Source organism: Coptis chinensis, chromosome 9 (assembly GCF_015680905.1).
Source record: "Coptis chinensis isolate HL-2020 chromosome 9, ASM1568090v1, whole genome shotgun sequence".
Taxonomy (NCBI): Eukaryota; Viridiplantae; Streptophyta; class Magnoliopsida; order Ranunculales; family Ranunculaceae; genus Coptis; species Coptis chinensis.
The window spans coordinates 69586243-69658331 of NC_141464.1; the positions used below are offsets into that span (position 1 = coordinate 69586243).

Genomic DNA, 72089 nt, shown 5'->3' on the forward strand with positions numbered 1-72089 from the left:
GAGAGGTAGGTGTAAGTAACCTCCGTTCTACAACCATATCACTACATCACACGTGTCCTACACACCAAGTCGTATCTTCACAGCTCGTACATTACCAGCTCGTACCAAGCCATCAGGACGTAACAACGACCCAAATTTAGGTCGTCTCAAACATCAGATACAGCCATATATATAAGCAAATGATCTACCGCGATCTTGGAACTTAGTCAACGCACCAATCAAAGAGACATTTACTTTGTAACATCAGGAGTAATGACGAATCATCAAGATAGCACAAAATATGGATTTACACTTGACAACGGCCAGGAGCAAATAAGGAGTGTCAGCTTAAACATCTATAAGTAAAGATAGATTAATTACGTAAGGCTTGATTCAAATTTACCCAAGAAACTTGATATGTAGGCAACTCTTGTCCAAAGAAAGAGTGCAGTTATTTCCTACCAAACTCAACATCAGGTCGTAAACACAAAATTCACACCTCTCTGGCTCCATACAGGAGCAAGATATCTGGTTTATAAAGCAATTGCCCAAGGGAATTATTGGCCAGGCATGCACATCGAGGCAAAGAAGTATGTTCTTAAATGCCACCAATGTCAAACATTTGGCCACAACCACCTAAGTCCAGCACGGGAGTTGATCAACATAGCCAGCCCGTGGTCTTTTCACATATGGAGACTAGACATAATGGGACCATTCATCCCACAAAAGAAAGTAGGACTTAAATACGTCCTTGCAGCCATAGATTACTTCACCAAATGGGTTGAGGCAATCCCACTTGCTCAAGTCAAGAAAGTCCATGTCATCAACTTCATATGGACTAATATCATCACAAGATTTGGTCTACCCCATACCCTCATCAGAGATAACGGAACCCAATTTGTTAGCACACAAGTCAATACATTCTACAAAAATGGTGCATCACTCAAGCATTTTCTACACCTAGATATACACAAAGCGGCCAAGCAGAGGTCATAAACAAATCCATCAAAGAAAATCTCTAAAAGAAAATCTCTAAAAGAAATTAGAGAGCAAGAAAAGTCAATGGCCAGAACAACTCGAGAATATTTTATGGGCATACAGAACAACAACCCGAGCTAGTACCAACGAGTCTCCTTTCACATTTTGCTTTGGAATAGAAGCAGTCACACCATCAGAACTTACAATCACAACCACACGTTCTAACATTGTCGAATCAGGAGAAAATGATAACATCTTAGACAAAAAAGTCGACATCCTAAAGGAGCGAAGGGAAACAGCTGCAATATCCCTAACTCGGTACCACCAAACAATCCAATGATCTTACAATAAGAAGGTCATCCCAAGATCTTTTCAAGCTAGCGACTTAGTCCTAAAAAAGACCTTAGCACCAGTCAAGCTTAACCCAACTTGGGAAGGCCCATACATAGTTCACAAAATTGTTGAAAATGGAGCGTACTGGATTAAAACTCAGCTCAGTGATGTGCTTCCCCAACCTTGGAATATAGCTCTAGTTAAGCGTTTTTTCCAATAATCTTTCTCCAGATGTATCAATCAATTGAATAAAATTTCATCAGCATTTTGCGTATATATGTTATCCTTGCATTACATGAGTATCATGCATCTTGCACTCGCTACCCGATCCGGGGTATCAAAATAGCCGACCTAGCACCAACGCTAGGGTTGAGCATGACTCAACTATAATGGTCACGCAGTGGTTAATTATCAGTCAAATTCAATCCACGGTCCCCCAAAAGGACCGCAAATCAACTTAAGACCAACACCAGGGTTAAGAACGATTCAACTGTAATTGTCACACAAAGACTAATTATTAGTCAAATACAATCCAAGACACCCCCAAAAGAACCACAAGTCAACTTAAGGCCTTTGAAAGGTTTAAGTTTGACTCAACTATAATTACCACTCAAAGGCTAATTATCAGTCAAGAATCATTAAGAAGTTCTCCCAAAAAGAACCACTCAATCAATACACACACCTAATGACACAAGAAAACCTAGGTGCCAACTACGCGCATCTATCAGGTCGTACACAGACACTTACGACCTATAAGCATTAGACGATCTACAAAGTTCAACAGGTCATCGAGTCTACTACTATGCAGCACAGGTCGTCAAATCAAAAATAAAAAATCAATGGAAGCAATAATATTCATGCAAAATTCAAAGATAGTCTCATTCAAAAGCAAGTAAGTAATTTAAATATTTTCACTTAATACAATCTCGATTAGACACTAGAGGCCCCCAGGTTATCCTGGGAAAACTACCTTAGCATCCCCATTAAAAATAGAAGTATCAGTATCAACAACAAAAGAGAATATTGTTCAAACAATTCATTCATCATCAAAACAACTTACAAGAAGAACAAGATCAATTGACACAAGGAAGATTCTCCATGTTCAAGGGGTCGGTTTACCGCCTTTCTTCACCAACAGAGCTGCTAGCCGGATCACCATTTGCATTCAGCACTTCGTGGCAACATCTTCAGTGGGTTGAGCAGCAGGAGCAACACCCAGTTCGGTTGGTAGATTAGATCGTCTACTAGCATCTGCAACAGTACTTTCTAGAGTTACTGTTACAACCCCACTTTCAACAGATCTCTTGAGGGTTTTGTACTTACGTTCTAGTTCCATATAATCATCCACCAGAACGTAGACATCACCACTCTCTACCAAGTCGACCAAGGTCGTTATATTCATTCTGAGCTCGCTCATCAATGGCCTGTGCATTTTTGCACTCAACAACCCAATGCCCTACCTCCACCCGTGAAGCGTCAAGAGATGGCTGCAATAAGGTTACTTTCCTAGCCAAATCCCCAACCTGAGCCCTCAGCCCCACCACTTCAGCCTGTTCCACCTCTTGCACAGAAAGTAGTCATCATAAGCCTCCTTGGCAACCTCCAGCTCTTTCTTGTATAGGTCGGAGATAACTGCCATCTCCCTCAGCTTCCTGTACATCGCCAAAGCCTGACAAGATAACAAAGTAGGTCAGAAATCAATATCACAAAGCAAAAAACAAATCGTAAGTTGGAGTTAAACTTACAAAGCAGATCTAGCGATCCATATCTTTCAGATTAGCATCCAGATCATTCCCCGTCTCCAGCTGATGCCTATCTCCATCAAGGGCAATACTTTTCAGCTGCCCATAAACAACTAGTGAAGACTTGAAACTACATTCCTTGTTCTTCACCAGCCGTTTCAACCCATTCACTGGGTTGTAGTAGATGACCGTTCTATCGAGCGCCGGAATCACCGACTTTGTCACGGGGCGCACTCCCGACCTCTTACACTACAGGCGTGGCTTGGCTCCCTCACTAGCCTTCTTCTTGCCCCAGGCATCAGCCACCCCAACATCCACCGCCAGCTCCTTCAGGTTCATCCTCTTCAAAGGAGCTCGACTTGATGAGGTATGACCTTCCACCGAAACAGGTCGTTCCTTAGACTCAGTTTGAGTCTTCTTCGCACCCTCAGGCTCAACCACCTCAGAATGCCTCTTCATCTGAGGCCTACAAAAGGGAGCGGGAGCATCACCACCTCCCCCAGCACTCCCGCCTCAACGTCCAGCCCTATCACCCTAACCCACTTAAGCTCGTCGGTGCATAGGACGACTATCAGAGCCTCCTCCAGCAGTTCTCACTCCAGAAACAGGTGCTCTCATTTGGTTATCTCTCTCCATCTCAGTATCCGAGTTAGAATAAGAGATATCAAACACTAGCTTTCGGGTCCTCTTCTTTTGCTCAACCTTCTTCCGGTTGATCTTCTCACCTCTGCATTTCTTGAAGTAATGTGCAACCTCTTCCAAGACAGATCGTTTCTCCTTCCAACTCAAATAAGCAAACTTTTCTATAGCCTCGGTACTCATACACCCACGAATAGAAACCTCTACTAAAACAAAATAAAGTGGTCAAAACGTTCAAAATATCAATTACCATACATACACTACGACCTATAACATAATGACCTACCATCCTACTTTATAGTACGATTATCCAACTCCCAGTCAGAAGGACTGTAATTAACCACAACCAGTAAAAGCCTACGCCCCCAATCCTTCTTACTCACCCCCATAATCACAGCAGATTTCCCTTTCACCACCTACAAACTAAAGTTCATTGCAGACGACCTTTTCACAGAGAAATGCTTTAGCACATCTAATAAACAGATGTTATAACCCCTCTCATTCAACAAATCCAACACATGGAAAACCCTCTAACTATTCCCTACGAACTGACAAGGGGCCTTTCCACAAAAGTTCAAAACTTCCATAGTAAGCCGTGAGAACGGCAACCTCATCCCAGCCTTCATTGACCATAACAAACCACAACACCCCCCATCCCGAGGAACGTAATCCAAGCCAAACACATTTCTCTCTCCACCCAGGTCATATACAGTCAGGTCAGAGTCCACCCAGCCAAACTCCTCCCTCAAAGTAGCAATACAATCTACCAACCTAGGTACCGCCTCCTCAACCATCATCTCCAATGAGGAAGACGATGATGCCTCACCTCCACTACGAGTCCTAACACCATCGTCTCCATCACTCATAGTTATCTTTCTCCACTTATCCAAGTCAACTTCCTCACTCAAGCTATCACTAGTAATCAACATGACAATAGCAAAAATGACAACAAAAAGATCAAATTTTTTTTAGTTCAAAAAAGACGCATCTAAAGACGAAAGGTTTGAAAGGTTTTTGTTTTTCTTTCTCTCTGTTTTGTCTTTACTTTGTGTTGATAGAATGAACAAATGAAAAGCCTTCACACGTAAAAACCCTTGAGCTGCACAAATCTCGAAAATTGACAAGACATTTTGTCTTTCCCTAAAAAGCAATCATAACCTCGCCCACAAACCGTTGCGATTTAGGCCCATGGATCAAATCCAACAGTTCTCGCACATTTTCCAAACCCATTCAAATAATCCAGCTATATGACACGTGTTTGAAAGCTTTATTTTATCTTTCCTTTTCACACCGCAACTATCCAAAGAATAAATAAAATAAAGAGGGTTGTGTAAGTACCTTCCGTTCTACATTCATATCACTACAGCACACGTATCCACACACTAGGTCGTATCTTCACAGCTCGTACATTACCAGCTCATACCAAGCTATCATGACGTAACAACGACCCAGACTTAGGCCGTCCCAAACATCAGATACAGTCATATATGGAAGTAAATGATCTACCGCGATTCTGGAGCTCAGTCAACGCACTAATCAAGAAGACATTTACTTTGTAACATTAGGAGTAATAACGAATCATCAAGATAGCACAAAATATGAATCTACACTTGACAACTGCCTGGAATAAATAAGGAAAGTCAGCTCAAATATCTATAAGTAGAGAGAGATGAACTACGTAAAGTTTGATTCAAGTTTATCCAAGGAACTTGATACGTAGGCAACTCTTGTCTAAAAAAAGAGTGCAGTCATTCCCTACCAAACTCAACATCAGGTCGTAAACACAAAATCCATACCTCTACAGTAAGTCATAGGTGTCATTTTCCACAGAATTCCAGCTCACTGTTGATTTATATCAATGGGAAGTTTGGCATTAGGCACTCACTTGGTAAACAGCACGTGCAGCGCGCCTTCTATTATCATGTCGCTCCCTTTTGATTTCAATTTAGCCTCCTCCAAATGATTGCAAATCTATGAAAAGGACGACTCACGCAGCACCAGGACGTCACATTTTCACCAAATGCTGAGACTGCTGAGTGCATATTCCATGAGGACATATGAAGACGTATGAATGAAAAAAATGTGAAAAGAAATGGCAAAACTGTGTATAGCGAAATTGTACCTTGTGTAAATCAAATTCACTACAAGGTATCGAGGATATTAACAGAATACTTTTGTTTTTGCACTGAGAAGAAGCTGATCATGCTCGATCCAAAACCCAATGTAGGACCGGAGTATGGCAATACTCGAGGATTAAAAAAAAGAGTTCGTCTACCCCGAGAATATCTTTATAGGGACGAGATCCGGTCCGAAAATCAAAAACAAACTCACATTCTCTCTCTTCTTTTTTGTTTTTGATTTTTGGACCATTAGATAACACATCCAACGGTCTCGGAACCCTCATCCCTACCAGAATATTCTCGTGGTAGCCCAAGTCTAAAATTAATGAGAAAAAAAAGATGAAAGAATAGACTCTATCTGTTGCGTATGTATCCAGAAAACTTACCTTGGATAGAATGAAACTAGGATCTTTTCAAGGGATAATTTATTGAATATGGAGTGTTATGTCATAAGTTCTTCATTCAATTGCTACATCCATAATTACTTGTTAACTCTTGGTGCTTTTTACAAATGCATGCATTACAAATTGCCAACTCCTGACTGAGTCCCCAAAATCTTCTTAGCTAAAAAGACAAAGCTGACCTAAGAACATAAACAACTCTGCTTCTCAAGGAAGCATCGGAAGTGACTATACAGGAGCAGCTTCATAACAAAAAATTACTTGTTAACTTTATATGTACTCTTCTGGATCCTACTACAGAACTTTGAGCAGGGACAGGCATGCAGCAACCCGCAGCAGGTCATGAACTTTACGACTTCAGTATTTACTGATACCTGAAGAGAGAGATACAAATCAATGTACAGAATTGATGCTTAAATATGATGCATCAGAAGAGAGGTTGCTGAAATCACAGACTTAAAGGAGCACTTGAATTCTGCTAAAAACTAAAAGATTCCTAAAGTAAGGAATTCACATGTTTTGGCCCTTCGATCGCTGAACTCTGTTGCCAGTGGCCATCTAGTTAGAATGTAACAAACTAATAGGAGACACTTACAGCCCAAGGGCACTAGTGGCATCAAACAATTTTAACTTATTTAGAGAGGACACTTCAGAGATTCTTTTAGAGAGACTCGGGTGAGGGCAAGGGGGTAGCATCAACGACTTTCATATTCTCTTGGGAAAACATTTTCAGCACGGGAGTTATTTTAACTTATTTATCAACCTTAGCTTGACTCTTATTACCACATCATTAGTCCCCATTGTCCTACTTTAATTCTCTCTGTTTATCAATACCACTGCTAGTTTACAAGGGATGGCTCCTTTTAAGATTATGAGCAAAATATAAGATGAAAAGCAGTTGGGACTTTCTCAAGTGAGACGTTGGTTACTGATAGAGTGTTAATGATAAAACATGATGGTGAGATTCTACTTTTACCTTCCATAGAAATCATACAGAACTGTCGTTAGGGGATAATCCATAGATTGAAAGAGAACAATATGTGAAGATCAGAAATCCTAACAGAGACAATGAAAGGAGAATTGAAAGTATGAACTTACTTCTGATAGAACGAAAGAGCAGAATCTATAACTACTTGATGTCATGGACCAATGAATTATGCATTATTTTTAATGAAATTTCATATGCATTCATCACTTTAATCTTTTCTTTTTTTTTATCGGTAAAATGTGATGTGTATATATATAATTATATAGTCAACTTTGTAGGATGAGATATCCCACTTAAATACAACAAAGGGAAAAACAGATACAATATCGATACTAGAGAAAAGAAAAAGAAAACTAAGACTACTAGAGAAGACTAAACAAAGGGATGCAATCATGCATGGCCGAGCAAGGAACCCCATCTGAACATAATATCCCTGTAAGATGTATCTGTCCACTCCTCCCAAAACTTCGACTAGAGAAAGACAAATCCTTTGATTGCTACAATCATTTGTGTCATAGTCATCGCACATCCATCAAAGTGTCTCCTGTTCCTTTCCAGCCACAAAGCCCACATGATAGCAAAAGGTAAGATGCTCCACACTCTACATCCCTTAGGAGAATAGAGTATGACTCACTGACTCCCCATCAGCCATACACAAGAGACAAAAATTAATGATTATTTTCTTTCTCCTAATGAGATTGTCTATGGTCAAAATCTTATTATGGGTCGCACACCAAATGAAGAAAGAAAGGAAACAAGAGATCTTTGTTGACTAAATAAAAGAACTAGGAAAGTCTGGAATCATGACCCCTCTGGTGTTAGCCGGTAGATGAGAACACAAAGAAAAAGAAAAGTATAAAGACTTGGCTAAGAATTTCCCATTCTTTTCTATAGTCTAGTGCCAATGATCCCTATCCGGTCTCACAACAAGAATCACCTCTAGCATAAGCGTGAGGGTGGCAATGCTCATAATATCCAGTTCAGTCAAGTGAACATAAATCCCCAAATCCCACCCAAGATTACTGTTATTTAGATGCATGAAATCACAAATGTGGCGATTTTTAAAAAATGAGATGGCATAAAGTCTCGGGAAAGACCAGAATAACGGTCTCTCTGCTATCCATCTATCCTTTCAAAATCTAATTCTACCCCCGTCACCTAAGACGTATGTTATATCTCTTTGAAACTCCACGAGACCTCTTTGAATACTCTTCCAATCCCCACATCCGTAAGGACCCGAATTCCCCCCGCTATACCAGCCTAGATTGGTCTCACCAAATCTGAATTTGACCACACGCCTCCAAAGCCTCTCTCTCACATGGTCATACACTTTAGGAAGGTCAATTTTGCATACTAGACCTGGTATCCCACTAACATTTCAATCCTCAATCGCCTCATTAGCGACTAACACTGCATCCAGGATTTGACGCCCACTCACAAAAAGACCCTTGTTCCTCCGCAATGAGGTTAGAAATCACCCATTTCAATCTTATCGAAAGCATCTTGGATATAATCTTATAAGTACAACCAACCAAGCTGATAGGGCACAAATCACTAATGTCCTCGGCTCCTCTCTTTTTAGGAATTAACTTGATAAATTTGTTATTCATGTTGTTCGAAAGGAAAGACTACGATTCGGTTCCTTCAATGTTTACAAGGAGGTTAGAAGTTGATTCTACCCTGCCTAGTCAGTCCATGGAAATGAACTAGGTGCTCACGTTTACCTCAAGTCAAACCCATCGGATGTCTCCCATAACTCCAGGACGGTCTCCATGACGTCATCTCTTACTGTATTCCAAAACTTCTGAAAAAACTCAGTGTTGAAACCGTCTGGGCCCGGAGACTTATCGTTCCCCAGATCAACAATCGCCCTCCAAACCTCCTCCTCCAAACTCTCTTTCAATGTCCATACTCTCATCTCTAGAAATGCTTGGAAGGAAGAGATCATCTACAACGGGGCCGCTGCCTACAGGCTCGGTATAAAGCCTAAAGTAGAAAGAAACCACCTCCTCTCTCAAACAATCCTCTCCCCAAATAACATTACCATCAATCCTTAAACTTTTTAACATATTCTCTCTATTTCTAGCCCTTGCACTTTGATGAATTTTTTTTGTATTAGAGTGCCCCTCCCTGATATCTTTGACCTTAGAATTTTATCTCCAGAACATCTCCTCCAAATAAACCACCCTCCCAAACTCTGCCCTCCAATCCTGTTGCTGGATCCTCTCATCCAACTCGAGGTTTCCTTCTTCTTCTTTGAGACCGGTTTTCCTAATGTCCTGTAAAAGTTTCTCTTTTTTCTTGTCCACACGCCCAAAAACATTCTTGTTTCACTCCTTAATTTTATTTTTCACAATTTGAAGTTATGATGCACGGATACGGGTACAGGTACCAATATGGCAACACCAATACGGGGTACGATACGACTTTTCTGAAATATTAGGATACGGGTACGGCTAATTATTAGGAATATTTTAAAATATGTGTATTCTAAAAATTCTCTTAGTAGTTCTTTGAGTAAAGTAAGTCATGAACATGTGAAAAACTATTATAACACATGCCAAATTCAATACAGCTTGAAGCCTCAAGAAACAATTTACATTTTCAATGGAGCAGAACTATCGGATAAGGTCTATTTCAGGGATTCTAGCTGGAATCCATTTAGAGAGGTTCAATCTCTTTCGAGAAAGAAGAGAGATTTGGAAATTTTGGTCATTTAAGTGAAATAATTTTGCTAACTCTCCTCCGCTAACCTCTCTCTCAAAATTTATTGGGATTTTTTTTGTTTTTGGGTAAGGAACAAGTATCCTAAAAGTATCCGGTACTCGTATCGGTATCGTACCCGACCGATACGAGTGCAATGACATTTTAGGAGTATCCGTGCATCATAGATTTGAAGCTTTTTTGCGAGTCTACTATATCTCCATCAGTTTCACAATCCCACCACTCTTTCACATTTTCCATAAATTGGTTGCCTTTTAGCAACATGTTCTCAAAACGAAATGGAGTGGGGCGTCTCCTCTCAACCTGGGTAGTTAACAAGATAGGGTGATGATCAGAAGCTGAACTAGCAACAACCGATTGGGTAAGAGTAGGCCAGCTCTCTCCCACTCCGTACTCACTAGAAACTGATCCAACCGAGACAAGATCGGCTCAACCTTTCTATCGGACCACGTGAATTTACCCCCGATAAGAGGTAAATCCACCAACTCACATCTCCTAATAAGATCATCAAATCTCCTACTGATAGTAGGACTAGCGGCTCACTTTTTCCACTCTTAGGAAAACCTAACCACATTAAAATCGCCACCCACACACCAAGAACCCCCTCTACTAAAAGCATAAACATAGTCAAGCTTAGCCCAAAAGCTCGGAAAGCCGGCCCTCTTAGAAGGGCCATAAACGCAAGTAAGAAATTTTTGGGTTTTCTTGCCGTAAAAAATACAAGAAATAGACACGGAGGACCCAACGAGATGGTCCACCGCCTCAACCCTCTCTTTATCCCAAATAATACAAATCCCTCCAGCTGACTCAACAGTCAGAATGTCTATCCACTCCATCTCATTAATGCCCCAAATATCTCAAGCGAGTTTAAGATCAAAACAATCTAACTTAGTATTTTAGAGCAGCACAACTGAAGGCTTCTCCTTCCTAATGACCTCTTTAACAACAGATCTCTTCTTATTGCAACCTAGCCCCCTAACATTCCACGAAATAATTTTATGCCCCATGGATAACAATTTGGTTTCTTCCCCCTCTCGTAGAAATCCCTTCCACAACCTCCTCACCAAAATTGATATTGGATACCATCCTCGAGAGTTCCCTATTGCCTTTTTTTATTAGCATCATGCCCATGCTTTACGTTTTTCCCAACCGATTTCCCATTCTTAGTACCTTTCTTTCCTTTACCCTTTTGGTGGCCCTTATGAGAGCCACCAACTGCCCCAAAGATAGGCCTTGACAGCTCTAAGGCTTCCTCTTTTCTACCTGCACAGTTCAGACCCGCCACCATCATCAAAGTATTGGCATTATCATTAAGCCACTGTGACATCTCTTTTGTGAGGTCTATGACCTTTAGGATTCTAAACTATAATAGGCTGAATAATCCTAGGACTACTAGGGGAACTAGTACTGCCCCCGTCTCTCCCCCTTTCGCTTTCTCTCGTCTCCCCATCCTTCCCTCACTTTCTGACATCTCAGTTTGTAAAAATCTATCACATATAGTCAAAGATGTACACCCATTCATTACTTTATTCTTAATTCAAATTTCTCCTACATGGCACATTCCTTGATCTGTGTTGCACATATTTCATCTTTTGAGTTGGGATTTCCATGTGTGGACTAAGAACGTTGGTAAAAAAAAAATGATGTACCAAGAACATCAGTTATATTAAGAGATTCAGTAAGTTGGAAAATGAACATCTACAGGAAGGTAGAACTGAATGATTCATAAATAATAATACAAATATGGAAATGACACGACACTACAGATAAGAAGCAAGGGAACATTGATTTTTGCACTGACATGGAGTTTGAAATGCTGGAAATAAATAAAGAAATAACAAACGGAAAAATAAAGAAATAAAAAGCAAAGTCAAAAGATGGCTAACAAAGCCAAATGGCTAGCGGATCATTTACCAAATGCCATTGTATAGACACTATGGAAAGAAATGAACATGAGGATTTTTTAATACAAGGAAAAAGAGATGCATAAGTTGGTGGGAGACATCAAGGAACTCCTATTTGATTGGGGACGTGCTACTCCATTGTATGGGTCTAAAATTAGTTGATTTCACGTGTAATTGGGATGGGCTAGTGAGATGAGCGAGCTTTGTAATTGCCTAATTGGGGTTTTGGGGAGGTTGAGTCTGGTTGAGTAGCTCCCTGCTACATAGACCCTTGAACATTGTAACATTATCATCTTTCTATGAGCATAACGTAAATAATAAGCAAAGTGAAAAATTTACCTTTTTTTGGCCTCCCACTGTACATGTTGCACGATAGATTAGTTGGCAAGTATCAGAAACTTAACAAAATCTACCAGAGCAAGACTGCATCATGTCTCGTCAAAAGTCCAGTTCATGATGGATGCAGCGACCCTTAAGAATACCCTTAATGTAAACTGGTCGGACTTATCATTAGAGCCTGCAAGAGTAAATTCTATATGCGATTACGAGAAAACTCGAAAATATATATGAAAGAGGAAAAATGCAACTTGATCCATCCCATCCAAAAATATGTATTCATGCTTCACTACCAAAAGAACAATAAAGTGGAATCATACTTGATAAGATAAAGTCCAAATAAATCTTAACTTGGCGTGTTTCAATAGGTGTCCCTCAAATTACCTTAAAAGAGAATATCTTTGAGTTTAAATTCCACCCCACCAATCTATCTCATTTTCCCTTGCATTCTAAAGTTAAATCCATTGTCAAGTAAGTGTTTTCTAGCTTAGTTGGTAAAACCTTTGGGTGATGATACCAGAGGTCTGGGGTTCGAACCCCGCTACACACTATTGAGTTACACTATTGGGCAAGTCTTTAAAAACAGACTTGCCCACACATTTATTTAGCAGGCGCCGACTAGCAAAGTCGGTAAAACCTTTGGGTGATGATACCAGAGGTCTGGGGCTCGAACCCCTCCAACATCAAAAAGCTACTTATCTCATTTAAAACAGACTTGCCAATAAAAAAAAAAAAAAAAAAAAAATTATTGTCACAATGGAAGTCTACAACTGACATCTTACTTTTCCCATTCTCAAACATCGCAATCTAGCTATGAAAGGATTTGAATTCAAGTTCTACCCCACAAAACTATCTCTTTAAGCCCGTGTTTACGAAAATATCCATCATTACATCCTACTTTTTCCTACTTTTCCCCTTCTTAAACTTTGCAGTTTGGCTACGAAACGGATGCAACTTTGGAAAAAAGTTGATTTGAACACACCAATTAATAGACATAGATAGAAAGAACTCAGATAATAAAAATGACACCTCCATTTCCAAATTAGGCATTTCGAATAACCCATTTGACAATAGAAGCCAAGTGATTAAAGCTAAAATACAAAGAAGAGTAAGATATCAGCCACAACTCCACAACAAAGAGATTCTCCATGATTGTGTTTGTTGCGTGGTGGTGAAAGAATTTCTAAAGGGTTTAAAGTTATATTTTGTCCAAACTGCTTGCGCAACAGATATTGTAGACTTTTATTTATGAGTTGTGACTGATTTTATTCCGTTAATGAGTGGTTCTTTCAAATGGGTGAAACGGTATCCTCACTCCTCCAAATTGGTCCAATACAAGTACTTTGAATCGAAATAATGTAAATGCCATGGATTGAGATAAACTCGGCATTGCAAGTACCTGTTAGAGAAGGGAAGCTTCTTGTTTGGCTGATAATTCGATATGCGACAGTTTCCTCTGCTTGCTACCTTTCGGTTGATTGTGTGTTTCGATTTCCTCTTGAGGCACAACCAAACAAGAAGTAACTGAATCAGCAAGTTCTTTAAGTCTTTTCAGGAGGTATTTCCTCCGGACATCATCAGACTTCTCATAATGCTTCACAAACAAATGAAACTCAGGGTGATTATCTAAATCACCGTGATCACTGAGTGTCGGGATGCCAGATAGTTTCTTCCAAAAAGAGTGGACAGCTAACAATGGAATGGGGCATTTGTCATGGTCATAAACAGCTATTTCATGCGCACATGGTAACCCGTGGGTACAATGAATTACACACATGCACGATTCAGAATCCAGAGCTGATAAAGCACCTCCCTTCCTCTCAGCTAGAATTAAATCTATGGCTTCTCTTGAAATTAAACCCCTCACCTCCTTCAATGTGAGAATCCTATATTCATGTTTCACACTATTTATGCTTCGTTCGAATGATATTCTGATCTCTGTTATCTGCTCAGTGATCATTGAGTGCATTGCTCTCCACAAGCCAACAAAATCATACAGTGAAGTCTTACCCATGTGCCTCTTTAGTCTGGCATGGGCACTTTCTATCCGCACAGTGGTAGTGCAGCCTAAGTGCATGTAGTGATTAGTCCAAGCAGAAACAAAACATTCTTTTTGCGGCAACCAAATTTCCTTGACGAAATGAAGCAATTCAGGAAATTCCGAAAAGTCACTCTCCAATGTTTCTAACCGAGATTCGTACTCATCAACTGTAGACGACCACATCAAGTCATTCCATTTGTCGCTGAACAGCTTGCAAGCATTGTCATCAATAAACTCCCTTGCCTGAGCTAAAACATTCATCTGGATGTGCCACTGACATAACAATCTTTTTGAATCAGGAAAAATCTTCTCTACACTATTGATCAATGATAATTCCCCATCTGTAACTATAACAGATGGGAGTGTATCTTTGTTGAGCAACGCATGCAATCGCTCCAGAGCCCAAAGGTAGTTATCCTCCCTTTCCTTCTCAAACATTGCAAAGCACACTGAGAATGATATCATTGTCGATGTGACTCCAACTACCTCAAAAACCGGCCACCTGTACTTGTTTGTCTTGTTCGTTGACTCCATAAGAAAAACATAAGGGAAGCACTTGGCTAGTCGAATTGACTCTGGATGTGCCCAAAACAAGTCTGTTACAGTTTTTCCTTCATTGTCACGCCGATTCCATTCAATGTAGTCGTTCTCATCCACCAATTGCATCAGTTGTTGCATCTGTGATCTTCCATTCTTTTCAACATTTCTTAATCTGGCGCGTGCATTGTATATGTGTTGCAACTTAGAAGAATTATTTGGATCTCGCTCTTTGATGACATTAAGAACCTGTTTTGGCTTGACTCCACGTAAGGTCATCTGAAACAAAACCTTTTGCTCCTCAGGTGTTAGCCTACCCCCATATGTATGACCCCCTAAGTCGGTCTTTGGCGGGTGGTTGTGGCGACCACATTCTACACTCACCTTCCACTTATCATCGCGTCCAGGCAAGTAAATCCCCCTAAGCAAGAAGGGACAATCACACTTCTTTGTGCCACTCTTTATCTTTCTTTTCTTTTTCTCATGTTGATCCTTGACTATTTTCTTATGTATACGAAACTTCCCACTCCTTTCACAACCAAGGAACAACCTGGGTGTCCTTCCTTTTGAAGAATGATCAGATTTCTTGATCACAATAATGGAACCAGTTTCCTTCCCTATTCGCCCAGCCCATACGATAAGTTCTTCACGACTCTCAAAGACCTACAATTGAAACAAAAAACATATAATTTTAACAAATCATAAAGAGAAAAACTAAAACTTATAAGAAAGAAAAGTACCCTGTCTGTTATGAAATGCTCTGTCAGATCAACATTCATAAATTGCGACTCCAAATCCTACAACATAATAATAAACGTAAATATCATCAATAAACAAGAAAAAAACAGTAATGCACATTAATTCAAGAATGAACATATATACCTTATCATTACTAGAAAGCTCTAACTGATCAACACCCACTAGCTCCGAATCCTAAAACATCATATCTCAATCACTCAATACTGATACTAAAATGTACAATAACAAAAAATGACAAAAATGGTACCTTAGGAATAAGATGATCATGGGTATTTTCGTCCTGAAAAATAGTATCCAACTGAATATAATCAAGTTTATCTGATTCTTGAATTGTTCTCCAATCATTCTCTGTCGTTTCGTTTTCCAGACTACTGTTGGCATTCTCGTTTTTTATTGGCTCTTGGCCATTGTCTTCCATTTTATATAAGATTGTGGAGAAGTGGCCCTAAATTTATTTGGTACTTATTCTGTTTCAGGACATTAATGTCATTTCGTTATTTGCTAAATATCGATGATTTTGGAATTTTGGGTTTCCGAAACCGATATTTTCAAAGGTGCCGGGGATGTTTATGTGATTCACGCGATTGCGATCGGTTTGGGTCAGATTACCAAAAATCCGAACCCAAACCCAAATGAAAACTATAAAATCAATTAAATTAATTAATTTCAATCACACAATTGGTAAACATATATACAATTGATAAATCATAAATATTACTAAAATATCATTTTATTGGTTCATATTTACATTTGTTCGGTGGGAGGACAAATCTAAAACCAAACCAATTTCTTATCCGTTTGATTTGGTGAGTGTCCAAACTATGTCCTAAGTTTCTTCTCCTTTCCTCAACCTCAACCAAATTTTTATGGGTGCACACTATTTTTCCTCACATGCACTACGTCACTAACAATCTAAATTTAAGCTCCAAAATTACTATCTATTTGTGTAAGGTGGTTGACGTATTGTGGGTAAACAATTAAAATTTAGATATCGGAATTTCAGAATTTGAAAATTATTGAATCGGGAAGTGGAACCCCGCACCCCTATTAACAACAACTGTCTAATTATTTCGGTAAACATATATTAGCAGTATTTTAAAATTTCGTAAAATACCAATACCAAGTTTACCAACATTTCTCACGATATATATCAGGCCACTTTCTCTGCATCACTTCCTTCCCCTTTCCACATTGCTCACGTCTCAAAACAAACATCAATGGAAACTTCTCGGGTAAATAATTTATTTTATGTTCCAATAACATTTTTATAAGAAAAGAATATTTCTTTATTATTATTTTTTCCCCGAATGTTGTAGGTGAAGATTGGATACTTGGTTCCACTTACTAACAATCTAGAACAAGATAGTTCACTCCCCAATTTACCAATTTTCCAAGGACTCAATATATTGGGTCGTAACGATATTCATGTAGCTGATAAACGTGTCAGTCGTAAACATGTCACATTGCATGGTTCCACTGATGGTTCTGCCCATGCCACTGTGGTACGTACTCATTTTATGTATATACCATTTTCTTGAAATAATATTTTACATGCAATAATATATAGTATATTGTTATGTAGGAGAGTTCGAATCCGGTAGTTATACGTAACGGGGATGAGAGAAAAAAGTTGTGTTACCAAGAGAAAGGCAATGTTGTAGATGGTGATGTTATTGAGTTGATACCTGGGTATCATTTTTTCAAGTATAAGTTGGAGAATGTGAAGCAGAAATGTTCTGTGGAGTTTCATGAAAGTGTTTTAGTAGAAGAAAGAGTCATTGTTGAAACTCAAGAGGTTGGTTTGAAGAGGAAGAGGCAAATTGAAGATGATGAAGCTTATGCAAGAACTTTGCAGGTGTGGAACTTGATTTTAACAGTTTATTTATATTTAGTTTTTATGCAATTGTGGATTTGATGTTATGTCTTGGTACTGTGAAATTTGTTTAGGATATGCCCTATGTTAGAATTTGAGACATTGATAGTTGTGAACTCATTCTTCTTTCTTTCGTTCATATGCGGGGTTCATTTCTAGTATTCTCTGGAGCTGCAATGAAGGAAGAACTAGTTAGGCTTAGAAGTACGACAGTAGCAGCTAACTGTTATAGGTCACAGTTATAGTTGTTTTTGTTCCCAACAAGCATTTTGACTATTCTACAATGTTCTTCCATTTCTATGATTTGTGATTAGAAGGCTGTTTTATCTGTTATAAGTCATATAAGATTAATGTAACAGGTTAGTAATCTTAAACTGTGTGTTTGTTTGCTCTGGCTTGAGCGAGGACTTTGAATATTTCAAAGCGGCGTGCATTATCAAAAATCAAATTCGTTACTCATACTTTTATGTCTGGATCCCATGTTCAGATCTGCACAGACACCGTTGACTTGAATTTTGGTCATTATTATATGAAAGATAAAATAGTTTATGCTTAGGTTGAGTTTTTCAGGTAACTGAAAATCAAATTAGGAACCGAAGCAGGCTGTAAATGCGATATAAACTGAATTGTAGTAAGCTCAAAACCAATCTTATGTCATAGTCCAAAATCATGGCCAAATGTACTGGGTTATGGATGTTTCTTTGTGGATGGTGATGATCTTAATATGTTTAGTGCAATCAGCTTTGACGAGGCTCAATGAGACAAGCTACTAAAATGCTAGATTGTAGAAAATCACATCTTCTAGCTTCAAGACATGTCCTCTGTATGGTTCTTTCAGACTTGTGTTGAGTTGCAAATTGTGATGCCAACATCTCATTAATTTGCATTTGTTGTCTCATGTATTGCCTTGTTCCATTATAGTTGTTTATGGTTGTTTGAAACCTCTTTATTGTGTGTAGGCTGAGGTTTCAAACATTGGCTGCACACTTCTACTATTTGGATACTAAATAAGTTGGTTGCTTTCCATTCACAGGTGGAGACTGGCCTTGCTTTTCACAAGGATTCAGAAGAAATTCGTCATTTCAGTGTCCCTAAGGATAAATTACCTCTTACCTTTCAACTATTGCGAGTCAGAGGGCTACCTTCATGGGCTAATACATCCTCTGTTTCAATTGGGGATGTCATTCGGGTAAAGTAGCTATCCTATTATTCTGGTCGCTGATTTATATTTTCATTTGAAGAATAGTTTTCTAATATTTGCACCCTTATCATACCTTTTAGTGATATTCTCAATAAAATCAGCGAGGTATTGGGTTGTAAAATCTTCTGCTTCATAATTCTCGCACCCTGGGATATTTTCTTTTATTGATTTATTTATTGATTTTTATGCTAGACACCTGTATTCTACAATATGTTACCCGTTTGCAGTCAATCACAAAGAAAATCAATATTCATATTGCTTGTGATCCTCTTCCAAAAAAAATGTATATTGCCGATGATCTGTGTTGCATGGGTACTGGTACGAGTGTCTGATTTAGATACCGGTATGGAGATTCGGACATGACATGGCCTAAAAGATCAGATGCGTGGACACGGCTAATATTTTTTTTATTTAAAAACTATTTGACATGGTTATAGAAAAGATAAGTAAAACTCTGTAGTTACAGGATTTCAATTCTATTTTTTTATGTTTCTGTGGGTCATATCTTATAAAAGATACATTATCCTCCACCTCTTCATCTAGAAGTGTAGGTGTTGTGTGTCCGTGTCCGACACGGGAGGTGTCGGACATGGAAACACCGGACACAGCAGAAAATATGATGTTCCCACGCAACAGAACCGATGATCCTCTCTTCGCCCTTGACTAATTAGTCCAAGAATATATGATTGACATTGATTTTTTGTGTGCTTATTTGATTAGTAGGGGAATGTCCTTCTTGCTGTACTTTCAAATTACATGGTGGACATGGATTGGTTAATATCAGGTGAGGGACTAATGACTAGTTACCTTGGTATTTATCATGTTCGTAACATAAGCTCTGTTCTGATGGATCTCTAGATGATTCTGTTCTTCCATCACTCTAGTTGCTGCTTCTATATTCCTTCGTCAGTTGATTTATTGTTCTAATATCAACTTTTTTGTTATTTATTCTAACTGAAGGTTTCTTTTTGTAGTTTGTCCAAATTTAACAAAAATTTCTCGTGTGCTTGTTCTTCATGGGGAAGGTGATGGCACACTACACCATTTGGAGGTCTCTTATCTCTCAAGTTATAGCAACGAGTTCTTTTGACTCGTATATGTAGATCTTATAAACTTCTTCATTCTTGTTTTCTTCTAGAAGAACAAGCCTGCAAATTGGACCTTGCACAAGCCTCCTCTGCCTATTGCATACGGTACTCACCATTCAAAGGCCATGCTTCTTGTCTACCCTCGAGGGTTGCGAGTTGTCATACACACATCCAACTTAATACATGTTGACTGGAACAACAAAAGCCAAGGTCTATGGATGCAAGATTTCCCTTGGAAAGATAAAACAGATCAGAGTAGAGGATGTGGTTTTGAAAATGATCTGATTGACTATCTAAACGCATTAAAGGTATTTGTCTCCTTATTAAAACATACACATACTTTTAAGCTCGATAGTTTTGCATTTATAAGTTCTCCGGGCCATTCATACACATTAAAGGTACTTGTCTCCAAATAGCATGTGTCAACTGTCAAGCGCTGGACTATTCGGATCCTTCATTTTGAAACTTCACATGGGGCAAAAAGACCTGGATAGAAGCCCGCCATATTTTTATTTTATATATATGTTTTTCCTGTGCTACAGAGTCCGTTGACCTTTGGCTGTTTTGCTAGAAAGAATGTCAAGTTTTGCAAGTATCTAATTATCTCTTTATATTTGCAGTGGCCTGAATTCAGTGTTAACTTACCAGACTTTGGTAATGTTAAGATCAATCCGTCATTCTTTAAGAAGTTTGATTATAGCAGTGCAGCGGTATGCTTCTGCTCCTCCATTAATAAATAGCATTTCGTTCTCGTAGGTAATTACCGATGGTGATGATGGTATTATGTGCTTAAGATACAGAGTAGAGTACTTTTGGTCATCCGAATAGTGTGTTTACACATTTGATTCATTCTATGCCATTTTGATTCTATTGATTATTTGCGGACATGAATACAGCTTGGTATTGACACTTTTAGCATCATATGGACTTACTTCCTGCTGTGATAATTCTGTTTTAATCTGTAATCATGTCTTGGAGGATCTATTGAACAATATAGAAAAGTTCATGTCCTGCTGTATTGGGTATTTCCTTTTGTGATTATTATGCAATTCTTGTGTATATATGTATATACATGTCACTAGAAAACTAAATTAGGACTGCATATTTTGTTTGTCTTTTGAGGAAAAAAAATGATCCACTTTAGGTTTTTTTAATTTATTCTTCTAGTGAGTGTGCATGAGTGGCAAAGAGCCCCTTGATATAATGCAAATTCAGTCTCCTTACTTTTGCAGTTTCACACTTAGTAAATGACTTTCCCTATGAAGGTCCACACCTATGAATTATTGAGTGGGGACTTGTAGAAAATGGAGAGGACATTAAAATGGCTGCTTGTACTTCTCATTTGTATAAAGTTCTCTTGAAGGCAAACGCCTGAGCCATCTTCCCTAAAAAGTGAAAGTTGCTGATGACCTGGAGATAATTTTTATAGAATTCAAAAGTAGATTTCTGGTTTCCTTGTTATAGTAATGAATAAGGATGGACACTTGAACAGAGAAGCAATTTACTATTCTGAGCAATCAACTAGGTATCTTGCTTATGTTGTTTCCATTGATTCTGAATTCTGGAATAGGAATCTTTAGTCACTCTTTCTAATATGTAACCTATATTACCTTTTAAATTATATATGTTTCTTAACGAGCCATATCATTAGCTAGATCTTTTATAATCAGCATTTTCTCTTCTTGATGACATTGAAACTGCACTTCTCAGAATATTACTAATCATATTGGTAGTATTTGTAAGAAATGTAAAGTATCATATATTTTCTCCTAACCTTTCCTTTTCTTGATTAAATTGACCATACACCACATGTTTAATACTGGTCTCTTGTTGATTCCAGGTTAGGTTAATTGCATCAGTACCTGGCTACCATAATGGGCCCAACCTAAAAAAGTGGGGACATATGAAATTGCGTACGGTACTGCAGGAGTGTATCTTTGGGAAAGAATTCGAGAATTCTCCTCTTGTTTATCAGGTACATGAGCTATCTCTTTAATTCTCAAGTCTGTACTGTTACCTCTTTTTTTATGAAGCTCGATGTTGACACCTATACATTCCTCAGTTTTACATAATTAGCTGAAAACCATGTACTCTTTTAGGATGTGGATAGCAAGGAACATACATCTCCATCTAAGTAGCATTGCATATTTTTTTTATGCTGGATGCGACTATATGTCATAGCGGATGGACTCTTTATGAATGGTATTGAAGAGTCACATTCCTCAGTCTCTTCATTAAGCTCGGCACAGTGACCTTATATCTCACAATCGTAACCAAAAGCTGGGCCAATTTCTTAACACTTAACGTTGTCCTTTACATATTTCCTAATAACTTTGTGGTTCGTGTTAAACAATCAAAGAAGGGATCAAATTATATCCTTTATGCAAAAATGCAATATGTTCCTCCCTCTCTTTCAGTTTTTTTTTTCCTGGAAATAATTAGCTTGAACTGTACTTGCACTGTCCTATTTCAGTTTTCTTCTCTTGGTTCTTTGGATGAGAAGTGGATGGCTGAGTTTGCATTGTCAATGTCATCGGGTCAGTCAGACGATAGAAAACCTTTGGGATTGGGAAAAGCACAGATTATTTGGCCTTCAGTAGAAGATGTGAGGTGCTCTTTAGAGGTAATTTAGTGAGTCGTATATGAAAGTTACTCCCGTTTCCTTGGACTTCCTGTGTTAATTTACTTGCTAGGTTTCTCTGTTATAGCCATTTCTATTGTAACATGCATTGTCCATCATTTTGGTTTTACCCGTGTAACAATGGAAATTAAAATTTTAATTCGGAGTCTCACTCTGCAAGTTTATCAATGAAGTTTGATTTCATTATGAGATTAAACTTTTTATGGTAATAAATAGATAGCATCAACATGTAATTTTCAATTAGTGTCTGGTACATTGCTTTGTTAGGGATAATCGTGCATTGATTGTTTTGAACATTTCTTTTAATTCAACTTGAATGAATTTGACGTTATATTTCAGTATTCTGATTTTTCTTACATGCTGGTAGCTCTGATACCCAGACACTTCAAACTATTCAATATATGGATCAGCATGACATCCTGGATTTTTTATCGTGATCTTATCTCTAGCTCATTCTCTTTATGAGCTGCAATAAGGAATTAGAAGTTATATGGTACCTCCTCCCCCTACCCCTCCTTTCTTCTTCAAATAATGGAAAGGAATTAGAAGGGGTTAAGGATTTAACAAAAACAGAATGTTCAATGGAAATTATTCTAATTAAAAACAGCTGTTTATGCTTTACTTGTTCCTGTTGTTGGGGAAGGTTGCAGTATCTCTAAATAATAATATCCTTTGTTAACAGGGTTATGCAGCTGGTAGCGCCATTCCAAGTCCACAAAAGAATGTCGAGAAAGATTTCTTAAAGAAGTATTGGGCAAAATGGAAGGCAAGCCACACTGGCCGCGGGTACTATTTATTATTTAATGACCATTTAAAAAAATAAAAAATGTCACCTTCAACATATTTTCCAATGATTTAGATAGTGGAAGATTTTTGGTGCATTTTTCTGCAGTAAATATTAAAAAGAGTTCTAAAACTATCGATCTATAGGCTAGAGGTTTTATCTTAACAATTGCAAAACCTGTTTCAATGCTTAGGTTACTTACATAAGTAGAATTAGGTTGAAAAGTCCTTGCAATCTGTAAAGGTGGAAATGGAAACTAATACAAAATTGGACTCTTCTTTGGAATCTGCTTGGAAGATTTGAGAACCAAGAACTTGAATCAAATAGCTTGAGTTTTGGGCATAAGTTTGTTTGATGAATACGTTTGTTGGTCCAAGCAGCATGTTTACCAGTAATATGTTTGTTTGATGTTTCAGTCGTGCAATGCCTCATATAAAAACGTTTACTCGGCATAATGGTCAGAAAGTTGCGTAAGTACTCATCTCTATCCTGTTTATCATTCTTCAGTGGTTATAAGTTCAAAAGTAGCTACTGCTTTGAGGTGTAGCTGTTTTCTTGATGTGATAGCGATGCCTGGTGTTCTACAGTTGGTTTCTATTAACTTCAGCAAATCTCAGCAAAGCTGCTTGGGGTGCACTGCAGAAGAACAATAGCCAACTTATGATACGTTCTTATGAGGTATATTGCTATAGCTAATCTAAAGAATTTTTCCCATACCATTTTCTATGAATTACTTCAAGTATTAGATGATATATTGCCCTTCTAAGATTTAGACTCTCATTCTTTCATGTACACCTCACGTCAGCCAGATAGGGTTAAGTATTAGATGATATAGGATCCTTTGAAATACTGAACAAAATTTGGTTTTCCATCTTTTTGTGTAACAATGGAAATGTTACATGGTGAACACCGCAATGTATTAGATGATACAGGATCCTTTGAATACTGAACAAAATTTGGTTTTCCATCTTTTTGTGTAACAATGGAAATGTTACATGGTGAACACTGCAATTGTGCAGTTCTGTGTTACATCTTACATAAACATTGTAGGGCATTATGTAGAGGGTGACCACGTGTTCATTGCTGAGTGCTGACAAGTATTATATTATATATGCATTGCATTGTACTTGTCCCTGAGCATAAACTCTGAATTGAAATTGTAGGATGTGTCTGATGAGTTTGTTTGCTTTGTAATTGGAAAATTGTTCTGGTGACACTTCACTTCTAATATATATATTTTTTCTTTCGCTCATCAAAAAGCTGGGGGTACTGTTCTTGCCGGGATCTGTTAAAGATGGCTGTGGGTTTTCTTGTACAGACATTGATCACAACTTGGAGGTAACTATATATTACTTTGAAAAAGATTTCTGTGGTATAGGATTTATCAAGTGTATGTCTGGGTAATGAGCCCAGTGGTTCTTCTGTGTATTCAGGGTAGGTGTCTATCCTCCGGAAATGATCAAGAATGCAGAACAAAACTGGTGACCTTATGCTATCAAGGAAGCCTGAAAACTGATTCAACTGAATTAATCCCCTTACCCCTGCCTTATGAACTACCTCCACAGCCATACACTTCTGAAGGTTAGAGGATGGATTACCTGTGGTAAACTGTTTTTAACATGACCCGAGTACAAACAATTTTATTTTCATGTTTCAGATGTACCTTGGTCATGGGACAGACAATACAACAAGAAGGATGTTCATGGTCAAATTTGGCCGAGAAACGTTTAACTGTACTCCAGCCAAGTCTCCTGATGATTGACTATGTGATGAAGTTGTCTTTGCTCTACTGCATGTGTACATATTTATTTGAGCTTGACAGTCTTACCAGGTCTAAAGTTGCTATGAAGAGGCTGGACTGTGGAAGCGTTATCTGTTGGAGCAGTTCCAAAGGTCAGGTGACCTCATTATTAATATCAAATTATGAGATGACCGATTGTGTCCTGATTTAATATTTTCTATCAAATACGTTTTCAATTACTGTAAAATCATAATTAACGGAAAATGAAGGAGAAAAAGCTCAATCCGCAGATCACTTCTCAATTCTTTTGCCATTTAATGTGGCAACATTGTTTTGGTCATACTGGGTCTGTGTCAATGTACTTCTATAAGGTTGCTGTACTTAGACAGTATAGAGCGAATTTTGCATCATATGTTGATGAGGAATTTGCAGGACAGCATGGCTAGACAGAAGCTAGGCCTTGGAAATACCTTCTAGCAATATGCTCGCTAGTACAGTAATAGTGGTACGGCTGCCACCAAAGGTAGTCGCACCAAAGCTCCATGGGTTCGAAATTCAATCTACCAATATGCTTTGGTATTCTTTTGAAGATTTGCTTTTTTTTCATTAAATCTGCGCCTTCACGTGTTGCAAACTTGCAGGGCATCGATCAATTGAGAAAAGGAGTGTTGCAAATCATTGTATTCAAATTAAAATGAGATATTTACACAAAGGAATCACTAAACATTTGGCCGAGTGGTCCTTTTTCTTGTATTTCTGTAGGCATAATAACAAAATGTCGAATTTACAAAGTTTGACCAGTCGTTGGGGGGTTTGACCCTAACAGTGGGGAGATGGGTATCATCCTAAATCAGCCAAAAGATGTGTCAAAATAATGCAATATGCTTCAGGAGCATTGTGTACTTGGCAACATAGGATGTATTTCTCGAGAATTATCTTGACATACAAATATCTGCTTGGCTAAAAAATATTGAGCAAAAATTTGAGCTCCATGTTGGATCTATTTGTTTTATGGTTAAGAACGCATTTTTAATGAATATGCACAACAATAGTGATACTCATTCCAGCATCATGATATAACATATCTTTCACAACTTTCTTTTATCAAATCTACTAAAAGGTTGGCGCTAATTAAGTTGTTTTACAAACTACAAAGTCCAAGAAAGGTAATCTGTGCTCTTTTGCTTGTCCAGTTGATCTCAAAATTGTTTCCTGAATTCCCTACTTGTGATTGTCAAAAAGATATTACTATGTGAGTTGAATTATTAGTCTGAGTTCAACTTTATATAGAATTCCAAGCATATTTCATGTGATAAGTTTTTCTACAACTTAGCAAAATCCATTTTATAGATTATTTACTTTTTACAAGTTTGCATTAATCTTTGGACTCTAAGATGATGCATGAACTTTTGCTAACTTGTATATCTTTTTCTCCCCTTTTCGTGGAACAGCTTGGTCGACAAAATGAGGATCTTCATTGTCACAGGGGTCGGTGAATTAACCATCGAGGTGAACAACAGGGAGCCAGTTCTTGCAATAAAACAACAAATTGAACAACTCTTAGGTGTTCAAGTAGCAGCCCAAGTTCTAACAGTCTATGGAATTGAGCTAATAGATGGGCTTGATTTGGAAGATTATCCTATAATTTTCGATGGCACGAAAATAGAACTAGCAGTAAGAACTACCGAACCTACTTTAGAACTTCAAGAAAAAATTCATATTGCTATTAAGCTGTCAACAAGATGGATAAACTTAGAGGTGGACAAGTCAGAAACTGTGAAACACTTGAAGGAGAAAATTCATATAATTGATGGTGCACCAATAAAGAAAATAACACTTTTCTTCTCAGGTATAGAAATGAAAGAAGATCATCTGCATTTATGCGATTATGGAATCTGTGATCAATCAGAAATCAACATGGTCTACAAAAATACTTCTTCTATGAAAGCTGAGCCTACATCAAGAATAGTGAGTTTTATGGTGCAAACATCTGCTAGCTTGTTCAACTCGGCTATCATACCATTGGAGATGAAGGATTCAACTACAGTCACTGAATTAAGGAAAAGGTTATTGGATGAAAAGATTCTTCCAAGAGATGAGTATTTCTTCATTCACAAACAAAGAATCATGCAGGAAAGTTGCAGTCTCCGTTGGCATGGTGTGGAAAATAAGGATTTTCTTTATGTTTTCAAAGGGACAATAAGTCGTGAAGCCTGAAACTAGCCTTCTTAGTCTGAATTATATATCAGAAGCATATAGTAACTACAGAATTCTGAAATCTATCTTTTTAATATAGTAGGATAAGTTTTATCTTCTTTAATTTAAATATAAGTTCAGAGAGTACTCTATGTCTCTATTTAACTTTCAATATAGTTAAAACTATTTGCGCATACTGTCTACATTTGAAATCATATTGGTAAATGTTTCAAGAAATTTGTTCAAGTTCATACATTGAGACCTAATGCTATTATTTTATCAGCTCTGTCTAACTCAGTACAAAATCAAACACAAACAAACTGCCTTAGTATTTGCAAACACTTCTGAGTTTCTCCGTTGCATTCTATGTCCAAAACCTACAATGTAATGTATTTCATTCACTCTCCATTGAGACCTAATGTCATTTTACTAGTTAGTGATCGTTCAAATTGTTCTGAGTAACTGATCTGACCAATCATCATTCATCAATTGTGAACCTAAAGATTAGTGCAGAAATTTTTTCTCCAAGTAAACTCAAAATTTACAGTTTTCTTTCATTTTCGCCGTAACAATGCCTTAGCATCACTGGTGCTTTAGAAAATTAGGCTTAAAGATTCTTGTACACTGATCAACCTGTATCTGCAAGACTATATATATGCTTGGCTCGTGTCTTACAGTATTTAAATGAAAAGATCCACAGATCAAGTATTCAGAACATCCGGAAATTCTATGAATAGTAAAAAAAATGATCTTATTAGGGTTGAATAGCTTAATGCCTTGTCTATCTCAACGCTGAAGTTGCCTATATAGACATCAAAAATATTAGTCCTATGCTCCTAACTGTGGTTTCCTGAATCTAGCAAATCAATACAAATGAAATTTTACCAGTGCCTTTTTTATTCCTGATTCAAACAAGATTATTCTGACAAAAATTGGAACTTTTGTTACAATCACATCCTTAAAATGGAGCCTAAGAATTTAAAGTTATTAGTCTTCAAGTGGCGCAGTGTCAGTACAGAGTTAAACATTTATCTAGGAAGCAGAGCAAGACGACGTATTAAGATCTCAGGCAGGTCTTTTCATTAGGTAGTTGACTACGGATCATCTGATTGCACTACGAGCAGAGTTCGAATTGAACTATGGTCCTCGGAACACTCACCATATCCAGCTACCTTCGCTCTTGTAGTATAAACAAATGTAGACATGGTGTCTGTTCCCCTAAAAGGGTAAAAATCCAATATTTTGGCTTTTAAAGTGTGATTCTCTGATCTCAGTACGTAGCCTTAACAAAGCGATGGGCCATACAAGAAAAGAGAATCAGGTAAAGTGAAAAAGATCTGATGTGGTGATTCATCATCAAGAGGAATGAAACAAAGATGAACATGAGATCCATCTTCAATACCATATTCAACAAGTGCGCCATTTTCGTGCATTAAGCAATCTTGATTATCATCATGAACAAGAAAGAATCGGTCAAGTGAAACCTTCTCATGAGCACCAATCTCTCTTTTCAAATCTCCTATTGTTGCTTCATCATCAACTTGTATGTGGAAGAGTGTCCCTGTCAATATCTCTACCACCAATTTCATTGGGTATAGCATACTGAATGCAAACATCAAGATATATGAGCTTAAAAAGCCAAGCAAATGAAGGAATGAAATGAAGTAAACACTTGTGGTCATGTTTGCTGCATTTCTAACAACAATGAGCGTGATTTGTGCATGTAACTGAAGCCAAGTGCTTCATATTGGAACAAATCTGGCCCATTTAACATTGGTGGACCCATTTATGGCTTCAAATTGTCCTGGTTTTTCTAATCAATCTGATAATGTACATGATCATAGGAATATATGCTATTTCCGGGTGGCATGGAATCATGGATGATGGATCCATAGCCAACAGAATATCGTCTGCCACAGGTTTGACTTCAAAAATGTCCTACTTCTCGTACAGAGCCATTGGTTCACCAAGAAGCCTACTTAAATTTGTTTTTTAGCAATACACAACAAATTTTACAAAGAAATTAGCAACCCGATGCATAAAAAAGAATTTACTAGGAATATATATATTATTGTTCAAATTCATATTGCATTTTTTTTCAAAACTGAATATACAGTTATACACTCTAAATTGAATATGAGTCTAGTAGATTTAGATAACTCCTTCTATCAAAGTAAGGCCACTTGTGAATAATGCCGCCAAAACTCCCCTAATGCCTTCACAAAGAGCTGAGCAGAATGTATGACTGAATACTAGTTTCTTCCACCACAGCCGTCCAACAATTAAATTATCTGCATATTCATCGACATAAGTTACCTTTTGCAAAATTGAAAGTAATCAAATTATCTTCTTAAAAGCCAACCTGCTAATCAGAAATATGCATCTTAATGGTGCAACTTACTAAGAGGACCGTGAACTAGCTAGTTTTCTCAGTCTATACCACAGGGCAGTTTAATCACGCCTGCAATGCCTAGCAGGTACATATATGCATGATTATTTGATGCCTAGAAATGACAATACACGTCTATTCTAAAAAAACTACCTAATGATATTACTTAGAAAGTTCCGTCTCTGAAAGAAATATTTATTCATATGGTTTCTGCCACCCAAAATAGGGTATCAGATCGAAATAGTTTTAGACAAAACATATTTTGCTCATTGGACATAATATCACAAAGAATGTAGTTAAGAAAATTTGTTTAAAGAGAATCAGAGCATGCAACTCATGAAAATCTACTCTTTGGCATGATTTTCAATTCTATAAAGTGTAACTAACCATCATAGGACAGCTTCTGTTTGGTATTCAACATTTGAATTGGTGAGTTGTTGCGACAACAAGATGGGTTTAGATTTTGTTACAATTACTGTACACACAGAAGACAATCAATCTCTCTTAATAGAAACGTCGAGTTCTGAAACTGTTTTTGAAGTAAAAGAGAAGCTATTTCCATTATGTGGTACTGATCCAATCTGGCAACTTCTTTTGCTGGACGATTTGGAGTTACTAGACGATTATGAACTACAATTTTATGATATTCAAGATGGCACGCTGCTTATGCTCAGGATTCAGCCCCTTGTCCCTTATTGTCCTGATAGTAGACATGAATCATCGGATTATGAGGACTCGTCTCAAAGTGAATGCTCTGGAGTAACTAGCCTTGGTTCAGAAGTTCATGCCAGCAGCATCTAACGAGTTCGAAAAGAAAATTTGTATTGCGCAACAACTATAATAAGTAGAAAAAATGAAAAATGAAAAGTATGCCAAAGAAGCTTCAATTAATTTTATTCGTACCAAGTAATAACACTAGGGAAGTTGTAAAATGCAGAAGTAGTGAAGTACAATTCATTTTGGGCAGTAGATATTTTAGCAAATCATGGAGTGGCTCTGGGACCAAACAACATTGCAGATTTTGTTGGAAAGCCTCAACTACTCTACAAGGTGGAGGACCCCCCATAGGATGTCCTTTAGCTGCAAGTTCTTTTAAATAGCTGGAGGACCAAACAACCATACTTCCCCAAATCAGGAATAGCTTGAAGCCTTGTTATTATAATTACTTCTTGTACTTTATCCTTTGCATTTTTTTAGGGTGTGTTTGTTAAATTTTAACTCATGGAAAGAAAAGGAAATAAAATGGGTGGTTTACTGTGGAATGGAATGGAAAGAAAATAATTTTAAATGGTATGTGTTTGGTAAACTGGGGAAAAGAAAGTAAAAACTGGGGAAATGAATAATCATGTTTGTTTACAAAAGCTATGGAAAGGAATAATTGTATTGTTGGGTCATGGGTGTATTAGTAGTAAGTCTCTATCTATCTATTTCATTTCCTTTTAACCTTTTCCATTTCTATGATTTTGTTTCCATATGGAAAAGCCCATTTTCTTTCCATGGGTAAACAAACGCCTTAAAAACTATGGAAAAGGTGGACTACTCTTATTTTCCTTTCCTTTCTTTTCGATAGTGTTTCCATCATAACAAACACACCCTTAGTAGAATAACCACTTGTCACACAACAACAAAATTGAAAAAAATAAAAATAAAAAATGCAATGGGTTAATTTGAGATGCCCCTCCGTTTGATAATATCCATACCGTTGGATATATCGGAGGCCCAATTTTCTGATATATATATCAGATAATTTAGAGATACATATCTTTATGGTCATTGATAAAATATGTATGTATCCTGATATATCACTGTATATCGTTAAATATCAAATATATCGGACAATATTTGCGAATTAAACAAACTACTATTAAAATAAGGTAATTATTTATGGGTGGTGATATATAGACCCTCTATATTTCTAACTAAATCCACTTTTAAAATTTCAGACTAAAGTGCCCATAAATTGAGATCTACACCCACTTTATTTATTTATTTTTCTTTTATTTGCTATTTTTTGTTCTCATTTATTTTTCCCTATCCCAAGTTACCAACATGCTAAATTGGATGACATGATTTCATAGAACTGTAGTGTTGGCAGTGATCAATATGGGTTTTGGTTGTGAGAATCAATATTTTTTGTTTTGTCAATTTGTAGATTTTACTTTGTGAAAGAGTTACTTGTGTGTGTTGACTGACTTTTTAGTATTGTTTTGACAAATATGAATTAATGAGGTTCAACGTATGAACATAAATCGAGTAATTTGTTATAGGAACTAGTGATAATTCTTATATCCTTAAGCTATAACATTCCATTAACACTAACATTGAATTTTTTTTTCTTAGAAAGCTAGACTGAATTAGAGATACAGTATTAGTTTAATTAGTGGTGGTGCGTTTAAATGGCAGCGGAAAACTTGGTTGTGGTAATATGTGACACTGCCTCTTTTTTGTGTGTAGATGGTGTATGGATGATGTAGATAGATGATGGTTGTTGAACAAAATAGAAGCGTATCAAAACCTAATTATCCCTCAATAAGTAAAGGATGAGTAAGGTATCGTTCCACTTTTAAGTGTATGTTTATATGAAGGACAAGATTGGAAAGGGGGTTTGAGAGATTAAAAACTATTATTATAGATATTATAGATTCTAATGTTAAACTAAACTAACTAACTAAACTTATACTAAAACTAAGAATTGGAAATAGGGAGAGAATATGAGAGAGATAGATTCAAGAGATTCAAATCCACCAATGCTTTTGATTCAATAACTTTTTGCTTCATGTTGTTCTCCAAGTATACTACAATCGGGCAATCGAGCGAGTGCCGATGCTTTTTTGGGTGAAACATCGTTAAACAATTAACTCTACTTAAAGTTGTTCCTATGTTCATGTTACTAGTATCTTCTTTCCTTTTATGTGAGCTTGGGCAGCTATTCAATGAATCACCATCTAAGACAAACACAAGAAATACTTCCCTTACTCTAAAACACTACACAATTAGAAGAAAAGTAGAGAATAATAGTATAATATTCAATTACAATAAATAAAACTCTATTCTAGCATTATATTCGATTGCAATAAATAAAAACATGTTACTAGCAAATATTCAATTGCAATAAATAAAACCCTAAACTAGCATGATATTCAATTGTAATAAATAAAAACCTTAATCTATACTTCCATCTCCTGGTGTGGGCAATGGAACTAATAACTACAAACATAAAGAACTAACCTGATTGAAGAACACCATAAACCAGAAGAATCATTAAACCTTAAGCACCGGCTTCATCTCCTCCCTTGAAGGAGAAGATTAGTCTTCCATATAGAAGGAAGAACACGAAGAGCGAGAGAAGAAGAAGAGTTGAAGAACATAAGACTAGAAAGACTAATTTATTAAGACTCGACTAGTTAAAACCGATCTTTTATTATTAATCTCTCTCGCACTTTCAAGTTAAGGAGACAAGAATATAAGTGAATTGGCAAATTACATGAGGCACTTAGGTCCTCTATTTATAGGGGGTTACAATGAGCTCTAGAAGCATTCCAAACCGTCATTTGTTTCCTAATACAAATAGACTTCTTCCGAGTCCGACTTCGTCTTCAAAACCGAGAAAGAATTGGCTACAATTGTCGATTCATGCGTCGGGCGCATTATTCATCGCCCCGGACTTAATCAATGCGTTTGGATGCTCGATACATGCGCCCAATCAATGTGTCCGAAGCCGATACATCGCCCTTACGATCTATCCTTCTATCCCTATCCTTTTGCGGGCTTTGGTCCAAACAACGAATCCTTTGGCCTTGGGCTTCCAAATAGACTTTAAAATAGGTCCAAGTCGCATCTTTAACAGCTCGATTCCTTGGCCTTCTCCATGATTGTTCACGGGCCTTCTCATGTGATCCTTAATGCTCGAATTGCTTCATTTTACCCCATTTTCTCTAATATTCTACAAAACTCTCTTTTTCACCTGTAGAATCTTAAAACACAACTTATAAACACTATAAGTCCACTAAGATGGCTAAACAAGAGGCATAATCGAGGGTTAAATAGCACTTTTTGAGCACTTATCACAACTCCCAACTAGCCTTTTGCTAGTCTCTTAGCAAATAAGACAAAAAAAATAGATAAGTGATTAAAATCACATCCTAATAACAAAAATAAAATCCTAACTCATTTTCAGGGCATCAGCGATTGCATTTACCATATACAACAAGGCTTTAAACCTTTAAGTTCCCCAAAAAGGACGAGTTATAGTCATTGAGGGTTTCGGTGATATACCCACAAAATCAATCAATAGCATGTTCAAGAATGATAGTATTTTTCGAGAGAGAAATTCCTTACCCACTCAGTGCTTATCTAATAGGCAGTCTCCATTGCTAACTACATTGCTTTGCAAAGACTTATAGATTATGATGGGAGATAGTAAAATTGACAAAATTCTCAATCAAGGCTTATGTTTGTACTTAGTCAATCTCCTATACTCTCTTATCCAAGAAACGAATCCCTAATTTACCATAGGTAGATAATCTCGACTTTCAATTCTCACCGGTCATACTCTCGAAAAGAATCTCTCGGAAGATGGTCTACTATTTTACCTCATGTATGTGGGGAAAAGAATAATGCATCTGAACATCCCACATACTACCTTGAAAAGCGGACTTGAATAAAAGTAGTCTCATGGAAAGAATGTCAATCACATATGAAGTGTCGGGTCCTTCACTTTAGCATCCTCTCACCTATTCTAGACTTCATACCATCTTGTAGTGATAAGTAATGGGTTGTAACTTGGCTTGGGTATTGGTTTATGAAGGAAAGGTAAAAAGGATTCTAAGGTTGTTTCTGAAAAACACTAAGGGTTTTGCTTCTTTCTTTGGAAGATTTCTTCAAATTATGTATTGCAGAGAAAAAATTTTCTTTGTCTTAGCTTTTCCATCCATTCTGTTCAACTTTTTTTTTTTTTTTTTTTAAGACTCAGTGGTATATCCTTGATTAGTCTTGGATATGCTTGTTTTCCACTAGCTTCTTTCACTTTGAACGTAATGATGGTCTTCATTGTATCTCTCGATATTTCCTTGTAATCTTCCTTTTGTGGTCCTTGTTCCTCCTTGTGCCCCTCGTATTTCGAGAAACATATGGGTATGGTGATAAAGATTTTGGCTATACTCCTTGTGCGAGTTGGGTAAAAGGATAAAGGGTTTTGGAAGAAAATGGCTTATTGTAAAGGCTCAAAAGGGTTTAACATGATGGTCCTACTAGGTGGGATAAAGGTGAATGGGTTCACTACTTGACTTATCAAGATGATACTCTATTTGAATAGACTACAAGACCTAATGGCTATCTCCCCAGGTTGATGTCGCCGTGATTAACCAAATTAATGAATAATGAGACTATATTACAACGACATAAAGAACTGAAAGATGTTGAGTCACTAAGACTCGGATTTTTCGTAAGAACTCTAAAAAGAATGGGTATAAAGCTCAAGTCTCACGGCTAAGTCTAAAAATTCTACTTCTAGTTTACTAGGGGTTTAAATCTCTCTTCTAGCAAAAGTACACAAAACTGACCAAGTACTATGGTGGTGCCTTGATAAAGAATTCTATTAATAAGAACTATGTCCGAGCATAATAAATAGTCTAAGCGGTAATGAAATCAATAATATCAACTATCTATCAAACTCAACACTAAGCAGTATAGAATATATATCCCAGACTCATCATTAAAATTCATTTTTCTCATGCAACTGATATAGAAACAAAAATATTTTTGTTTTTGAAAACTAATTTTCGAAATTCATTTCTTAAGTACACCCTCCCCCAACTTAACATATGCATTGTGCTCAATGTATAGAAATTAAGTAAATGAAATGAATGAGAAAAAGGGAAGATGTTACCATTGATGCCGATTTTTTAGGTCTTTTTACGTCAGATCCCCAAGACGTAATGTATTATCAATTTGGAGTGAGGAGATCAGATTTTCTTACCCAAATCGGCCGAATGTTTGGAGGGCGAGGAGGTCTCACCTTGTGGGTTGTTAAAAATACTCCTTGATATCTTTGGAAAGATTTTGGTGAAGTTGCTTCTCTACCTTGAACTATTTTAGGTCCGATGATTGTGTGATAGGCCTTGTGGTTCCTCCGTGTAGAAGATTGATGAAAATCTTTCTTTTTAACAGACAATAGTATCGATGTGCCCTTTACCACCACGGTAATGATAATGGATGGTGGCCGATCAAGGCCAAGGTGGGCGGTAGATTGATTCACATACTTTCTCGTTCGCATTAATGATGGTGTAGAAGAAGCTTCAGTGGTCTGCAATGCTTCTTATCAATATGGTCCATTTTCTACTTGAAGACTCATTTCAGGTTTCTAGATTACGTTGTTTTTCCAAAACTTCTTTAAGCCGATTCTCTAGTAACCGATTTTTCAAGCGTAAGTATGTTGTTCATCCTGAAATGTAGAGTTCATCTTCTCAAGGTATGATACTCTCTCTACCAATTTTCCATTATGCTCACTTAAATCCTGAATTTTCTGCAGAGATTCCAAGAACATGGCTAGCAACGCCTCTGTGGTGGGGTTCTCAGGTTCATCACATTTTTCTATAGATTGAGCACTTTCAATTGTATCTTCGAATGGGAGGAATTCTTGTATCATGCTATCAAGGAAGTACACCTCTCCACCTTCGGTGTCATCACAATCCTTATACAACAGGTGAAAGATATTTATGTCCATGGACATCTTACCAAAGTTTATCTTCATTTCACCGTTGTGACAATTTATCAAAGCTTTTGAGGTAGCGAGGAAAGGTCGGCCTAGAATAATTGGAATTTTATCAAAGGCCTCCTTGGTGTCTATTACAATGAAATCCACTGGATAGTAGAAATCAGCTACTTGAACAAGAACATCCTCAACTATGCCTCTGGGAATCTTGGTAGAGCGGTCAGCTAACTTCAATTTGACTTGTGTAGGCTTTAGGTTCTCCAAGCCCAACGCTTGGTACACATGATATGGCAAGAGATTAACACTAGCACCAAGGTCTAAGAGAGCATTACCTATGAATTTTTCTCCTATCTTCCTGGATCTTTGAGCTTGACTGGAGCTTGCTAATGGATAATAGATGTTGTTTGTCCAGCTAGAAACGCTCGCTTTGGAACATGAGTACTTTTCTTTATGTTGCATGCATCCTTCAAGAATTTGGCATATGATGGAAACTGCTTGATCGCTTTGAGAAAGGGGATATTGATGTGATCTTTCTCAAATGCCTCCATCATCTCTAAAAATTGCTTGTCCTTTTTGCTTTGAGCAAAAAATATAGGAAAAGGTGCCTTTGGTACAAACACATCAGCATGTGTCTGCTCTTCTTTCTCTTTGGCATTCTTGCATATCTTGTCTTGGTTGTCTTGACAAATGGGAGTTGAAAGGATTTCTCCCACTTCCTTTCGAACTTCATTTGAAATCTTGACTGATTTCTTTGTAGCAATGTCATCATGAGAAGGTAAGTCAACCTTGTTGTCTATCTTCAATCGACCGAGAGTAGTAACTGAGCTAACATGATCATGGAGGTGATCAATACTAGAAGTTGTCCCAATGTGGCATACATCTTCACTCTTTAATATTGGTTCCAATAAGCTAGGTTGAGTGGCTTGTGTCTTTACAGACAAAGCAGTGGTGAGTTGGTCGACCTTAGCCTCTAGAGACTCCATTCTAGAACATTGACTTGCCTGAGATTGCCTGGAGATTGAGTGAGATGTGCAAGAAGCTCTAGAACACTTTCAAACTTCTGATTTTTACGTGATAGCAAAGTAATTGCATTCTCCGGGTTGGCGGGGTGTGGCATAATTTCTCCTAGGATCGGGCACTAACTCTCCACTTGTATTGGAATTTTGTTGAGAGTATAATTGTTGTTGAGGGACCAACTGTGAAACTTGACTTGTCGTGGAATATAACTTTGATATTGAGAACACGGGGTCCAAAGATTCGTCTCCAATAATTACCTTGAAAGTTATTACCATCTTGGTTGGGCCTCCGAAATGAGTTTATATTGTACTTTCCAAGTGATGCATGTTGATAGTAACTAGGACATTCTAGAGTTGCATGAGAAGTGTCGAACGGACTTCGCAGATTGGCTAGCTTGCATGACTAGGAGAGATTTAGCTTGAGACTTGTTGAACTTGGAGGGATTCATAGAGAACCGATTAAATTTCTTACTCGAGTTTCAATCTTTGGTGGCGGTGCCGCCAATGTACACTTCAGTTCTTGATCTGATTGTTCATGTACTTTGTAGCCAAATTGCTTTGGCTCCCCCTCCATGCTAGCGACATCCTCATTGCTAGTAGTCCACTGTTGTGTTTCTTCAGCTAAATTCTCGAGAAAGTTGTAAGCTTCCTCTCTATCCATCGATGTAAACTTGCCTTTGTGCATTGACTATATCATTTGCTTGTTCATCATCGAGAGTCCTCGATAGAAAAAATGAGCAAGTGTGCTCTTATCGTATCCATGATGTGGACATGAGACTAGCAGATTATTGAATTTCTCCCGGCTTTGATGATATTCTTGGTCACCTTCCCTTTGAAATTGTTGATGGCTTTTGGCTGGATGGCATCTCGTCTTACGGGGTGGGTAGAACTTGTTCATAAACTTTGTTCTCAACTTCTCCCGGTTGTCTATTGAATTGATCGGTACCGTGCGGTTAACCATTCAGATGCTTTACCTTCGAGTGAGAGTGGGAACAGAATGATTTTGATACTCTCATCCCTGATATTCTGGTTCTTGAAAGTTCTGAGGACTGATAGAAATTTGTTCATGTGAACATAAGGCTGAACATTGTCTAAACCGTTGAACTTTGGAAGCATAGATTCTTGATGCTCTAAGCTCAAACTGGTTAGCTTCTGTTTCTGGAAAAACAATACTGCTGGGTGGGTCTCCAATGATTGGCGAATAGAAATCGCTCAACTTCTTCCTCTGTTGTGCTTGCATGGGTGGGATAGCTTCAGGATTATTGGTGTCCAAAACACCTCCATCATTGCGTGCGGCCATTATATCAATCCTGTCTAGTATTCTTGCTATGCGAAGATGATGAAAACTATCCTATTATGCTTGAATGCAATTAAACTAATATGCAACTATTCTAAATTATACTAATATGCAAAACTACTTTTCTTCAACTTGGTTGGGCTTTGCAGCTAGTATCTCGCCCGTTGTCTAAAGCTGTCTCTTCTAGGGTTATGGTGAATCACTTGGATTGCTTAAGTACCACGTTCCACAGACGATAGTCCGTTTGTCAAGATTCAGACAAGAAACACTAGAGTTTGATATTTTGCTGTGTTGGCTTACAACTTCAATTGTTGAAAAGATCCTAAATGCAATTATACTAGAAAGCAATAAACTAAACTATGATGCAACTATACTAAGAATGAAATAAAAAGAATGAAGATTCGACTAACCTGGATGGTAGATCTTGTCTTCGAGATGTCCTTCAAGCTTCTTTCTTTCTTAAAAGGATGGATGATGCGGCTAAAATTACCTTAAGATCTAAAATTCTAATCTTGAAAGAAAACGTTAAACATAAACAACTTAAAACGGCAGCGGCGCCATTGACACTTCCTCTTTTTTGTGTGTAGATGGTGTATGGATGATGTAGATAGATGATGGTCGTTGAACAAAATAGAAGCGTATCAAAACCTAATTATCCTTCAATAAGTAAAGGATGAGTAAGGTATCGTTCCACTTTTAAGTGTATGTTTATATGAAGGACAGGATTGGAAAGGGGGTTTGAGGGATTAAAAACTATTATTATAGATATTGTAGATTCTAATGTTAAACTAAACTAAACTAAACTAACTAACTAAACTTATACTAAAACTAAGAATTGGAAATAGGGAGAGAATATGAGAGAGATAGATTCAAGACATTCAAATCCACCAATGCTTTTGATTCAATAACTTTTTGCTTCATGTTGTTGTTCTCAAGTAGACTACACCGGGCAATCGAAGTCTTGCCGATGCCTTTTTGGGTGAAACATCGTTAAACAATTGACTCTACTTAAAGTTGTTCCTATGTTCATGTTACTAGTATCTTCTTTCCTTTTATGTGAGCTTGGGCAACTATTCAATGAATCACCATCTAAGGCAAACACAAGGAATACTTCCCTTATTCTAAAACACTACACAATTAGAAGAAAAGTAGAGAATAATAGTATAATATTCAATTACAATAAATAAAACTCTATTCTAGCATTATATTCGATTGCAATAAATAAAAGCATGTTACTAGCAAATATTCAATTGCAATAAATAAAACCCTAAACTAGCATGATATTCAATTGTAATAAATAAAACCTTAATCTATACTTCCATCCCCTGGTGTGGGCAATGGAACTAATAACTACAAACATAAAGAACTAACCTGATTGAAGAACACCATAAACCAGAAGAATCATTAAACCTTAAGCACCGGCTTCATCTCCTCCCTTGAAGGAGAAGATTAGTCTTCCATATAGAAGGAAGAACACGAAGAACGAGAAGAAGAAGAGTTGAAGAACATAAGACTAGAAAGACTAATTTATTAAGACTCGACTAGTTAAAACCGATCTTTTATTATTAATCTCTCTGCCTCAAGTGTTAGGAGACAAGAATATAAGTGAATTGGCAAATTACATGAGGCACTTAGGTCCTCTATTTATAGGGGTTACAATGAGCTCTAGAAGCATTCCAAACCGTCATTTGTTTCCTAATACAAATAGACTTCTTCTAGAGTCCGACTTCGTCTTCAAAACTGAGAAGGAATTGACTACAGTGTCGATTCATGCGTCTGGACGCATTATTCATGCATCCCAGACTTAATCAATGCGTCTGGACGCTCAATTTATGCGTCCCAGATGCAATCAATGCGTCACGGCGCTCGATACATCGTCCCCCAGCGATAAGCCGATTTTCTTTTCGCTCTATCCTTCTATCCTCTTTTGCGGGCTTTGGTCCAAACAACGAATCCTTTGGCCTTGGGCTTCCAAATAGACTTTAAAATAGGTCCAAGTCGCATCTTTAATAGCTCCAATTCCTTGGCCTTCTCCATGATTGTCCACGGGCCTCTCATGTGATCCTTAATGCTCCGAATTGCTTCGTTTTACCCCATTTTCTCTAATATTCTACAAAACTCTCTTTTTCACCTGTAGAATCTTAAAACACAACTTATAAACACTATTAGTTCACTAAGATGGCTAAACAAGAGGCATAATCGAGGGTTAAATAACACTTTTTAAGCACTTATCAATATGTAGGTGACCCGTGAGATGGGTGAGACGGCGACAAACTTGGTTATGGTAATATGTAGGTGGCATTTAAATCAGCAAATCATTATGGCGTCTAAAGCATAACATAAACTAGTTTTCGAACCCGTTCTACGAACGGGTGCCGTTATATTAAATTATTCTAAAAAATATTAGTAATTATGCAGAGTTATGAGATATATATGAAAATTATATTAATCACTCATTTAAATTTCTTGCACCACTCTCAATAAAAAGAAAGCACCAAACCTTGATAAAACCTATCGACTTCTTTTAGTTGTTAGGTTTAATAATTGAAGTTTGATTGAAGTTTTATGAGAATGCTCAATGTGGCGAAGATAATATTGAAACTATTTGAATAGTAAGACACTCTCCATCATAATAAAATAATTATGATAAACACTATTTAAAATACAAAACTATACTTATTAAGACATTATATTCTCCCTACAAATAATACAACTATGTTTCGAGATTAGTTCAATGCATTTGCATCAAATTTCCGATTTTCTATTAATTATTTATTGAGGTTAGTTCAATGTAATTATTGTATCTAGTTTCCGATTTCCCATTAATTATTCTTTGATGTTAGTTCAATGCAGTTACATCAAATTTCCAATTTCCCGTTAATTATTCTTTGAGGTTAATTCAGTGCAGTTGCATCAAGTTCATGATTTCTCGTTAGTTATTCATTAAGGTTAATTTAGTGCTGTTGCATCCAGTTTTCGATATTTTGTTAATTAGTTTTTGAGATTAGTTCATTGCATTTCCATCCAGGTCCTAATTTCTCATTAATTATTCTTTCAGATTAGTTCAATACATCTGCATCCAGTTTCTGATTTCCAATTAATTATTTTTAGAGGTTAGTTCGATGTTTAATGCATTTGCATTTAGTTTCAAATTTCTTGTTATTTATGCTTTGGAGTTAGTTTGACCAGTTACGTCCAATTTCTGATTTCTAGTTAACTATTCTTTGAGGTTATTTCAATACATTTGTATCAAGTTTCTGATTTCCCGTTAAATATTCCTTAAGATATTGCATCCAATTTATGATTTACCATTAGTTAATCTTTGATTTTAGTTTAATGCAGTTGCATCCAGTTTCTAATTTTCCGTTGATTATTCTTTGAGGCTAGCTCAATGTAGTTGCATCCAATTTTTGATTTCTAGTTAATTGTTCTTTGAGGTTAGTTCAATGCATTTGCATCAAGTTTTCGATTTATCGTTAATTATTTTTTGAGGTTAGTTCAATGTAGTTGCATCAAATTTATGATTTCCCGTTAATTATTCATTGAGATTAGTTTAGTGCAGTTGCATCAATTTTTCGATGTTTCATTAATTAGTCTTTGAGATTAGTTTATTGCATTAGCATATAGTTTCTAACTTCCCGTTAATAACTCTTTGAGGTTAGTTCAATATATATGCATCTAGTTTTTGATTATTTATGCTTGGAGGTTAGTTCGATACAATTACATTCGGTTTCTGATTTTTCATTAACTATTTTTTTCAGGTTATTTTAATGCATTTGCATCTAGTTTATGATTTCCCACCAATTATTCTATGAGGTTAGTTCAACACAGTTGAATTCGGTTTTTGATTTTCTATTAATTATTTTTTGAGATTAGTTTAATGTTTTTGCATTCAGTTTTCGATTTCATGTTAATTATTATTTGAAGTTTGTTTGATGTATTTGCATATCGTTTCCAATTTCCCATTAAATATTTTTCAAGGATTTGCATCAAATTTCTAATTTCTCGTTAGTTATTCTTTGACATTAGTTTAATGCAGTTACATTTAGTTTCTGATTTTTAGTTAATTACTTTTTTTGTCTGGTTTATTGTATTTGCATAAAGTTTCGATTTCCTGTTAATTACTCTTTGAGCTCAGTTTAACGTATTTGAATCTAGTTTCCGATTTTCTTTTAATTATCCAATGTGGTGTGTAATATCAACTTCAAACAGGACATATAAAAATAAATTATGTTTGATTTACTATGTGGGATCATAAAAAATTATCTAGTTCCCGATTTCCCGTAAATTATTCTTTAAATTCTACATGACTCACTATGTGGGATTTGTGTTAACCACAAAAATCTCTAACAACCTCACTCGTCTCCCTTGTCTCTTTATTCTCTCTCTTTCTTTTAGTCTCCCTCACTGTCTTAGTCTCCTTTTTTTTTTTTTTTTTTCTTTTCCCTTCCTCTTCTCTTTCTCTACTGTTTCTTTTTATATCTTCCTCCCATTTACTCCTGTCCATTGATCCTCCTTCTCATCCCATGATCGCTACTTTCCCACTTGTCCCTTTAGGGTTCCGCGACCTGGCTAGCGTGCTCCCCTTCCTCCTTCCTTATCTCGTGTCTTGTCTGACTCAAAGACCTTGCTGGGTCCCACGCCACATTAGGGTTTTGCGGACGTGATTCCCTACTTCGTGCTCCCATCTCCATACTCTACTTTGGGCCTGCCGACCATTTATAGGAACCGTTATTTTAGAATGTAAATTTCTACAAACCGTGAAAACCATGCGCAGCGGAATTAATGGTTCTCACGATTTTGGATTTGAAAATATACCTTTTAGATATACTTCTTGATATCTCTAAGAATCCAATAGCTATGAAATCCGAAATCAAGCTCTTGATCTTCTGTTGTATTCCTATGCACAGAGTGGACGTTGTGTGGGCAACGATCTACCAACCTCTCCTTTCTCACTTGGTCTCTATCACTCACAAAATTGGATCCGATTTCTAGATCTATTTTTCTTGAGCAAAACCTTGATTTTTCTTGTGTAGAAAATGGCCAGAGAAAGGGAGGTTTCCTTTATATAGGCTACAACAGGGACCATGAGGAAAAATTAGGGTTGGGCCTTCTGACGGGCTTGGGCTTCCCATGTTCTCCCAGAACACACGGCCCAAGTCCGTCAACAAATGGCTTATTCCACTAAAGTCCATTGTTGTACTACCGCGCCTTAATCCCAAATTAAGTGTCAGCGTTTATGGGCTCCATATTATATGCTTGTTGATCTCCCCATGTTTAAGATATCGAATGTCCGTTGATTAAGTCAAGTTACTGACAACTACATTAATCAACTTCTTATGTCCTTGAGTAGTACCACTCAACCTCATTGTCATGTCGGAATAAATCCACCTGCAGGGGTTACATGACAATCTTTTTGAGCTCCTCAAGGGGACATCATTAACCCGACTTCCTGCGGGTCATGGATTCCTTCTATAATCAACAACACACTTTACATATAATGTCATTACCCAATCCATCAAGTTTGTTGATTCACAAATGAATCTCACTCATTGATGATTTAAAGCAATGTACAATACACATAAGTGCATGTTATTATATCCGAATTAAGAGGACAAACATCCATAATAACAGAGGCGTTTGTTCTTTTATATAGTCAGTATAAAGAGAAACAACTTCACTTGGTCCTGTTCAATACACACAAAGTGTACTAGTATAATCCTATAGTCAAGATAAACTAATACCATATTATACTACAACCGTACCAATGGTTTGTCCAAATCCATCTAGGTTGTGAACGATTACTTATACTTTATAAGGTACTAATGATATGATCTTCTGTGTGTCCACACCATATCATCTACAACATAAAGTATTAGACACATGCATATAACTAATAACATATATAATATGCATAACATTTGCCCATATGATTCTTATTCAAAATATAAAGAATTAGAGTTAATACAAAAGTAATGTTTTTAGTATATAACCCTATCACCATCGACCTTAATGGTCTTAAAATAGGTTGATACAGATCCCCCCTCTCGGCCCTCAGATTGACATAGGTCCGCAGGCCGAGACTTAATAACTGGCTACTCGAAGAGTTGTCTTGTCTGGGATCTTCGTTCAAATCCGAAGCATTATCCCCTATGACAGACACGTTCTACCTCATGCCTTAACCTCTAAACCTTTACCACGTGTCCCACGTGTCCCCGACGCACGCCTAATTGTCCTTGCCTCTTGATTCGCAAAGACACGTTCCCACATCTGGGTGGTCCTTTTCTCTGCTTGCGTGTTTTCCTTTACCATTTTTCTCTTGTCTCATCGAATCCAACCCAAAAGCCTTCTTACACACTCCTTCATATTCCATACTCTAAATTTTTAACGCACTGCCCCTTCATTCTCCTTTACTCTCTTCTCCTATTTTCTCATCTTCTACAACCTTATCTTTTCCTCTTCCCATTGGTGAAGTAATAAGAGCCCAAAATTGTAGTTTTAACCCCTTAATAATACTACTTTTAGACCAATTAGGCGAGTAATAAATAAGAGTTAATGCTAATTACGTGCTTTTATGTATTTCAGGCATGAAACTCAATTATGTACAGAAATATGCCACTTTGGCAATATAAAGGAGCAAAGGGTTGGTTGCTAAGAAGTTCTGTGATAAAGGCCAAGATTCAAGGAGACAAAGCCTTTATGAAGCCCGGTTAAAAGTTGAAAAGTCAACACGGGCAGGAACAGTGCACAAGTCAGTAGAACTTCCGAAGACCATATCTTTGGACTCAGGGCTCGGATTTGGGCCTATCTTACGTCAAAACGATCGGCTCGGAAAGAGCTTTCCAATGGTCTAAGCCTTGACCCAATCAGAGGAGCAAAAGTGGACGAAAAGTCTGTTGAAGTCAAAGCTAGCTGAAACTGGTTCGGTGGACTGAAGAAATTGGGCTTTGGGCTCGATTTTCTAGCCAAAAACCTGAGACCTCAGCCCATGCATGAAATTGTGGATCTGGTCTCCTTCTTTACATAAAACAAAGCTCTTAAGAAAGATATAGTTAGATAGCTTAGAATAAAAAGTAGCCATTAAAATAGCTTGTAGATCTAGTTTTTGAATTCAATTAGTTAAATTAATTAGTTTCATTTCTTGTTTTAGATTAATTCTTTGAATCATTGTTCTTCATTGATTAGATAAATGAAATAGTTTATTCTTGTTCATTTTGATTTTGTCATTTAAATTTGTAGATCTAATTTTAATTCTTGTTGTTATTCAATTCTTAATTATTAATTAGATTTGAAGTATTGTTTAATCAAAATTAGTAAAGTTCAAATCTTTATATTATGTCTAGTGTTAATTCAATGGGAAATGATAGCTTGATGACACAAGGCTAAACCTCCATTAGAGGGGTTGAAGAAGCCTTGATGAAACTTGATCTTTGCTAACTTAGAAATCATCGTGAGAGTTTATTCCACTCTAGAAAGTCGTTGATTCGCCATGAGAATAGGTGGACGACCTCACATGCTAGTTATTAATTGGTAGAGATGCCATGTATAATTAGGGATTAGAACTACCATTTTGATATGCGAAGCATTGCAATTTGGATCACAACGAGTCTTTGTTAGTTGATTAAGTCGAGTTAAGGTAGATTCAATTCCTTTTAATTCTTTATCTAGATTCAAACCCTTAGCATCCTGTCATTTCGCTTATTCGTATCTTGTTATTTGAATTCACATCGTAGTATAAATTCCATCATTACTCTCATTAGACTTTGGATAGACTCGTCAATTGTAGAAAACTTGAATGCTAAAGGACTAGGAGTGGAACGAATCTTCTATTCCAACTCTACATCAATAGATTCGAGAGTAGAAAACAAATATCTTTGATAAGTAATAGTTCAGTTTATAGTTTTACTTGCGTTTAGAGTTTCATTGCTTTATTTGTGAGTAAGACTATCTTTTTATGTTTATCATGAAGCTCTCCCTGCATCTCGCTCCCATTCCACCACCGCACTTTGCTTGGCAATTGCTCTATCCCGATTAGGTTTGCGTCTTTCCCTTTCGTTTCATTTATGGTGCATGGTTGTTGATCACGTTTATTTTTTCACTGGTCGTTCACCTTTTTCTTCACTGGGTGCCCTCCACCAATATTGTTCCCTTTCTCCTTCGAATTCTCATTCTCACAATGTCTGATTCCGATTCTGGTGGCTCATCCGCTACCAGATCTGCTAGATCTGTGTCCTCGACCCCCAGATCTGTCGGCTCTTCCACCAAATCTGGATCTTCCGATCCCACCGCTGACCAATCGGAGTCCCCCTCTCCTGAGCCAACTCATCCATCCGCTGCCCCCTCCACCTCTAGGAGACCCTCTGCTCTTCCTCCCCCATCGTCTTATTATCATAGATCTAACCTGGCTGTGGTTCAAGCTGCATATGGTATTCCTAAGGACGTGGTCTTAGAACATGTGCTTGGTGTCACCCATCTTCCTCATCTAGTCCCACCGCGAACCAGGTTATCTAGTAGCCACAGTGGGGCAAATAGCAGCAGGTTTGCGCTTCCCCCTGTCTTTATTGGATGTTGAGGTATCAACAACTTCTGGCAGATTATGTATGCCGCTAATTACTACAACAAGTCAAATACTCCGCGGATTCACCTTCATGACATCACTGCCCACTACTTCCTAAAGAAAAGCACCAAGTTTGGGAGCATAGGATATCAATCCCTTTGTGTGCGTCCGTGGAAGAAGTCTTTTGTTCTTCGTGTGACCACCTCTGACAAAGTATAACACCACTACCCACTATACGTTTTGGAGAATTTCCTTTCCGCGGACCTACCCCCTGAAGTATCCTTGAGGCAATTCCACTTCCTTAGAAGCGGTGAGTGTGGCTGGTTGTTCTGCTTGCTCACCTAGGGACCCCCGTATTAATATATATCTTCTTTTCTGTGTTCCAGGTTGGATTCCGGATTCGTTGTCACGAATATACACTGGTGTTTCTTCTGATATTTTTTCCAAGCTTCGTGATCTAGGAAGTAGCCAGTGCAACGTTCTCGGCATCGATCCTGACAAGGGCAATCCGCTCCTCCTTGACCTCTCGCTAAAAGATATTGGCAAGCACCAGGGCCCTCTCTATTGATTGCCGCCACCCAAAGAAAGGAAACCCAAGCCTTCTCCGCCCAAACTCCATACAAAGAAGCGCAAAGTTCATCGGTCCTTCGGGTTTACCACTAAGATCTCTCATTCCCAAGCGCTTGCTTGGAAGGCCGCCACCGGAACTTTGTAGACCGCGCCCGATAACATCCCAAAATTGTACTCCTCCATCATCGACTGGGAAGACGATTTTGCCAGCCCCATAGCCAGTTCCGCTACCATGGACGTACGTGTTTAAGCTCTAATTTTGGGATAGCGATTCTGATGGTGATGCGCCTATCGATGCTGCCACCAAGGGCCCTTCTGCTAAAAAAGCTAGGGTCACCGCCTCCACTGCCTCAGCCATTGACTCTCAACCGGGTTCACCGCGGCCAGTGGCTCCACCATGCCGCTTTGGGAAAGTGCCTATTCCCATTGGCCCCCTGCCCGGGTTGGGCCAGTAGAAATCTGGCATCCACAATTTAAGGCTAGGGACCGGGACGTCACCACCCGTGACTTTGCTCTGGACAATCCTGCGGTGGCCGCGTCCTGTTCTTCAGCTCCCACCTCCCCAGGGATCAAGTTTATGGGGATTCCGGCTCTTTTGCCTCCCACCAGGCTGCGATCTACAGTGGCTGGGAAAGGATACGTCCTTCCCCTTTTTCTTTCTCCTTTCTTCTTGTTAATTTTCCCTAACTTTGTCCTCATCTCCAGCTAAGCCTCAATGTTGGTTACGTCATCCGCGGTCTCACCAACACCCTGGATGTCGCTGTAGTTTGTGAAGAATGAGATCTACAGTCCAGAGGGGTGGAAGGCGAAGTATGCATAGCTGGAGAAAGAACGAGATGACACCCGCCTCGCAGCACTTAAACATCACAAGGAATTCCAGCGCGCCGAACAAGCTCACAAGGACTATGTGGTAGGCATCACCTCAAAGATGGAGAGTCAGAGGGAGGCAGATAGGGTCGCTGCTCAGGCCGTCCTAAACAAGTCATTGACGGACGCTGCTGAACACTTCAAGGCCTTAGCCTCCAAGAAGATTGCCAGGGAGCTAAAACAACAATTAGAAGCCCTTGCAGTAGCCGGCCGTCTCCTCCCCACCCAACCTCCTATTCCTACCATTCCAGACTCTACAGCCCCATCCCAAACATCTGAGCCAGAAGCCACCGTCCAGCCTGGGGGCGACCTCCCCCATTGATGTTGATGAAACTGCTGCGGAGGGGGATGGGGGGCAGCCAATAGAGGATGCGGAAGAATATACGAAGTGATGATCACTCCTATGCTTTTCTGTCAATCAGATTGCCCTGTGACCCACTTATGTGTTTTTGTAATACACTTTTGGACTTGTATTTCTGGGTACTCCCAGTAGCTTACGATAGAAATTGTTTCCTATCAAACAATTGTTTTGGATATGTTTTCTGATCTATGTATCAATTTTTGCTTAGTGTATTACAACTTACTCACATTACATAAGTTCCTTGTACCATGCCAGCACTTGCCTATCAGACATATTCATCTTACCATATTGTTTCTTTAACAGCTGTTGAAGTTGTCTGGGGGCAGCTCAGTCTACCCCCTTGCTGAATTGGGACCTCATCGTCCGTTGGCATGTAGATGTTAGGGGTAGCTTAGTTTGTCCCCAAGTTGAATATGGAGATGTTTGGGGCAGCTCAATTTGCCCCCAAGTTGAATTCGGACCTCATCGTCCACGAAGGGCTCATCCCCCCCCCCCCCCTGCCATGGAGATGTTGTGGGCATCTCAGTTTGCCACCAAGTTGAAGTCATACTTCATTGTCTCTCCCCCCCCCCCTGCCATGGAGATGTTAGGGACGGCTCGGTTGCCCCAAGTTGAATATGGAGATGATGGGGGGGACCTGGCATTGCCAGTTGAATTGAATTGACCTCCGTCCCGGAATGGCTCATCCCCCTTGCTGCCATGGAGATATTGGGGGCAACTCAATTTACCCCCAAATTGAATATGGAGATGTTGGGGGCAGCTCAGTTTGCCCCCTAGTTGAATATGGAGATGTTGGGGGCAACTCAATTTGCCCCAAAGTTGAATTCGGACCTCATCGTCCGCGAAGGGCTCATCCCCCTCGCTGCCATGGAGATGTTGGGGGCAGCTCAGTTTGCCCCCCAAGTTGAATTCGGACCTCATCGTCCGCGAAGGGCTCATCCCCCCCGCTGTCATGGAGATGTTGGGGGCAGCTTAGTTTGCCCCCAAGGTGAATATAGAGATGTTGGGGGTAGCTCAGTTTGCCCCCAAGTTGAATTCGGACCTCATCGTCCCCACGAAGGGCTCATCCCCTGCTGCCATAGAGATGTTGGGGCAGCTCGGTTGCCCCAAGTTGAATTCGGGACCTCATCGAATAAACACTTTTATCATTTTTTTAATCCTAAAATTCAAAGCGAATAAACACTAGCTAAACTCGAGGATGGAGGAAATTTACTATCATTTTTATTGACATACTAAAGGGCTCAAAATATCATTACAAAGCTCGATGTTCACATCTCATAAAGTAGCTAAACTTTCCTTTAATTGAGAAACTATATACAAATTTACTCATGGAACTTATTCAACATTCTGATGTTCCATGGTCGCTTGATGTTCTCTATATATTTTCCCTGGGGGTTTTAAAATGGTTTATATATTACAAAAATGTACAATAATCCTACAAACTGGGACCCAACTTTAGTAATAATCTGTATAAGTCCAAAATTGGTGGTGGGGTTATCTAATGAAATAAGAAATTACCACGAAATTTGTTCACCAACATTGAATTTCCATTGAAATACATAGACAAATAATTATATTATCGCGCTTGTTATATTAAAGAAGAAACGCCTTTTGGTTAATGGTACTCTTCCATCATAAATTATTTCTATAATAGATCAAACAAATATAATATTACCTTTCTTCTAATTTAAAAGTGATTCAAGCTTTGTATATGGAAATGTTGGCTTTTGAACAAGTGATGGAGAAAGGTTTGAGATTATAAATAATGTCATTTTGGTTTCTATGTTACAAATGTACGCTTTTAGATTTTGCTTTAATGGTGTGGAAGGAAACCTTTAGTTTTAGATTTTGGCTTGGATGTGAATAAAATATAATTTATAAGAAATAAGTGAGAAAAGAAATTGAGAATAATAAGTTATGGACTTTGACTTGATGTTTAAAGTTATTTTTATTAGGCTAGTGCTGCTGCTAACTACCATTTCCATAAATTAAATCACAATTATAGTATGTGTACTCCATAAGCCGCGGTTAACTTGGTTGAGATTAGTTAGGATTTCGGACCTATGTTTTAGAATAGAGGTAGGGGTTATCGCGGCTTTATGCCCAAAATACGGGTGTAACTTCGTAGTCCCTCCCAAGATCCTTTCAATCCTCCAACTTTTTCTTTAGATTATCCATTAGAGTCTTGTTTGAGGACTCTACTTGCCCATCCTCCAACTTTTTCTTTAGATTGTCCATTATAGTCTTGTTCGAGGGCTCTGCCTCCAACTTTTTGCGTTCCTCCAACTTTTTCTTTAGATTTTCCCTTGCTGGCCCCTAGAACTGGTCGGGGACCACCCAGAACCTCATTTATCTGCTGCAGACTGGCTGCCCTCCTCACCTTATCTTTTTGGGCGTTCCTTCCCAGGGTTTATCTACTAAAAATAACATTAATCGTACCCAGGATCCTAGCTGTGGCAGGAACCCTTTCGGCCGGCTGCACTTCCTTGATGAACTCCTCCAACTTCCCTTTCTCAATTATAAAATATAAAATTATCATTATAAAATTGGAAATTACTTTATAGTGTTGAAAAAAAATTATAAATTCAGAAATAACATTGGAATATGTCGTAATTACTGTGGTTTTTGAAATCCTTAACGATGACTAAATGTCTAAATCCCAAAGTGGATGATGCATTAAATCTATTCAACTTTATTTGTTTAGGCCCATATAGACATATAGTGCATACAATATAATTTTATTTGTTTCGCTTAGTTTTGGGTGTACAATGTTACTTATTTTATGATTAGTTGACTTTTATTTTTCCTTTTTTGTCCCAGTCACATGTGTGGTTATCAAATATAGAAAGTAAATGTTCAGGCAACTCAATTTATTTTTTCCTTTGTTATTTCATTGTCTTTTTCTAGAAAGAAACTTTGTTATGTTAAACTTCACCTAAGATTAGTGTGAAAACTATTCTTTGTTGCGTAAGGGTTTTAGGAAAATCGTTTTCGATGGAAACTATTGGTTTTAGCAATTTAGTTTTTTGTCTCCTATTTTTTTCGTAATTAGCTATAGTGTTTAGGAAAAGTTGGAGAATCTGTGAAACTCTAGATGGGATTGTTTCCTTCTTTATATCATATTTTTTTTTTCGTAATTAGTAATAAAGTTTAGAAAAAACTGAAGTCTTTGTGAGTGCTCCAATTGTCTAATTTTTCCATATTAGTTTCATACTTTTTCGTAATTAGTCAAAGAGTTTTATAAATATTGGAGACTCTGTGAATGCTAAAAAAATAGAGCTAAGAGGGTACATCTATAATATATATCTAAAGATATACTAGCGAACGGGTGCCGTTATAAAAAATTATGCATAACTATGAGATATGAATGTTATATTGACCATTCATTCAAATTTCTTGTAATGTGAAAATCCCACTTTCAATAAAAAGAAAGAATCCACTCTGATAAAACTCTTTGACTTTTTTTTTGTTTAATTAATAATATAAGTTTGATTGAAGGTTTAAGAGAATACCCAAGGAGGCGAAAATCATATTGACGCTAATTGAATAGCAAAGCATTACGATTAACACCATTTTAAATGCAAAACTATACGTACTTGTCAAGACATTCCCATTATATATGATACAACTATGTTTTGAGGTTAGTTCGATGCATTTGCATTCAGTTTCCAAACTCCCGTTAATTATTTCTCGAGGTAAGTTCGATATATTTATATCATGTTGCCAATTTCTGGTTAATTATTCTTTAGGGATAGTTCGATCAATTTGCATTTAGTTTTTGATTTTCTGCTAAATATTTTTTAAAGTTAGTTCATTGCATTTGCATGAAGTTTTCAATTCCCCATTAATTATATTATTTGAGGTTAGAATAAACCTTCAATCATGAAGAACAATTCTTTTAGAATAAATATTCAATAACAACCATCTAACAAATAAATATAATAACAAATGTTTCTAATTCTATTTAGAAACCAAAATAGAAACCTTACTAATTAACCTAGATCTATAACAAATATGAAACTATACTAATTCAATATATACTACTACTACTACTAATATATTTAGAAGCTTCTATGCGGGCATCATACTCACCGGCTTGAAAGAAACTCGTCCTCGAGTTTGGTTGCATGTAGACTTTCGAATATTTAGAAAAACTCTTGTACTTTATCATCATAGTTCCATGCAGTTGTGTCTAGTTTCCAATTTCCCATTAATTATGTTTTGAGGTTAGTTCAACGCACTTGCATCAGGTTTTCGATTTCCCGTTAATTATTCTTTGAGGTTAGTCTGATGCATTTGCATTCAGTTTTCGATTTCCTGTTAATTATTTTTTGAGGTTAGCACGATGCATTTACGCTCAGTTTATGATTTCCCATTAATTATTCTTTGAGGTTAATTCCATGCAGTTGCATCCAATTTCGATTTCTCGTTAATTATGTTTTGAGGTTAGTTTGATGCATTTGCTACCAATGTCTGATTTCCTGTTAATTATTTTTTAGGTTTAGATCGATGTATTTCATATACAGTTTCCAATTTCCCGTTAGTTTTTTTTAAGTTAGTTCAATGCATTTGCATCCAATTTTCCGATTTCCCGTTAATTATCTTTTGAAGTTAGTTAAATGCAATTACAACCAGTTTTCAATTTATCGTTAATCATTCTTTTAGGCTACTTTCATACATTTGCATTCAATTTATGATTTCCAATTAATTATTCTTTGAGGTTAGATTGATGCATTCACATCCTATTTACGATTTCCCGTTAGCTATTTTTTTTTTTTTATTTTAGTTCAATGCATTTGCATCCAATTTTTTATTTCCCGTTAATTATCTTTTAAAGTTAGATAAATGCAATTTCATCCAGTTTTCAATTTGTCGTTAATCATATTTTTAGGTTAGTTCCATGCATTTGCATTCAGTTTTTTTTATTTTTCGTTAATTATTCTTTGAGGTTAGTTCAATGCAGTTGCATCCATTTTCTGATTTCCTATTAATTACTTTTAGAGGTTAGTTGGATACATTAGCAAGATAGTGGAACTAGGATGGAATCATATATGGGTGGAGTCGGATTCCACTGATGCAACGAAGTCACTTAATAACAACCAAATGCATTGGTGAGTGCGAGCGGCATGGAAAAAAGTCAAGCATCTAGCCGATTAGATTCTAATTATCAACACATGGATAGAGGTAAACTTCGAAGCCGATATTTGCTCTAAAACTGTTGTCACCCTGGTAAAAGGGGAAGCAAATGGTGGGTCGGTACTTCTAATTTTCTACACAGGATAGAAGACAATAATATGACCTACATACTATAGACTTGTAAATTAGCTATCTGTCAAAATGAAGACATGATACATATATTAACTTTAACTTTTTTTTAAAACTTGTAACCTTTTCTTAATCAATACAATTATCTTTAGAAAAAAGAACGATTTCTCTTTAATTACTTTTTGAGGTTTGTTCAATGCATTTGCATTTAGTTGTCGATTTTCCGTTAATTACTTTTAGAGGTTAGTTGGATGCAATCGCATCCAGTTTTTGATTTCCTATTAATAATTTAAGGTGGTGTATAATACAAAATTCTATTATCCTTATGTTGTTAATTTCTTTACAAACATGGCTTAAAAAAATATCATACAAGTACATGATTCACTATGTTGGATCATATAAAAATTTCCAATTTCCAATTTCCAGTTAATTATTCTTTAAGGTTAGTTCATTACATTTCCATCCTATTTTAGATTTTCCATTAATTATTCTTTGAGGTTCTTTAAATGCATTTGCATCATGTTGCGCGCTAATTCCCCGTTAGTTATTCTTTAGGATAGTTCGATTCATTTGCATCTAGTTTCTAATTCCTCGTTAAATATTCTTTGAGGTTAGTTCGATGCATTTGTATATAGTTTCCGATTTCCTATTAATTATTCATTGAGGTTAGGTCCATGAAATTGTGTATAGTTTTTGATTTTTCGTTAATTATGCTTTGAAGTTAGTTTGATGCATTTACATACAATTTTTTATTTTTCTTTAATTATTCTTTGAGGTTAAATTGATGCATCCGCAACCGATTTCTAATTTCTCGTTAATTATTCTTTGATGTTAGTTCAATATAGTTATACGTACACCTAGTTTTTTATTTCTCGTTAATCATTCTTTTAGGTTTGTTCAATGTAATTACATCCATTTGTTGATTTCCCGTTAATTATTTTTTTGAGGTTAGTTAGATGCATTTGCATCTAGTTTGTGATTTTCCATTAGTTATTCAAGAGTTCAAGGTGGTGTGTAATACCAACTTCTATTGATTCTTCTGTAGTTTCCATGCAAACTTGACATAAAAAAAAAATATTATATAGGATTCACTAAGTGTGATCAGAAAAGATTATCCAATTTCTGATTTTCCGTTAATTATACTTTTAGGTTAGTACAATGTATTTGCATCCAGTTTTCGATATCCCATTAATTATTCTTTGTTGTTATTTCTATGCAGTTGCGTCCAGTTTCCAATATCTCATTAATTATTTTTTGAGGTTACAACGCAGTTGTATTCAGTTTCAAATTTCACGTTAATTATCTTTTGAGATTAGTTCAATGCATTTACATATTGTTACTGATTTTTCGTTAATTATTCTTTGAGGTTAGTTCGATTAATTTGTATCTAGTTTTCAATTTTACGTTAATTATTTTTTTTAGGATTGTTCGATGCAGTTCCAACCACTTTCTGATTTTCCATTAACTTTCTGATATAGGGGTTTTGTTTCTTTGGTGTTATTTTATACGTCGGCTTTCTAGGGTTTATCTAGCTATAATTTCTAATTTAGAAGAAAAATTGGGAAATAGTGTTTTTGTGGGACTCTTCGTTGAACCCCATTACGTGGATAATGGAAACTCCTAATTTGGATTTTTTTTTTTTTTTTTTTTTTTGTAATTAGTATTAGAGTTTACAAAAAATTGGAGACTCTGTAAAACCATGAAAAATAGAGCCAAGAGGGTATAGCTATAATATATAGTAGCTTTCGAACCAATCCTACGAACAGGTGACATTACATTAAACTATTTTGAAAAATATATACTTGCAACTATACAGAGCTATGAGATATGAATATTATATTGATCACTCATCCACATTTTGTGTAACCTGAAAACCCCACTCTCCATAGAAATATATAAAGAACCCACCGTTGTTAAAACCTTTTGACTTCTTTTTGTTGTTTAATAATAGTAGTTTGACTGAAGTTTTGTGAGAATAATACCAAATGAGGCAAGGATCATATTAAACCTACTTGAATAGCAAGACATTCTCAATTATACGAAAAGAGATATGATAAACACCATTTCAAATGTAAAACTATACTTGTCGAGACATTTTCACTACAAATAATATAACTATGTTTTAAGGTTAGTTTAATCCATTTCCATCCAGTTTCCAATTTCCCATTAATTATTCTTTGAGGTTAGTTCACTGCATGTCCATCCAATTTTCAATTTCCGTTAATCATTTTTTGACGTTAATTATTATTTTTGAGGTTAGTTCAATGCATTTTCATTTGGTTTCTGATTTTTGTTAATTATTCTTTGAGATTAGTTCACTACATTATGTCCATCCAGTTTCCAATTTCTCGTTAATCATTTTTTGAGGTTAGTTCAATGCATTTTCATTGAGTTTTCGATTTCATGTTAATTATTTTTTGAGGTTAGTTCAATGCATGTCCATCCAGTTTCTGATTTCTCATTAATTATTCTTTGAGGTTAGTTCATTGCATTTGTATTCAATTTCTAATTTCCCATTAATCATTTTTTGAGGTTAGTTTAATGCATTTCCATCCAGTTCTGATTCCCCGTTAATTATTCATTGAGGTTACTTCAATGCATATATTTAAATCTAGTTTCAAATTTCCTGTTAATTATTCTCTAATGTTAGTTCAATGCAATTGCATATAGTTTTCTATTTTTCGTTAATTATTTTTCTTTGAGGTAAGTTTAATTAATGCATTTCCATCTTGTTTCTGATTTCTCGTTAATTATTTTTTGAGGTTAGTTCAATTTATTTGCATCAAGTTTCTAATTTCCCTTAAATTATTCTTTGAGGTTAGTTCAATACATTGACATCTATGCCAGTTTTCGATTTTCCATTAATTTTTCTTAAAAATTAGTTTAATGCAGTTAATTTGCATCCAGTTTATGATTTTCCATTAATTATTCTTTGAGTTTAGTTTAATGCATTTGCATTCAGTTTCTGATTTTCTTTTAATTATTCTTTGATATTAGTTCAATGCTCCAATAGATGCCACCCATAATCTGTCACCTGCAGGAAAATTGTATATTAATAATATAATATAGGATACATGAAGGAGGCATTAATATAATATCTGTCACCTGCTCTTTTGATGGATTAGGAATGTTGAAGATAGTTCGTAATTTATGCACCAAGTCGTCGCATATACTTGTTGAGAATCTATCCCACAACAGATGTGGTTGCACTGGATTTCATTACAACAAAATAATGCCGAACAATCTCCTTAGCTGATATCCAGTATTCATTATCGCCGCTTCTTCTAAACAATGTATCCACTCTCCATCATCTTCAAGAAGTTCACGTGCAACACATGCAGCCTTGAATGTTGGATGAGGAATACCTTCAAATTTGCGTAGATCCTCAAATGATGTTGGGCCCTTTACGATGGTCAATAGTAGACGCAAGTAAAACCTCTCTCCCTCGTTGGGCTTGGTAAAATATATCCTGCCAATACATAACCACTACTTCTTTTAGTCCATACTTTTTTTGTTTTGTGCCAAACAAAGTGCTCGGGGAATTCTTGATAAGCATAGGCCCGAGCATCTGAATTGAAGCACGATAGTCGAAGAATGAAGTGAGACTCAACTTTTGCCATTTCGCCCTTTCAAGTATACTCTCCATTGGTTCCTTAGGGTTGAACACAACAAGATGCATACCTGGCAACAAATCATAACTTAACAATATGGCATTCTAGTATAACTTAATAATATATTGATGAAATTTGTTTAATCAAGTGTTAAATACCTGGCAAGTGAAGAGATAACCTTACAACAGTTGGAAACTCTTAATGTAAGGAAAACCTAAATAGCCGCCAAGTTGCTTCTGGTGGTCCAATATATCTAGCATCAATGTACTGTTTAATCTTATTTCCGCCGTCCAACACCATTGTTGTTCTGTCATTGCCCTTGTAGATGTACTTAACATATTGCAATCCCGCACACACTTCGACATTAATGTGACAATTAAACATCCTCACCAACTGTGGATTATATGTTACAACATTTCTATTGTCAACCTCTTTGTCTTTCACCATATAGACACGTCCCATGTTGTGACATATATAAAGTAGATAACCGTCTTTTTGTATGGTTGCCGCGTCTGTAAACTCATGTGGAAAATGCTTTGTGCACTTGCCATTTTCCATACACGGTGAGTTCATATTTTTAACACCACATGGTCCATGGATCATACAACTCTTTATTGTATCAAAGAGCAAGAGATCCTTATCTGGTCGAGAAATTCTGCAGATATAATTCGATCAATTTGGGCTGCGGTACAAATTTTATCTTCATGCTTGAGGAAAAAGAGTGCATGCATATGCGGGAGGCCACGCTTCTGAAATTCAATGGTGTACACATGAGCTACTGCATGGCCAAACACATTTTTCTTCTTAATAAATTTCACTAAAGCTCTTCTCTTCAGTTCGAAAACACAGGCAAGAACATCAAGTCGATCAATTGCATTTTGGTTATCCAAAAGGGCTTTTTGCACTTCTGGCCAGTGAGGTGATACTAGGTAAAATGATAGTTTTACTTACGAATAAATGATGAAACTTAAATGCAAGTAAAACTAAAACTCATTTCATGTGTAATTTATCAAATTTTCTACTCTCGAATGCTATCGCAATATAGTGAGAATAGAAGATTCGTTCCACTCATAGTTCTTTAGAATTAACATTTTCTAAGACTATCGGTCCTACCAAAGTTAATGAGAGTACGATGGGAATTATACTACGATCCAAATTATACTAACGAATAAACGATACTTTAACTACGAAATGCTAAATTGATACTATGATAATTAAGGAATTAGGGGGGGATTGATTCCCCTTAACTCGACTTAATTTACTAACAAAGAATCGTCGTAATCCTAATCCCTAGTTGTTCATGGTAATCTCTACCAACTAACATCTAGCATGTGAAACAATCAAACCCATTCTCATGGTAAACTAATTGTTTTCTAGAATGGAATGGGAAATCACAACTATTCTACGCTTAACAAAAATCAAGCTTCATCAAGGCTTCTTCAACCCCCTCTAATGGAGGTTTAGCCTAGAATCATTAAACTATCATTTCTCATGGAATTCAAACAAGACAACATATAAAGATTGTAAATTTACTAATTTGATCTAAACAATAATAATGATTTCAATCGAATTTAACAATACTAAAACTAAATAAGAATTTAATTAATAATCTAAATTAAGATGAAAATGAATACTTTATTATGAAACTAATATTTGATTCTAAAATAATCTACTTGTTCTAACACTAATTAATTGAAAGGTAAAACTAGATCTAAAACAAGATATGAAAACTAATTAATGGAGACTAAATCTAGATCTAAAACTATTCTCCCATGGCTACCTAAAAAACTACTTGCTTAAGAGTTAAGTCTCGTGTCTTGAAATGAAGGAGACCAGATCCACATTTTCGTGCATGGGCTGAGGAACTATGTTTTGGGCCGGAAAATCGAGCCCAAAACCAAATCTCTTTAGTCCACAGAAGCTTTTTTAGCTAGATTTTTCTTCAAAAGACTTTTCGTCCACTTCTGCTCCTCCGATTGGGTCAAGATTTGGACTATTGGAAAACTCTTTCTGAGACAGTCGTTTTGACTTAAGGTGGGCTCAATTCCGAGGTTTGAGTCCAAAGATACGACCTTCGGAAGTTTTACTGACTTTTGTGCGCTGTTTCTGCCCGCGTTGACTTTGACTTTTCAGCTTTGACCGGGCCTTAAAAATGTTTTTTCTCCTTGAATCTTGGCCTTTAATCACAGAACTTCTTAGCAACCAACCCATACTCCTTTATCTTGCAAAAGTGACACATTTCTGTACATAATCGACTCCAATGCCTGAAATACATAAAAGCACGTAATCAGCATTAACTCTTATTTATTACTCACATAATTGGTCTAAAAGTATTATTGTTGGAGGTTAAAACTATAGTTTTGGGCTCTTATCAAACCACCCCCAAACAGCATTTTGCTTGTCCTCAAGCAAGTATGAGAAATTAGAATAAGTGACCAAAAATGGAGTTCTAACTCGTTTTTCAAGCCCGGAGTCGCGATTGCATTGACCATATGCAACAAGGCCTTAAACCACTAGGAATTCCCTAGTGGACGAGTTATAGCTTCGTGAGAGTTTTCCAATGAAGTTACTCACAAACTTCATCTATACTACAACGACTAAGAAATAAAACTATTGTTTCCTTATTTATGCTCCCAATTATCTATATATCTCACTAGCAATGAATCTGAGAATAATCCAAGTAAAACCTAAGCTAATATATGCATAATAATCAATCATCTACGAATAAACATATATACAATGAGTAATACTATGAAATGCATTAGAAGGTCCGTTTATGAAAACTCGGAATAGCGTCCTTAAGTAGGTCCTCACATAAATGTCAAGACAAAAACCACTATGATTTTTCCGCTCAAGTTTTGCTACTCCAGTGCGTAGTGGACACACTTTGCCTTACAATCTCAATGACACATAAGGAAGCCGAAGTCGATCAAACACATCTGCCACTTACTATCACACTAACCTATTCCTAATTGAGCTAGAAGTCTTTATTAGGTGTTGCGGGGATTAGGAGATGGTTTAAGAAGGAAGAAAATGGATATTCAAAAAGGACAAGTCTGAGATAATAAAGTCTTCATATTATGTAACTAGAGAAAACCTTGTTCTTTACTTTTGCTTCTACACTTTGTTTCCATCCTTAGCCATATTTTTCTTTTTCTTTGGCTTTTGACTCTTTTGATTCTATTTTTGGAGTTCTAACTCTTTATTTTTTTTATTTGTTTATTATTATTATTTTTTTATTTGGATGGAAACTTTCTTTTCTTATTTGAAGCGACTAACAAATTCTCGATTTCAAAAGTCTTTCTCTTTTCTATTCTTCATCTATATTCTCAGACTCATTCAAAGAATGGGTAGGCTGATTTTTGTTTCTTTTTATTTTATTTTGTAAAAGGTTAAAGGATTTGCGGTTTATGAAAGGCTAAAGAAAGGCTCAGAGGGGCTACTAGCGGAAAATAATTTCATAAGGTTTGACTTTCTGGCTATATCGATCCAAAGAGGGCCTAAATTCTCGCTTAGGATATGGTATAGTGATCAAGCAAGTGGACGTGTGATTTCTCTATCCGGATTTTACTTCTCCCTTGTGTCATTTCTCAAATGTTTCACTCATATAAGGCTGTAGGATATATTCTCACAAGATTTGTAGAATAAGTACTCTAGCCTAGATTTCAGAAACTTACTGCCAAACAATCATAGATACTCATGTAATATATTTATAGATAGATGCAAAGATTATTATCTACATATTAACCTAATGTTTCTAAAACTATTCTAATGCAAAAGCTAACGTGAGACTTCTAGATTATTGAGAGCATAGAGAAAGAAAATAATACCAATATTCCTAAGTGTATAACATAAACTTTTTATTTATATTTTTGAATTTTAGATATTTTAGAAATTTTAACTAGAAAATAAGTGCATATTGTACATATCTATATCCTAATAGATGCTTTAATTACACGTGTTTCTATGCCACCCCCAAACAAGAAGCATGTTTTGTCCTCAAAGTTTTGAAATAAAAGGGTAGAAAAATACCATGGAAACGCGTGAAATTCTTGAACATCTGCAAAACAATGTTACAACATACTAATATAGAAACTAAAAACTGACGCAACTTTATATGAGTTCCACCCGTTATGGGGTTAATAAGAATTAAATTGCTTGGGACATAAGCAGACACTAATTGAAACTAAAAACTTAACTTATCTCCCGTTTAATTGTCATCCTCCTCATCCTTATTTATAAAGAAATGAGGTTCCTTCGCATCCTGCCACGCCATGATGATTTGCCAGGCTTCACGCCACTTATCATCTACTATAGATAACCTGTCAACCTGTCAAGCGCCACTTGGTCGTATGGGGTGTAAGATGCAACCTGATAAGGCTGTATCCTCCACCCTTACCAAGTCATTACACGGAAAGATCAAATAATATAATTGGTGGGTCTCACAATGTCGACCCCAACCCAATCCGTGAAACGGGCACAAAAAATAGGGAAGAAACATAGCATAATACGACAAACTAAAACATGCATAAGAAGGTACTTATGCCTCATGCTATGGGCTTGGGCTAAACTAAACATGAGGGTCTGGGGAATATCATAAAGTGTACGTCCCCCAGCTAAAGCAAGGAAAATATCACAAGTTTCGTCATTGACAGAAGAATAACGACATTCCCCTCTAATGTTTAGTATGATCCAAAACATATAACGACATTCCCCTCTAATGTTTAGTATGATCCAAAACATAACATTGCCCACGTTAATAGACAGGCTACCAAGGGCGACATTATATCCCTTTGGTCCTTTATCCTAAAGATTCTTGCCCCGTAATGCTGATGCAAATCCTCATAGTTATACATGTACATATTATCTACCAAATAGGCCCATGAGTCTTGTGTTTCAGCGGGCATAGCAAGTCCAAGAACAAAGGCTAGCAAGAACCTGGAAATTTCCATTGGTTCATCCCTAATGGTGATGGAGAACACTTGTTCTCCATCTGGTCTATCAAAGAACTTACAATTATCATAAAAATAAAATGTAAGTGTGGGAGAATACAGTTCATTAGGTCTTACCATTAGCGTTTCCCAGCCTATGTGTATGATCACTTCGCGAAACCAAGATCCGTATGTGTCGCTCGAGAACAAATCTTTGAAAGACTGCTCAGGTATGAGTGTAGGAGATTTCATCACAAAACTACTCTCTAGAACAGCTGCAAACGATCCTGGAACAACCCACAAAAAATTGAAATTTTTTGTGCCTACGGAGGTCAGGGCGCGGGGTGCGCTCTGACTATACCTTGTATGGGCGCAGGGTGCGCTCTGACAATGAACAAGTTCCAGGCACTTAGGCGCAGGGTGCACTCACTTTTTGCCTGGGATGGGCACAGGGTGCGCTCATGTACGAATGGAGTTACAGTGTTTTGGGCGCGGGGCGCGCTCAGATTTGGTCTGGGTAGGGCGCGGTTGCGCTAAGGCAAATTTCGAATTCTGTTGTGTGGTTCAAAGCGAGGTGGTGGCGCCAACCAAGGTGGCGCTCCGTCGCGGCTTGAGTCTTTGAAGTGAAGAATAAAAAAAGGAAACTTGGGAGTGAAAGGTGAGAGATGAAAGTGAGATGTAGTGTGGGTTGTGAGTGTAGAATGAAGGAAGTTTATATAGGTTTTGAGTTTCCAAAACGATTCGGCAAGTTGCCAAAAAGTTTTAAGGCAATTGTCGGAAACAAAATATTTCTAAAACCGAAAACGGAAACAACCCCTATTATCTATTCCAAAACAAACCTAATATCTTTTAGGTTGAATTTAGGATAGTAACTGCCTAACTCATTGAGATTTCATCCTACCACAATATCTACTCATAGCCATGCTAATATCGGCAACATTCCCAACAATCATCGCAAAATTACATAATAAATTTTTGGATCATATAAAAAACCATGCTAAAAGAAATAATACCACCCCAAACAATTCGGGAAGGTGGGATTAACACTAAAATCAACGCATAATTTGAAAGGAACCAAATTATATAAAAATTCAAATTCAAATACAATTAACTACCAAATTCAAATTTAACTACTGAATTCAAAATTAACATCCGAACTAATAAAAACAATAAAACAACTAAATAACATCGAAACAACTAGCCACGTGATGAAGATGGACCCCCCCTGAGATGGAGATTAGACCTGGGATGAAGAAGGTGGTGGGGAAGGTTTGGGATGGGTTTAAACTTTTGGCGTGGTTATATTTAGGTTTTTTTTTAGGGTTTTGAGTTGTTAATGGTTTTGGAATATGGATATGGAGGAAGAAGAAGAAGAACGCGATGCGTTCTTGGTTTCATACTGTTGACTTGGGCCCAAGCCCAATCAAATTTGGAAATGCCCATTTTGTCCTCATGCGCGCAAAAATTAAAATTGGAATTCTCGACTCATTACCGGTCCAATTTTTGCGAATAAGGTATGAAAACGATTAAGAGAGAATTTCCAATCCAATGATCCATACCACATTCTAATCTAACCATGGATGACATATAGAAAGGTGGTAAACGCCTCAAAATGCGTGAATGACGTAAGTTATGCGTACGAATGAAATCTAAATTCATAGATAATGTCAACCCGAATCAAATTATGATTAAACAACATAAATAACAAAATGGAAAGTTGAACAATCAAGGACGGAAAAACTAAGACCCCACCCCCAAACAAATTTTAGACAACAGAGATTAGAAAATTTGTTTTAAACGTGGGTCTTTTAAAGTCAAATTCCCGAGACTTCCTAGATTACTATTTTTATGATTTGAAATTTTTTTACTTTTTATGAATAAGATGTAATATAAGAAAAATAGTAAAGCAATAAATGCATAATTCACACCATAGAGAAACATGACTAAAAAATCGAGAAAATATGCAAGAGTAGAAAATGTGAATTATGTTAACCGTGGACTTAGGATCCGGTACTTGCAGCCACACACTCCAAAGGGAGGGCCAGGTTACATGAATGGTGCACTTACCAATATATGGAAGTGAAAGAAAGTACACCGAAGAATAAAATGAGTCTTTTATAGTCAGATACTCAAGACTTTATCTAACACATATGTATATAATGAACATGTAGTTTGCCATATATCAATAACCTAAAGAGTTGTGGGTCTTTCCATAAATATATAACATGGAATGTACCCCAAACAGAATCAAGCACCAAGATTTTTGACGACACAACTTAGTGAAATGAAAGCGAAGTCTGATAGATCTAGAACGTAACTGAGCATGCACTTTCTTTTTCCTCCAACAAAAAAGTGGCCAAGTGAATGAGTGTGAAAAAATGGATGGTTGTGGAAGATATGGTGGATATGGATGAATTTTAGAAGTAAGGAATTGAAAAAATGAGAATGTGGGTTTAGCATAAAACTCATTTGTGGCATGGGTTGGTATTATCACACAACTGAAAATTAAAGTGTCAGGTGGCTCTTTAGGTAGTATTTTCTTAACAGGAGAGTTTAGAAAATCATGAAGCACAGGAGAAACAAGAGGATCAAGTGCAAACTCTAAGTTCCTTTGAAAGGGTGGAAGGAGGAGAATCGAGGCGGATGGTGCGCAAGGTAGTTCTTGATAGGGTGAATCATCACCTTCTCTAAGAAACTCGTCGAATTCCTCATCCAGCTTGGTCACATCCACATTACTATGGTATTCCTTTGTATCTTTGAGAAAGTCATCAATCTCGTCCTCATCCATAAGATGGGTATCGACTAGTGTAGGGACAAAAACGTCAGAGTCTGAACTTCCAAAGGAAAGAAATTTGGGCATCTGATTATCAGGAAACGTGTTGTTGAAATAATCTCGAACGAAGCTCTCGATCATGCTAACCTCTCCATCGACAGTCGTATCTGGGTACTGTTGAATCGTCTTAAAAACATTTACTTCAACAGAAAGATGGCCAAAGGATAAGGACATCGAACCATCGTGGTAGTTTATGAGGGCGTTGGCAGTAGCCAAGAAGGGACGCCCTAAAATGATAGGAACAGAGTCGTTAGCGACTTCTGTGTCGAGGATAGCGAAGTCGGCTGGGTAGTAAAAATTTTGAATTTTAACTAGCACGTTTTCAACCACACCCTTAGGATACTTAATAGAACGATCCGCTAATTGCAATGTCATTTTCGTTGGTTGCATCTCTTGTAAATCGATTTGTTTATATAAATAATAAGGGAGTAAGTTAACACTCGCCCCCAGGTCTAATAGAGCAGTTGTTGTGTGATTATCCCCCAAGGTGCATTGTACAGTAGGACGACTAGGGTCCTTGTACTTAATGATTCCATTATTTTCAGATAGAGTTGGGAACTGTTCAGTTAAAAAGGTGTCTTTAGGAATATTTGTCTTACGCCTAGTAGTGCACAACTCTTTAAGAAACTTAGCATGGTGAGGTAACTTTTTTATCGCTTCAAGAAAAGGTATCGTTAGATTTTTGAAAACTTCCCTAATCTCATCGAAATTCGTATCCTTGGTTAACATTGCTAATCTCTGGGAAAACGGTGGTTTCTCTCTATATTTAGCGTAAGGATCAACATGATGTTTAACCTTGGCTTTTTGTTTCTTAGGTTGTAGTTTAACTGGTACCTCTACAGGGGTAGGGTCTTCAGTTTCCGATTCGGTATCTAGTAGAATATCAGGTGTAGGGATCACTGGTGGGGTAACCACATGCATACTTATGGCGTTATCAACCACTCTGCCAGAACGGAGAGTGGTGATAGCATTTAACTCACCTACATTTCCATTTTGATTACTAGTATTACCGATTACCTCAAAGGCTGTGTTTGGTGTTTTAAGATTAGGTAACGCTTGACCTGGAAACACGCCTTTTGGTTGGGCTTTCTCTTGGCTAACTGTTGGGTTAAATGATTAATGGATTGTAAAACCTGTTGGTTAGATTGAGCCATGGATTGGAAAGTTGTTGGTTAGATTGAGCCATGGTTTGGAAAAGTTGTTGGCTAACCTGTATGAAGGCGTCAAGACCATCCGGTTGTGTAGGTGTAGTGGTCACAGGTGGTGTGACTGGAACTATCTCACGTTGATTATTAACAGGATGGTTGTGATAGTTATTAATAACTGGAACGATACCTCTATTAGCATTATAATTATTATTGTTATAATTATTATAATTACCTTGTCCTTGTCCTTGTCTCTGGGGAGCTTGGTTGTAATTGGGTGTTGGCCTAATATTTTGATTATTATACCCTAGAGGAGTAACTTGTTGATTATTTTGCCAATCAAAATTGGGGTTTTGTCTCCAAGGTGCGTTAGGTTCGCTATTAATGGAATAAACATTGTCCGGCTCTGCGGATGGATGTTCATAGGCGAAAGGACAATAGGAGTCGGGATGCTCAGGACTCAGACAGAAATTACATGGATTGGAGTTGACATTCATGATTAGGATAGGTTTTTGTTGAACAGAGATAGCCTCTACCTTTTTAGTGAGAGATTCAATTAAAATTTTAAGCTCAGGGTCGGGTTTCATCTCAAATATACTGACGGCCTTAACTCTTGTAGAAGAACTAGCGGAGTGGGAGAAATCGTCACTACCCCCCCCCACCCTAGTTATTATTTTGCTTTGTTTGATCTTCTAAAAATTTATAAGTGATAAGCACCCAAAACTATAATATTAAACCCCGAAAGACATAGCATTTTGGTTGATTATGCGTTTAATAATCATGTAATAATTATATTTTCGTACTTTTGTAGGTTTCCGCAATTAACATGAATATAATGATAAAACATGCATCAAAGTACGGGAATATGGGAATATCTGAAGTCTTCCCACTCAGCCCAGTGAAGCCCAACAAAGCCTGACTAGAGCCGAAGTTTTCAAAAGAACAAAACCAGTGCAGAACGGGTCCACATATAAAGAAGCAGCAAACTTTCGAAGCTCACATCTTATAAATCTGGATGCCGACATTGGCTAGTGAACTACCAGAGCAACCAGGGCGACAAACTCTACGCAAAGATAGAAAGTTGTAAAAATGCCAAAATCGGCGCCGCCACTAGACACACCACGTGGACCCACTCTGCGGATCCAAAAGGCATGATGAGTCAGCATAGGCAGGTGGCAAGTGATGGTCACAATTTGGTGCCACCTTGCAATAGAAGAAGACACGTACCAATTCAAAGCAGGTGGTTTGAATTGAATTTGGCTGAAGACAAAACATTAATAAGGAAAAGACAAAGGCAAATTAAACCAGGTAAAGACAAAACTTTGTTATTCAAAGTTTTGAACGTTTCAATTCAACTAAAAGACAAAACCCAATTAAATCCTTCACGAGGGTCTCCAGCCTATATATATGAGGGGGTCTTCATTATTTCCCCTTCATCATTTTATGTTTTAGCATATACATTAGCTAGTTAGTAATCGTCTGTAGTTTTCATTCCAGCACTTTATATTCCGTCATTTTCTCTTCCAGCAGCTTAAATTATGTAAGTTATTTCTTCTTAATAAAAGTCATTTCTTTTCAAGTTTAATTCCTGTCCTGCATTTATTTATTTAATGTATACAGCAAGTTTAATTATTCCTTCAATGACCATGAACTAATGCCCCCCCCTCAGGGGAAGGGTTATGCTGCTCGTGTGAGAATTCGGATTGACTCTTTAATATTCTAGAATCACTGCTTAGGAATTAGGTACAGATTAGACATCCGGTCCCAAAATGATGGAGATCTGCACAAATTGAGTCGATGCTCGAGCAGATCCGCGAGACCTAAAATGTCTCTAGCGACTCGACAGTGTCGTGTCGATAGCTCTCCAATTTGTCTAGCTGATGTAGAATCAAACCAGGAGCTGAAATAATATTCTAGAGATGAAATATTAGTTCAACTCCTTATACTAGTGCGATGCGACTCAGAGATGTGCGCGTTTCACTATGGATCGATACTCAACGTCGTCTCGGGTTTGTCTATGAACTCGAGACGAATTAGAGCTGTTGTGATGTGGTAATATAAACTGTTGAAAAATGATTCTTGCATGAGTATGATTAACCCTCTCCCTGTTTCTCTATCTTTGTTTATTTACATCGAAATCACCGTTAGTAATTTACATTATTTGCATTACCGTTAATTAAATTAAACCAACTAAAAAACCTAAAATCCTACTCACCAAAAGTTGTAATTCCAGTTGTGAACCTTGCCGAGCCTTAAGGTTTGGACGATCTCTTACTTGACCTATCCTACCAGACCCACGTGAGTAAGGTAACTTGACTAAACGGACGACTATACGGACTTTGGACTTTGGACTTTAGTCTTCGGACTTCGGACTGTGGACCTCGGACTTAAGAATAAAACCAATAACGTCAATGAACGTTTCATCAAATGGTGCCGCTGCACGCCGAAGGACTCTGGACTTTTAACGTAATAACTGGAATACATCAAACATAAACCCCCTCCCCTACCCCCTTATCTTTTTGATTTCCATTTCTTTTGCAATACTAACGTGTTACGTACCTGTTTGCTCCAACATTTTCTACTAACAGATACTTGTGAACCAGATCTTGTAGCACAGTCTAAGTATGGTATTCCGTAGGAACTTGAAGTACTAAACTGACAAAAGAGTCTCGAACGAGATTATATTAGTAACGCGCGAGACTAACCTGGAGTATCAACACTCCAGTTTTCAGGTACAGGCCACTTTCCTTTTCAGTACTCTTTTGGACTCTCTAGTCTTGTTTATCCACCATCCAGTAAGTTCACGAGCTCGGGAGTTAATTTGATCGTTGTACGAGGAATCACGGGACGCCAGGTTTCGAATTCTTATACTCCTCAAACTTTGTCGAGGATATTATTTGGTTGTTTGTTATAACTTGTTTTACCTCGCATGTTTGTGTGTTGGCATGAGAACTCTTTGCATGTAAACGTGGTTCGTCATTACATCTTCACGTTAACACGATTAATATGATTCGAATATATTTGGATGTATGGGTAATTTCAAACCACCTGCTTAGAATATTTTTGTATGTGTATGTTACATCAATTCACGTATACGGTATTCATTTGCATGAATTCGTTCTCGACATTCCCCTAGCTCACATGTAGTTGCACTTATCGATAGCTATAGATTATTGCATGCGTAGGACATAATTCTATTCACGTATAAGTAATATAGATTTGCATGTGTAGACTTCCTGTGTAAAACTAGCATGTGTTAATCGTATGTTTAGTTTCTATTTTGGCATCTATCGATTTTAATTGCATGTTCCGTAATCACGTCTCCATAATACATTAATTACGTAAACCAAGAAAAAAAATAAAAAATAAATTAAATAAATAAATTAAATAAAAAAAAAAATAAAAAATAAAAAAATAAAAAAATCCTAAAATTTCATCATAATCATCTTAAAAACCCCGCATAATACACCATCATAAATCATCATCCTATTCCATCAGTGTCTAGGAAACTTGAAAAATTGAGGTTGCCTAATTAAGGAACGTGCTAGCATGAACAACTTCCCTCAATTCTCTCAGGTGACCTGGCTGCTAGAATATTCACATGTGATACTAACTTACCTGCTCAAGTTAGCAACAGCTCAGGAAGACGTGATTCACCTCCCTCTTTCCTTAATTCTAAAGCCTCCTGTCATAATTTGTTCCTTATAAGCCTAGAATTAAAACTTGTGTTTGTATGATCGAGACTACGGTTTGGTACTAATAAGGAATTAGAACTAACATATCGTCGTCGGAAATACAATAAACAACTGCGTAAGTTATCTCCTAGACATAGTTTTTCCTCTATAAACCAACCTCGTCAAGTATCTCTATTGTCATTATCTCCCTTAATTATGGCCCAGGAAAATCCCACAGTCAAGAAACCCCTTTCGAATTTCTATACTGCCTTACAGGAAGGACCTGCTTCCTGCATTAAACTCGATGCGATTGTAGGTGATTTTCGCATTCTGCCAAACATTTTTGGTTTGTTACCTGTTTACCATAGTTTAGACCATGAAAAACCGTACAATCACCTTCGTCGGATGCAACAAGTAGTCACCACTTTCCGCCATCCGACCGTTACTAACGAACAAGTTTTGCTTAGGTTGTTTCCCTTCACCTTAGCTAATAAAGCTTCAGCTTGGCTCGCAGGCAAAGCGCAATCCCTTGACACATGGACCAAGCTCGTACAAGCATTCATGATAAAATTCTATACTCAGAAGAAAACTCCATAAATGCTTCAGAAGATTCAATTCTTTCGCCAACATCCCCTCGGAAACATGGAGCATATTTACTGATCTACTTCTCGAATATCCCCATCATAAACTCGACACCGCTATATTAGTCCGTTCATTCTTTAATGGTCTCTCTGACCATCAAAAGAAAACATTAGATATTATGAATGGTGGTTGTTTCATGGACAAAGGCGTTACTGAAGCATACACTTTCCTTGAGAAACAGGCTTCACAAAGCACCTATTGGGGAAACACTAATTCTTCTAGATCTTCTAAAGACACTCCTACCAAGGTTACGTCTATGTTCGAGGTCAAACCCGATCCGGAATTAAAAACTCTGATCGAGTCCCTAAACAAAAAGGTCGATGCTCTTTCGGTTCAAGTAAATGATAAGAAACCCAAACAGTTCATGGCTACCAACGCTTCCCCATGTCCTCTTTGCTTAAGTCCCGAGCACGCCGATTCTTATTGTCCGTTGGTATACGAGTGCCCTCCCCAATCTTCTGAAGAGGATTGTGCTTTTAACATCCCTAATGCACCTTGGCGACAACATCCGAATTTGGCTTGGGCACCCCCTGCCCAACAACAAGCTCCTCTGGGTGTCAACAACGCTCCTGTACGACCACCCGCGAACTACAATTCCTACCGTCAAGGAAATCCTCTACAATTCTAGCAAGGGCAAATAATTTTTCCAACAATGCAAATACAGGGTACCAAAACAACCGCAACCTTGTTCCCGCTAATCAAGGATATGGCTACCAAAATCAACCCGTAAACAACAACTGTGAACTTGTTCCTACTGCTCCACTGGTACAATCTGCCGATAAAACAGCTGAAACTTTTCTGACTTACATGAATCAACAAAATCAAATCTTAGCATCTATCCAATAGTCTCTTCAGTTGTTAGCACAGGATAAAAGTCAAAAGGGGGTGTTCCCTGGCCAAGCAGTTCCATACCCTAAGCCTACAAACACTGCCTTTGAACTCAACAATGCACCAGGATCTAGTAATCCAAGCTAGGGTGAGGTGAATGTCATTACCACTCCTCGTTCTGGCCGAACTATCGACAATCACATACGTATGCCAGACATCGAATTGACGGAAGCCACGACTGACGTCCTTCCAACTCCTACCTCGCAACCTATAACGGACGAAGTTGTTCCTTCCAAATCTATACCCACGTCCCTAGGGAAACATGCCACTGATCCTTATGAGCGATTTCTCCCAAAAGCTCCGTTCCCTGCCCGTTTGGCAAAGAA

General features: G+C 37.2%; 3 protein-coding genes across 3 annotated transcripts; 2 read left to right on the forward strand and 1 right to left on the reverse strand.

Moving 5' to 3' along the window:
• Nucleotides 1–6199: 6199 nt before the first annotated feature.
• On the reverse strand, nucleotides 6200–15915 carry LOC147477677 (uncharacterized). Its single transcript, XM_086583131.1, has 6 exons — nucleotides 15729–15915; nucleotides 15605–15655; nucleotides 15463–15519; nucleotides 13544–15385; nucleotides 12148–12325; nucleotides 6200–6566 (listed from the first exon to the last, which is right to left on the reverse strand). The coding sequence occupies exons 1-4, from the start codon at nucleotides 15897–15899 to the stop codon at nucleotides 13547–13549; spliced, it is 2118 nt and encodes a 705-aa protein (XP_086439257.1). The 5' UTR covers nucleotides 15900–15915; the 3' UTR covers nucleotides 6200–6566; nucleotides 12148–12325; nucleotides 13544–13546.
• Nucleotides 15916–16572: 657 nt separating this feature from the next.
• Nucleotides 16573–25111, forward strand: TDP1 (tyrosyl-DNA phosphodiesterase-like protein). Its single transcript, XM_086583369.1, has 16 exons — nucleotides 16573–16713; nucleotides 16798–16983; nucleotides 17064–17336; nucleotides 18388–18543; nucleotides 19279–19339; nucleotides 19530–19606; nucleotides 19694–19951; nucleotides 20264–20353; nucleotides 21484–21618; nucleotides 22117–22266; nucleotides 22967–23070; nucleotides 23485–23538; nucleotides 23656–23746; nucleotides 24329–24406; nucleotides 24502–24649; nucleotides 24726–25111. The coding sequence occupies exons 1-16, from the start codon at nucleotides 16699–16701 to the stop codon at nucleotides 24797–24799; spliced, it is 1950 nt and encodes a 649-aa protein (XP_086439495.1). The 5' UTR covers nucleotides 16573–16698; the 3' UTR covers nucleotides 24800–25111.
• Nucleotides 25112–26173: 1062 nt separating this feature from the next.
• On the forward strand, nucleotides 26174–27152 carry LOC147477679 (Ubiquitin-like superfamily protein). The gene has a single exon (XM_086583370.1). It carries the CDS (start codon nucleotides 26274–26276, stop codon nucleotides 27024–27026), a length of 753 nt encoding a protein of 250 aa, XP_086439496.1. The 5' UTR covers nucleotides 26174–26273; the 3' UTR covers nucleotides 27027–27152.
• The last annotated feature ends 44937 nt before the right edge of the window (nucleotides 27153–72089 follow it).

Coding starts and splice junctions, on each gene's coding strand:
- LOC147477677 (XM_086583131.1), bottom strand. CDS start 15,899: ATGGAAGACAATGGCCAAGAGCCAATAAAAAACGAGAATGCCAACAGT. Junction 15,656..15,728: donor ATGATCATCTTATTCCTAAG/GTACCATTTTTG, acceptor ATGATGTTTTAG/GATTCGGAGCTAGTGGGTGT. Junction 15,520..15,604: donor AGCTTTCTAGTAATGATAAG/GTATATATGTTC, acceptor ATTATGTTGTAG/GATTTGGAGTCGCAATTTAT.
- TDP1 (XM_086583369.1), top strand. Junction 17,337..18,387: donor CTTATGCAAGAACTTTGCAG/GTGTGGAACTTG, acceptor TTCCATTCACAG/GTGGAGACTGGCCTTGCTTT. Junction 18,544..19,278: donor CAATTGGGGATGTCATTCGG/GTAAAGTAGCTA, acceptor TTTGATTAGTAG/GGGAATGTCCTTCTTGCTGT.
- LOC147477679 (XM_086583370.1), top strand. CDS start 26,274: ATGAGGATCTTCATTGTCACAGGGGTCGGTGAATTAACCATCGAGGTG.